We start from the raw sequence: 72,089 nt of genomic DNA, 5'->3' as shown, positions 1-72,089 counted from the left end.
ATTCCTCCATTTGAGGATTTGTCTAAACACAGAATTAATGTGTTCTGTTGCAAAATATGGAAGAAGATAGCATATTGCCCTTAACCATAACTCTCTTCAGTGTTCATCGTCCTAGCTCGGCTTTGCCACACATGTGTACACACCTCCCGCTAGCCAGCTGATCTTTGGGTTTCTGCTACACATGCACGGGAGCGGGGCACATGGAGGGGGAAGGGGACATTCAGGTGGCATGCATGATGCTCAGGGGCACATGTGCATTGCATTTTGGGGGTATGCCCGTTCTTTGGACACTTGGTGCCAAAAAGGTTCACCATCACTGATTCTATTGTATTCTATTCTAATTCTAATTCTATTCTGTTACTGTTAAGATACACATTTATCAGTAATGCATTGTATTAAATATCAAAAAGTTCTTTGTACTGGTCTGAGTTCACCCAAGAGCAGATTTCTATATTCATTATATCCCAAAAGAATATTGACAACCTCAGTCGCCGATTCATTCCATTCTCCAGCACTATTTTCTCTTTAGAAAGTGCTGCTAGGACAGGTTTTTCAGAAGTTGTCTTGAAGTACTATGGGTTTCAAATTATCTATTTTACTTGTGGGAGTTTCTTAGAGCAGAGGTTGCCAACTGGTGGTCCTGTGAGGTGATAAAATTTTGACGGTCCACAGCACACCCGTGTCTGCAACAGGGGTGATGTTGGTGACGGATGGACTGATGAGCTTGGGAAGGGAGGGTAGCGCATGGGAGATTGCAGCATCAGAGCCCTTCCTGAGTGTTCCCTGGCCTGTGAAGGTGTGGCGTGAAAGGAACCTCTGAACTGGTGCTGGATGGTGTGAATCTGATGTCTGGAGGCCGACGAGCCATGTGCTGAAGACCAGATGGCTGGCGGGGAGGTGGGGGCAATCCTGCAGTCTCCCAGTCAAACCCGTGTCATGGCTGCTTTCTCCTGCCTCCACACATCGAGGAGGCCGAGCAGCAGCGGGAAGAGTGCCGACTTCCTGAGCCACAGGAAGCGGCTGCCAGCGATGCCCTCAGGTGAAGATGTTGTGAGGGGGAGGCTCAACCCCCTCTCCTCAGGAGCTGCAAAGCACTTGCCGCCCCTCTGGCAGCCACCAAGCCTCCTCCCACCGTGCTTCTTTTCCTCCTCACCAGTGGAAAGGAGGAGATTTGGCAGATGCCAGTGGGGCAGTGAGCGCTTTGCAGCTCCTGAGGGGAGGGGTCAAGCCTCCCCCTCACAACATCTTCACCTGAGGGCATCGCTGGCAGCCGCTCAGCCTCCTCGATGTGCGGAGGCAGAAGGCAGGAGGCAACACCAGTTCAGAGGTTCCTTTCCCCCCCACCCCCATCCCCTCGTATGCCAGGGAACACCCGGGAAGTGCTCCGATGCTGCAATCTCCTATGAGCTACCCTCCCTGCGCGCATCAGTCAAACTACCACCAGTATCATCCCTGTTGCCTTATCTCCCCACCAGCCACCTGGTCTTCAGCACATGGCACGTCGGCCTCCGGACATCAGATTCCCACCACGCAGCACCAGTTCAGAGGTTCCTTTCCCCGCCCCCACCCCCAGTGGGGAGAAAGAGAGAGGGAGAGGGAGGGAGGGAGAGGGAGGCAGAGAGAGAGAGGAGAGATCCCAGTGTTTTGTTTTCTGTGGGAAATGGGACCAAATATCTCTTTGAGTATTTAAGATTGCAGAAACAGGCAGCCAAGCTAAGTGCCCATCCCGTCAGTGGGAGTCCAGGTGCTTCAGTGAGTGACATGCTGGATTCATATTAGTGGTCCGTGGGATTTAAAATTATGAATTTGGTGGTTACTGAGACCCAGAAGGTTGAAGACCCCTGTCTTAGGGGAAGGCACATATTACATTAACAGAAAGAAACAGGCGGAAAACTTTTTCAATACCATGTGAATCTTATCTATAAGGGCTAAAATTGATTTGGTTGGTTGGTTCACATTATGAATTTGGCTCTTTTCACCAACTGGAGGTAAAGAGAGAAAAGGGCCTTGATCCCTACTTCTCCATGATTAGTGGTCAGGAGTCCTTTTCAAAATCTACATCAGATCAGTAGGAACAAAGAACAATACGATGAACCCGTATGCATAAACACACAAACCCAGTGGCATTTGCCGTTGTATTGGTTGCTAAAAATGTAACTTTCTACACCTCCTACTTTTCCTGCAATTTTAGAAGTATGTGCTCTGCATTCAAATTATAAGCACAATGGCTACTGCTCCAAACAGTAATCACTGTATCTGGCAAATGAACAGCATTGCAATTGATCAGGTGTATATCAATTCCTACTCAAAGATTTATACCCATGTTCATGCTTATACACCAGGATTTTTGAAAACCACAAGAACCATTATCTCATGTTATAAAAAATTAATGTTTGGATTCTGAAATATCCTCCAGCAGACATTTTCTAAAGCTTTAAAAAAAATCATGAAAACAAAGAGCTTGTGTCATAAGAAGAAACTGCAAGGCCAGCGATTAAATGGAATATGTTGATCTTTTATCTTAGCCCACTTGGGCACAAATACTTGAGTATCCTATGCAGTGAAAAAAAATGTCTGAAGGGGAAAGCAAGACCCAAGAGGAACAAATTCTACAAAGCTATTGTTACACTCATTGCAGAAGGAAGATGACTAATTTGATTTTCACTGAACATTCCCTCAACACTGTTGAACTATTTACAAAGTGTACACTACTATTACTGTTAATCTTCTCATCACTCCTTATCACCCATCCCCTCCCACTTGTGATTGTAGGACTGTAACTTTATCACTTGTATCCTTACGATTTATATGGACTGTTTCCTAGTATGATTTGATTGTTGATTGTACCCTATAACTATCATTAAGTGTTGTACGTTATGATTCTTGATTCTTAATGAATGTACCTTTTCTTTATGTATACTGAGAGTATTTACACCAAGACAAATTCCTGGTGTGTCCAATCACACTTGGCCAATAAAGTATTCTATTCTACTCTCTGTTGCTAGCTCCTAAGGCAAACATTCATATGACAACACAAGGCCCTTGTTTTATTTGCTAATGGGGACACGATGTTTGGGCATGCTTGACGTTCAGTATATATTGATGGGGAAATTCAAGATTAAGTAAGAGAAGCTTTCCAAGCTGAATTAGCAACAAGCATAAATTTCTAATGCTAACAAAGTGAGGACTCAAGGATATCTGTATGGCTGACACTGGGCCAATTTTACCCCATCTGGCTGTAAAGGGTTTAGTATTTGGAAACATAATAGAGCTCTTTTAGTTCCCTCAGTAAATAAACAGTCTAACATCAATATGATGATTTAAATGTTGGGTACAAATAGCTTGGTAGAATTATGTAGCACTACAGGAGGGGTTGTGTGTTCAAGAAGGTATTTGCCAGTTTCCACATCTTGGCACCCAAGCTCCTCATATCAGTCGAAAGCTTCTCTAGCATAACTGCCTTCTTTTTTCTTCTCATGTTTAAGTGCTATTGAAAGGCATTTGTTTATTGAATGGAAACTTGTATCCAGTGCCTCTGGACTTCAAATTTATGCATACATGGACACATCTTACAAAGGTACACAATGCCATGCCTAATAAGTACCAGTTTGGCGGCAATTCCAGTAATCAGAGTGCAATGGTGTTGTGCTTTTAAAAAGTATTAGCATTTTGCTTAAACAAAGTACATCCAATTCAAAATAAATAAGGTGATGGTTATTATTTTTAGGAATGGTGCTAAAACTTTATCACATTTTGCTTTCAGGCTTTTCAGCACTGAGAATATTAAACTTTGATTGCTTTCAAAAGCATATAACAACAAAAAAAGAGATAATGTTGCTATTTAACAACCTTTACAGTTTTAACCAAGTTTCTTCTGTCATTTTTTATGTTTAAGCACTTAGCAGATGTACTAAAGCTGAGTCTTGCTGTAGCATTGTCGCTACCTATATCAAGCATCAACCATCTCCCCTGATGAAATACTTGACATTCCCTGCATCTTCTAAAAGGAATAACAGGCTGTAGCTAAAGAGAGCCACTTTTAGCTTAATAAAGATTAATAGTCTTTAAAAAGGATGAACAAATAACAGGCACAACTTACTGTACATTTGAAAAATAAAATTCCAAAATGGCTGCTTCTTTAACTACGAACTGATTGTAGCCCTGCCTCCAGCTTTTGGCACACAAGCAGCTTCAAAATGCAGATCCTGAAGCTACTTGCAGGCCTTTTGCTGTATCAGAGGATCTTGAGGGATAATTCCAGTGGTGGGATTCAGCCAGTTCGCATAACCTCGGGAGAACCGATTGTTAACTTTCTCAGCAGTTTGGTGAACTGGTTGTTGGAAGAAATCATTAGGGCAGAGAACCGGTTGTTAAATTATTTGAATTCCACCATTGGATAATTATTTTTTTAAAGAGTTTTTGATTTTTTTAAAACAAACATACACATACAAAACATAAAAACATAAAACCATCTTCCATTTTATATAAATACAGTGTGTCAGTTGGTTACAAATCTTTTGTGCTATCCTTTTATAATCATTTACTCACAGTTTATATCAATTTTCACATTGTCAAACTAACATATGCTTATATATTTATCAGTTATTAATCATCCATGACTAAATGTGAAGACCTTCTTTCCAACCTGTATATCTCAGAAGGACCCTTATTTATTTATTTGTTTGTTTGTTTGTTTGTTTGTTTATTTATTATTTTTGTCAATTGCTTACAAGATAATAGGTATAAGTAAAAACATAGTTATGAATACATGGATACAGATAAGAAAAATAAAAATAAAAGAAACAATAGGACAGGGACGGTAGGCACATTGATGCGCTTATGCACCCCCCGTACAGACTTCTTAGGAAAGGGGTGAGGTCCATAGTAGACAGTCTAAGGTTAAAGTTTTTGGGGTTTGGGGAAGAAACCACAGTCAGATAGAGTATTTCAGACATTGACCACTCTGTTGCTGAAGTCGTATTTCCTGCAATCAAGTTTGGTGCGATTAACCTTGAGTTTGTATCTATTGTTTGCTCTTGTGTTGTTATGGTTGAAGCTGAAGTATTCATTGACAGGTAGGACATTGCAATGTATGATTTTATATACTATACTTAGATCAGACCGAAGGCGGTGTAGTTCTAGGTTTTCTAGGTCTAGAATTTCGAGTCTGGTGGCATAAGGTATTCTGCAACGAGTAGAGGAGTGGAGAACTCTTCTTGTGAAATATTTCTGGACTCTTTCAACTGTGTTAATATCAGATACAGGTTCCAGACTGATGAGCTGTATTCGAGTATTGGTCTAGCAAATGTTTTGTATGCTCTAGTTATTAGTGTAATATTACCAAGAAAAAGCTACATAAAATTAGGTTAACAACTCTTAACGCCTTTTTGGCTATGCAGTTACAGTGGGCTCTAGCACTTAGAACATTAGAGATGAGTACTCCAAGATCCTTGACAGAGTTTGGATCATCAACAAGGTCTTGACTATTCAGCCATTATTTTCTGATTATTTTTTTTTGCCAATATGTAGGACAGAGCATTTATTTGTTGAGATTTGAAGTTGCCATTTGTTTGACCATTCTGATACATAGTCAAGGTCTTTTTGAAGGGTAGCAGTATTGTCTGTGGTGTTGAATAGCTTTACGTCATCAGCGAAGAGAACGCAGTTGCTCTTGATATGATCACAGAGGTCATTTATGTACAGTATGAAAAGAGTTGGTCCTAGAACACTGCCTTGGGGGACACCACTGTTGACAGGTCCAGAATTTGATAGGACGCTCCCAATTTTGATCATTTGTTGTCTGTTTGACAGGAATGCTTCTATCCAGTTATTCAGGTGTCCAGAGATACCGTAAGATTTTAGTTTTAGGAGTAGTTTGTCGTGTACCACTGAATCAAAGGCTTTACAGAAGTCTATGTAGATTGTATCTATTGCTTTGCCCTGATCGAGTTATGTAGTCCATATGTTTTATCACCTCCTGATTTTTTTTCAGCAAACCCTGATAAAACTTGACAACTGCAACAAAAGCATTTTTGTATACTGTTGAATCAAAATTCTTTTAGTGCAATATTTTAGCTGTATTCAAGAGTACTTGTGTATTACTAGAGCTTTATATAAATACATATAGAAAATGCACTCATTTTTTAAAAATCATATCAATATAATTTCTTCTCCAAAATGTTACAACAGAGGAAAGAGAGATAGCAGTGCAGCAAGCATCTTTATTCTTTCCATATTCAGGTAAAGAGTCAAGATCTTCTACTTCAGCCAAGCTATTCCAAAATTGGCTCATTTCAGTCTGAATTAATTTAGCTGTATCTTACCTGTTTTTATAGAACACTATATTTTGTTATTCTTAGACATCTTGAATGTCCAAACATATAAATACATACATTTTTTAAAAAAATGTTTAAATGAAATCCTCCAGCTCACCATGTATGTTCTCATTTCAGAATTCATTTTAGAAATCTTGAAGTAAACACAGAGCAAATGATAAAGAAATACACCAAAATTCTACTGTTGTCATGATCGCTCTCTTTGTTCCGCATGCATCATTTTAAAATTACATGTGTCCATTTATATGTGTACATTCAGTGTACAGCCAAGAAATTAAAAGATGCTTCCTCCTGGGGAGGAAAGCTATGGCAAATCTAGACAGCATACTAAAAAGCAGAGACATTACCCTGCCAAGGAAAGAAGACTATGGTTTTCCCAGTTGCAATGTATGGCTGTGAAAGTTGAATCATAAGAAAGGCTGAGCACCAAAGAATTGAGATCTTTGAACTATGGTGCTGGAGAAGACTCCTGTGAGTCCACTGGTGACCAAGGTGATCAAACCGGTCAGTCCCAGAGGAGATCAATCCTGACTGCTCTTTAGATCCTGAAGATGAAACTCAAATACTTTGGCCACCTAATGAGAAGAGCCCAATGCTGGGAACAATTGAGGACAAAAGAAGGGGATGGCAGAGAATGAGGTGGCTGGGTGGAGTCACTGAAGCAGTCGCGTGAGCTTAAATGGACTCCAGTGGATGGTAGAGGACAGGAAGGCCTGGAGGAACATTGTCCATGGGATTGCAATGGGTCAGACATGACTTCGCAACTAACAACAACAACAATTCAGTGTATATATTGTGAAATCCCAAATTCAGAGTTCATGCTGACTTACTCTTGGAATCAACTCCAATCAGAGAGAATCCCGTGCCCTGAATTAATGCCACAAATGAACTATTTTGGCAATATTTTCTAGATATTGCTTGTCTAACAAGAGAGGTGATGGGTAAACAATTAGAGAACTTAGGGAAGCCTTTCCTAATCCAGAATCCCTCTAATATATGAATTTAAACACAAATTCTAGGCCAACATTGTCATTGTCACTGAAGAGAATGCAAGAGAAGGTTAAGAGAGCCTGTCTTGATATCTGTATTTTAATTATTCAGTGTTCTAATACATATTAAAGAAAAGCAGATGTTTATGCCAATAAGCTCATGGGTATCAAGGAAGATTTTCAGCACTGGAACCCTCTTCAAAGATTCTTAAAATTGTAAGAAGTTCAAATAGATCAGCTTGTCTAGAAACTCCTTATTATCTTACACAGCATAAGGTCAGGTAAGCACATATTTTCCCTCCCATTTAACTTTTGCATCTTTGATATTCCTAGGATGCAGAAAAATATATTGTCACATATTTCTTACTTAAAATCCACATCCAGCTTCTATTCTGCATGGAAAACACTAGCTCACTTCTCCAAAAGTTTGGCCCTATGTGACTCTTGTAGACAGAAAATAGACCTATTCCTTTACCGATCAAACTCATGCTCAACAGGAGTAGTATACATGAGTGCAATCTTGAACAGATTATCTTCAGGTGACCCCTTTCTTCTCTTTCCTCCTTCTCTGGGACATATGGAGAATGACACCATAATAACTGGTTATATGCTTACTACTTGAGAGATGGGTTGTGACTTTGCCAGAGTAGTTGGCCAACTGGGCATTTTGAAATATTTTTAAAAAGGTTTAAACATAAGAAGGTTATATACTCTCATTCTGAGAGAGGCCAAACAACTATTAAACCAAATTTTTTCGGGTATAGAATGAAGATTCTTAACTGTGTTGAGTTCAGCTTCTAGATAAATTTTGCAACCTGGAACCTAGACATTTCCTGCTATCAGAAAGCATTCATTTGGATCTTCTTAGGAAGGATTTCTTTATGTCATCTAAGCTTAACATTACTTAAAGGGTCTGTTATTCTGTTGTTGTTGCTATTTTGCTTTGATTGGATGGTTTGTTGCATTTACTTTGTTTTGTGAAAAGGATGAAAAGCCAATTTTCCACAGGAATCTTTAAGTTCTATTTGCATTGCACAGCACATAGTTCCTCCTGTACACTCATTTTTTCTAGTGCAATATATACTAACAGCATAACTGTTTTCATCAAGGGATGATTTACCAAGGCACTAATGATTAATCCACTCTGTTATCTATGCATGATTTCCTTTTATATTCTAGTTAAGCTGCAGTGTAAGACCTTATGAAGAAATCATTAAAAGGTTGTTTGTATGCATTGCAATATATATATAGGGAATGATACTGTTTGTTGCACAACAACATTGTTAATATCATAGAAAATGAATAGATATAAAATCACGATGTTTTAGTTCCTCAGCTTGCAAATTTATCCTGAAAGTTTACCCCATTTTTTTGCAAAAAGAAAAGAAATAATGCTATTTACAGTATATAACTTTCTCATGATTTTCATTTGTAACAAATGCTATAGTATGATAAAGATTCTGCCACTTCAGGTGCAAATGTACATTATGACTGAAACAAATGAATTAATAGTGCTACTATGACAGTTTACTAAAAAAATAAATTGGTAATAAGATGAAGAACTATAGTTAGTTCCAAAGTTAGTTTACATCAAAAAGGACCCCTTGAAATCAATATGAAAAATAAGTCATAAGCAAATTAACCCCAGCTGATTATATTATGAGTAGATCTTGATTAGTTTAATTTGGATCCAATCCAGTACAATTTACTCTCAAATGAACATGCATAAGAATCTATAACCATAAATGATGGAACCCAGTTTGATTATTCTCTCAGTTTTTCTCACTTATTAGATTTTAGTCTTTTTCCTGATGTTACATCAGCATCAAAATGCCCTGGAAATTCTACTATTGCCCCTTGAAAACACAGTGATCTTCTCCTACTTCCAACCTATATTTTAAACTTGTTACAAGTTCCAGAAAAGAATGTATTTTCCATGCTTAACTTTACATAGAGTGTATAAATTTATTTATCTCCTGTCCCTTTTTTGAGAATTGAAGGCTTATCTGTCACAAGCTGAGATTTTGTAAAACAATAAAACCTGCCTTGTGACATTACGATGCCACCTCCAACTCCTAACTTTTATTTACAAGTAGTGTTGCAATGCAAAAAGTTCATAACATTTCATAATTTCTTTCCCTTCCCACTCTGTTCCCCACAGATGACCATGGAGGAGATTGTTCATGGAACCAGTCCTGCCTAGATTATATATAAATTAATGCTTGGAATTGAAGAAGATATGTTGCTATGCAATTGATCTATGGACAGTCTGTAGTCTGTAGTCTCAGTCTATAGAGTCTAGTATAATAGAGGCACTGGAATTCCATTGTTGTAGTAACTATGGGTGTTAATCTGTGACATGCTCACAGTTTTCTATCACAGTTTTGTTGGCATATATCTTCACAGCCAGCGGAGACTTCATACACAAACTCACCAGTGTGTTCTGTTAGCAGCCACAGCTTCAAGTTTCTTGACTGGATGCCACAGTGGTGTAGTGTTTTTTCATAGTATCTTTGCAGCACTTGCATAGTTGATCTCAAGACTCCAGTACATTATAGAGCAAATGGTGAGGCATACAATGGTCATCTGTTCTGATGATGAATACCATCCAATCTGGCTTCTGATAATCAAAACTCATTGCTGGTGGACTCTACGTAATCCAGAACCTCCAGGTTGGAGACCCAATCTTGCTAATGAATGACAAGGATGGAGCAGAGAATGTACATGTGAAATTTCTGAAATTCTTTGATGTTCCTTTGGTGTAGAGCCCAGGACTCACCAACATATAACAGAGAAGTGATATCTACAGCTCTGTAGATTTTCAGCTTTCAGGAAATATGGATGTTGTGATGTTTCAGCACTCTAGTACACAGCTGCCTCAGTGCCTGGCTGAGTCTGGAGTCAATTTTTCCCCCAAAGATCCATAACTCAAATGATGCTTCCCCCTAGTATTTGAAGTGGTTTATTTTATCAGATGGATGTCATCAATATGGTTTTTGATTTTACAGGCTTGGTATTTGCAGCGCGCTGGCAAAGTACTTGAGTCTTGTTCAGGCTGATATTCAGGCCAAATTGGGTAGCAGAATGTGAGACTTTGTTCAAAATCAACTGTAAACCATTTTCTTTGTGTACCATGAGCACACAGTCATCAGCAAAGTGGGTTTCTTGAATGATTGGAGGCATTTTTTCTGGGTGTTCAATTGGCAAAGTCAATGAAAGAATCATCCAATCAGTACCTGATGTACAGTCCCTCCTTCAGACCCTGAACAGAATGTGACAACATGCACATGAAGAATAGATTAAAGCAGTGGTCCCCAACCTTTTTTATGCCGCGGCCCGGTACCGGCATCAGCTGGGTGCGCGGCCCGGCACCGGCATCAGCTGGGCGCCGCGCCCGGTATCGGCATCAGCTGGGCGCTGCCATCTTGTTTTGATGAAAAAGTGCTTCCGGTGAGCTCACTGGAAGCACTTTTTCATCAAAACAAAAATGGCGGCGCTTGCGCTCAGTGAGCTCTTCCGGGTAGAAATGGCTTTCTACCCGGAAAAGCTCACGGGCGCTATGCGCCGCCATCTTGTTTGATGAAAAAGTGCTTCGGTGAGCTTTCTACCCGGAAAAGCTCACCGGAAGCACTTTTTCATCAAAACAAGATGGCGGCGCCAGCAAACCAGCGGCCCGGTAGGATTTGTTCCACGGACGGACCGGTCCGCGGACCGGTGGTTGGGGACCCCTGGATTAAAGGACTAAGGTTAGGACAGAATCTTGTTTTACCCCATCGGAAATGGCAAATGCAGCTGATGTATAGATCAGTCACTTCTCAGAGAGATGCCAGTATCTTAGGGAGGGAAAAAAGAAATACGTGTTATTGACTATTCATCAGATAATCTCAAAATTCTCCCCCGTGTCCACCACTATTCAAAACATTGTATTAACAAGTCAGGACAGAACTAAGAATCAGAACAGACTGTTTTCGATACCAAGTGGATGCACTATGTTCTGAATAGCTAAAATTGGTCTATATTTCTCGTTGTCTTTATCATGTGTTATATCTCTAATTAGGACAAGCCTACAGAAAAATCAATCTTTGCTGTAAATAAATAGTGAATTATACCAGCCTTCTGTAAGTATATATGACTAAACTGCTTATTGTATCTGGGCTGTGAAAGAGCGGTAGGGGTAGACTGTAAATCATTTGAAGTGACCATATCTACAATGGAAAGATACTATGCATGTAATATTTTAATTCCAAATAATCCAGCAGAGCTATAACAAAAAGAAAGCAGTTTGAAAAATGAGCCTCAAAATAAATGATGTTGCACCTGCAGGTGGCCTTGAAAGTAGAGAATTCATTAAAAAGTATAATTTACCAAGCCCAGTTGTAGTATAATAAACGATTGTGTGAAATAATGTTGTAGTGTACATGATTACTGTCAAAATGGTGCAAACCTCCAAAGCCTAGATAATACACATTATTTTTTGTTAAGTAATAAAACATTTTAGAAGGTTTCCAAAATGAATGTCCAAAGAATTATGAATAAAAATGGATTTCTAATAGTGCCATAATGACTCTTAAGATATCTGTGTTTTACAATGTCAAGACTCCTACAAATTTCACATATCCTGATTTCTTTTTGTTGGTATACAGTGCCAATAGGGAAACATTAAGTCAATGATACACATGCAATAATGTCTTCTACCAAGACAACATTGTTTAACACAATACAGCTTTCCCTGTTATGGTAGGTAATATCTCAACTTCACTAACTTAAGACATTGTCGTGACTTCAGGATTCAGAGTCAGAACTCAGACTCTGAAGAATCTGTTCCACTGAACCCATGAAATGTCAGTCCCAGAAGACTCCAAGCCAGGACTTACCTGAGGCTGATCAAATACAGGTGCCATTAGAACATTTAGACAAGTCAGATAATGATATACAACCTCCTTCCATCTTCCAAGGTTAGTCAAATGGGGACAGAGATTAGAGTGGAAAGCAGAGAGATGGTCAGTGAGCTTCTTGCCAAACAATGGAGTACCTCTGTAGCTGTAGCCTGCTTTTGTGTTTTGTTCATGTGAATCTGGCTTGTGAAGTTTTGATTCTTAGACTGGCTGACAAACCTGATTTGGCTATCTAAACTTTGGAATGCATGCTCCAGTGTAAAAAGAAACCATGCAGGCAAGTTTTCTTCGTTGATTTTCATTTCTTCCCTTGTCTGCTGTTATCTGTCCAACCTTGGGTAAATTGCTTTCCTCACTAAGCAACTTTATGTGTGTGAGTGTGGGACTTGAATCGTGGACAGATATATTTATAATACAGGACAGCTTACTGTGGCAGCTTACTTAACTTGAAGCTCATAAAAAAATAACGTTAAAAACTAAGCCATTAGAACTGCAAGGTTATCATAGCTGTGGTGGCACATTGGTTAGAATACAGTATTGCAGGCTAACTTTGTATTCCACTGCCAGCAGTTCGATTCTAACCAGCTCAAAGTCAACTCAGCCTTCCATCTTCCAAGGTTAGTCAAATGGGGACCCAGATTGTTAGGTGCAATATACTGATTCTGTAAACCACTTAGAGAGGGCTGTAAAGCACTGTGAAGCAGTATATAAGTCTAAATGCAAACAGACCAGTTTTGCTCAATTCACCGTCCCAAATGTTTTATTTTGGGTTTTATTTTTATATTATTACTGTTATTTTATTTTGGTGTTTTAACATTTTATACAAATGCAACCTTTTGGTTAGTGTACAGTGAATTGGGCTAACACAAAATTGATTAATTTAGTTATGTGCGTTCTGAGAACTTAAACATGTTTTATTACAGGCTTAAACTAATCTGTATAGTTATTTGGGAAAGAAATATTCAAGTTCACACTATATTTCAAGTAATCATTCTTGATAATTTCTAATTAGGATGCATAAGTAATACAGTTAAAACTCCTGGTGAATTTTGCAAACTTGGGAGCTTGTTAACATTTTTATAAATAAATATTTGTCTACAGATTAATCTTTTCTTCCTTTTATCATCCTTTCTTTATCACTTCCAAGATCTGTAAATTTGTGTTTAATTAAAGGACATGAATTGTGAATGGAAATATAATAATTTATATTTCAGGCACATATTTTCCTTTTAAACTAAGTACAAATTTATGCCCACTACGGCAGCGGTCGCCAACCTTTTGGACCTCAGGGACCACCAAACTCATAATTTTAGATCCCAGGGACCACTAACCGGTTCTGTGGGCATGGCCTAATTTGTGGGTGTAGCTTGGTGGTTATGTGACTGGCTGGGAATGGCTTGTATGTAAATATTATAAATATTGATATAAATATTGATTTTTTTTATAAAAAAAGAGCAACTTTTACCCAAAAACAGGCAGATTGAGTTGCTCACAGAATCACAGATTCATTCAGAGATCTATCTATCTGTCATTGGGTAGCTCGGTCTATCACATAAAATTTGCTTGCAAGCAAACTCATAAAATTTGTTAGCAAGCAAACTCACAAAATTAATGCACAACACACCATGCATGTAAATATTGATTTTTTATTTAAAAAAGAGCAACTTTTACCCAAAATCAGGCAAAGCAGGCAGATTGAGTTGCTCACAGAATCATTCAGTGATCTATCTATCTTCCATCAGCTAGCTCAGTCTTTCAAATTTGCTTGCCGTGAGTCTGCACTGAATTTGCTTGCGAGGAAACCTTCAGTCCTAAGAAACTGTGGGCTGTGTTGAGCCGAAGATCTAAAGACTAGCTAGAAAGCAAGAAATCCAACCATTTCCTGCTTCCTAGCTAATCTAAATCTCCCGGCAGAGCAAAACAGATGATGGTTGGAAAAAGGAAAAATAGCAATTTAGCAAGTTTGTTGGGTAAGGAGTAAGTGGGTGGGGAGGGGAGGGTTCCCATGGGCCATATGGGTGGCGCAGCCTTGTGTTTCTGTGCAGTCTGGATTAATTGCTTTGGGGGGGTGCTCTGGGGGTGAGATTTCTCTGCGGCCCACCAAAATTTTCTCCCACCGGTTGGTGACCGCTGCTCTATATTTCAACTGTGTGCAATCTGAGCTTACAGTTAATTATATTTATATTTGACAAAGAGGTTCAATCTATCAAGTGAAAGATACAAGCTAGCAATTTTGTGATGATACTCATAAATAGATTGCTTTACACAAGTGAGAATTTGCCTATAAATATTATCAAGAAGGAAGGAAGGGAAGGAAGGAAGGAAGGAAGGAAGGAAGGAAGGAAGGAAGGAAGGAAGGAAGGAAGGAAGGAAGGAAGGAAGGAAGGAAGGAAGGAAGGAAGGAAGGAAGGAAGGAAGGAAGGAAGAAACTGTTGGTCACCAACAGTTGGTGACCGCTGAACTAGGGCATCTTGGTGGGGCATAACCTTAGAACATGCCCCCACCAGACTTTGACAAACATCAGTTTGTTTACAGGGGGAACAGGTCAACAGACGACGCCATAGCTACTGCCTTACATTCTGTAGCGAGCCATCTGGAGAAACCCAGAAACTATGTCAGGATGCTTTTCACTGACTACAGCTCGGCCTTCAATACTATCTGCTAAACATCCTTATCGAAAAGCTGACTGACTTGGATTTTTCCCTCTTCCATCTGCAACTGGATCAAAGACTTTCTGAGGGACCGACCACAAACAGCGAGGGCTGGGTCTGTCACATCCACCTCCCTGAAGCTTAGCAATGGCTCCCCACAGGGCTGGGTGCTTAGTCCCTACTTGTAAACATGATTGTGTATCACCTGACCCATCCACTGTGATCATTAAGTTCGCAGATGATACTACCATATTAGGTCTCATTACAGGTGGAGACGAAATAGCGTACAGGGGGGGAGGTTCAAAAATTATCCTCATGGTGCCTAGAAAACAACCTGCACCTAAACATCAGCAAGACAAAGGAGATGGTGTTAGACTTCCAGAAGAAGAGAGAGGAACCTGCCCCACTTTACATCGAGGGGGGCTGTGTGGAAAGAGTTTCCTCCTTTAAATTCCTGGGAGTCTACCTCAGCGAAGATCTTACCTTACAACACAACCCAGGTGGCCAGAAAGGCCCAACAGAGACTCCATTTCCTAGGGTCTTGTGAAAGAATAAAATGGAACAATGACTGATGACCTCATTTTACCAGTCCACAATAGAAAGCATCCTCTCATATTGCATTATGGTATGGTATGCTGGTTTGACAGCGGCGGATAGAAAGACACTACAGAGAGTGGTGAGCACAGCACAAAACATTGTGGGCTGTTCCCTGATATTACTAGATGACATCGCTAGGGCTCGCTGCCTTAGAAGAGTGAGGAAAATTCTCACATCCCGGTCAGCACTTCTTCACTCTCCTACCATCGGGTAGGAGATATGGAAGCATAGCCAGTTGTACCAACAGGCTGAAGAACAGTTTCTACCTGTGGGCTGTCAGACTTCTGAAAAGAAAATAACTTGATGTCAACATAGTATGACAGAGTTGTGGGGTCGGTGCGTTGTGCAACAAGGTCACATAGGGTAATAAGATTGGGTCTGGGTTAGAGTCTTCTGTCCTCACTGTGAGTTGTGTTGGAGGGAGTGCACAAAGGGAGTCTCAGCCAATCTCATTGTACAATTGTTGTGCTCTGACAATAAAGGTAATAATATGGGCTACTTACAAACTGCTTAGGACTCAACAATCTGCAATTCTCAAATAACAATAGCAATAGCGCTTAGATTTATATACTGCTTTATAGTGCTTTACAGCCTGCTCTAAGCGGTTTACAGAATCAGCATATTTCCCCCACAATTTGGCTCCTCATTTTAACCACCTTGGAAGAATGGAAGGCTGAGCCAACTTTGAACCTGGTGAGATTCGACCTGCCAAATTGCAGACAGCTGACTGTACTGTACTCTAACCATTGCGCCACCATAATAGCAGTGAAGAGTGCCACAGTTTTGATTGCTGAGTGATATGGTCATGGGATATTGTGCTTTACAACCACATCTAATTGCCATCATTAACTGAGAACATCCTGTACTTTTTGTTTGAGGTCCATCTACTTGAGATGCTGTAAAACTACTTGCTTGATCTAGCTCCCAGAGCTGTTTTGGAGATGCAAAGCAACTCTGAGTGCTATATCAAAATGAGATGGGTGGCATATAAATTTAATAAATAAATTTTGATGTCAGTTTTGCAGAATGAAGTTATGTCAATATTGAAACATAGATGCTTCTTCTTATCAAAAACACTTTCAGTTGTTTCCAAAGGTGCTTTTACAAAGGAGTAACTAGACTTTCTGTTTTTTTCTTTGAAGACATTTCACTTCTCATCCAAGAAAGCTTCTTCAGCTCTTTCAGTTATTTTATACATTCTGATTTCTATTTTTAACCTTATGTATTATGCTTTCTAAATAAATAGTTTATCGTATTACTAAAGGAATCATTAATTCTTAGAGCATATCTCACATAATGGGCTTTAATTCCTGGATTACATTGCAATGGACTTGAGAAATGGAATTTCATTAGTGCCCTCACGACAACACAAAACACAATCCCATAAGGAATTGATTTCTGTTTGACATGTCCTGCAATTAAGCTTATTTATCAATTCAATTGCTTTTTCAGATGTAACTATTGTACAATAAAGATAAGGATAATAAAGATAATAAATTGGAAATGTCCCTAAGGGACAGTTTGATTGTCAGTATAGCTTTCCTTAACAGATAAGGCCACTCAACAAATGAAAAGAAGAAGGAAGAAAAACACTTAGCCTTGACTCATAATATCCTAATTATGTTGGCAGACTATTTTTCCTTTATTCTTTCATTTGGCAGTTACCTTGGGGAAAAAGGGTCAGTTTGTGAAAATGAAAAGCAAGCATCTACTACTTGAATTTTGATAATTTTACAGAGTTTTCCTAATATTTTATAATGATCAATCTTAGGGCTTACAAATATTCCCCAAGGAAGCAGAATGTGATATTGTTGGAAATGTCACTTTCATGTTTCTGTCAAATTTCACTTTCATCTACATTTTTATAAGCACGGTATTGACAGGATAATAAGTTCCTTCTGATTTCCTGCCACAATTTTATCAGGCACCTTTCACTGAATTAATATACCAACAGTGTATACATGTGACATTGATTTATTTGGGAACAAGTTGTAGCAAAAATTCATTTTAAATGTATTTTATGTTTCTGTTTTCTCAACTGGTGGATTATAGACTGTTTTTACTGCTTGGTATGATCTGCCTTGTTGCCTTTTCTTGTTGTTGTTTTTCTATATTGTTATGCAGACTTTAAAACATGGTCAGCTATCAACCAAAATGATAAATAAACAATATGAGTATTGTTAACCAGGACAAAGTAAAGTAAAAACCAATGGAAACATATTCCTGTAAAAATGTTGTATAATAGATTAATTTTTTTTTTGAAAAAAAAATCTTTTGCATATATTTATTGTAACAGATACATTTTGAATTTTCTCTGAAAGCCCAAAACTATGTAGGTTGCTTACTATTTATATATTTATTTTATATCCTTTTTCTGGGAGCAAAAAGCTAGGCATTTAGCATTTTCTTTTCCAGTTTACTTTCTAACTGTGCAGGTAAATTGGGCTGAAAGAAAATGACTGCCCAAAATTCCGCAGTGAGCATCAGATCAAGGATCAATATGCCTCTTATATATTTGTATTTATTTATTTAGCTTGTCAAACATGTATGAGAAAACAAGTATAAGTATGAACAAAACATATAAACTGTCAGAGTATATGCAGCGTGACTACCATTATGAGACAACACAGGAGCAGAACATAGCACACAGAGACTTAGAGATTTAACTGTGGTTTATATTCAAGAAATATACAGACATATACATGGTAGTCAAAAATACCTTAACAAACAATCTTTCTTCTTCTTAACTCTACAGACAGAAAACTCTGCAATGAATACTGGACACAAGGAGAGAGAACACACCCTCTAATGGCTGCTTCTTATAAACACCTCTTAAAGGGATGGAACCCATCCCCAATCTTAATAGGAAATACCCATGCTATGCCGATTCACTCTCAATTGCACCAACCTTACAATTACATCAGACTTACAGCAGCTGGCAGCTATTACTGCTGCTGGTCAGCTCTTAAATCTTAATACCTCAACACTCCCCCACCCCCATTTAAAGCTGAACAGCAGATAAACCAAATGCTTTAACATAGTCATTATACTTTCCACATATACAGGCTTTTTTAATTCATCGGTTTACACATACTTGTACATCTTATACATATACATTTACACCTTACCTTTATTTTAACAAACTTACATACTAGGTTAATTCCAATTACAGTGTCAGCAAACAATATTAACAATTACAAACCATGTGCAACTAATCGTGCTTTATACTTTATAATACAGTTTATCATTGTGTAATAATACCTTTATACCTTTCTTTATACACCCATTTGCACCCTACTGCCTTTTTCCTTTCTGGCAATGACATCATCTCCTGGTGACTTTGGGGTTCATACCCGACATTCTATGCTCTAACCTCACTTGCTGTGAACCGTTCAGGGGGTATACCTTTATTACTCCTCTCAGATCTCCTTGATACTATATATTCCTGTGCTTCTGTTTCAGGACTCTCCTCTTCTATATCTTCGATGCTTTCACTTTTTATCACAGGTCTATCCTCTTCTGTATCTATATCTGATCCAGTTTCCTGTCTCATCTTCCCTCTCTCACCATCTGGTAAACTAGGACTATGCATTGGCATGACTCTTTGTGATTAGCATGTATCTTGTTCCAATTGTTCTGCTCCACAAAACTAGCAGATCTTGAAATCACTACCTGTTTGGTACCATCTGTAAACCTGTATCCTTTTGTTCCTGGCTCATACCCAACAAACCTAAGCTTCCTGGCCTTTTTCTGACCTTTTCTCCTGGTGTCTTTTGGAACATGCACCCAAGCATAACTGCCAAATGTTCTTAAATGAACCAATGAGGGTTTCTTTCCATGTAACAAGAAATATGGCGTTTCCTGTATCGCCACACTCCATAACCTATTAATGATATAATTCGCTGTCCTCATGGCTTCTCCCCAGTATGTTTTACTCATGCCTGCATCAGCAAGCCATGCATCCTTCATGGACTGTATCACACTATTTCTTCTTTTAGCCACTCCATTTTCAGCAATTTCACACCTTTATTAGTCATTGAGGGTTATAATTTGTATTTTTGGATTGTTTGTTGTAGGAGGCTGAAATCTTCTGATTTTAATGGTTTCTGATTGGCCAGAAGATATCAGCTGACTTACAAGACCTTTTTTTTTAAGGAAAAAATTTATTCTTTGACCACAAGAGGGAAAGTAAGAACAGAAGAAGATGAAGTAAAATAGAAGGCAGATAGAAATTGAAAAAAATATTTTGGAAAAGTATTTAAACAAAATAGTTCATTTTATAGATAAAATATGCTCCAAAGAATTCATAAAAGAGGAGCAAGATGAACAATTTAATGAAGTAATTGAAAGAAAGATGGGTAACCCAGAAATGCAATTAAGTGCAGAAAGTTGTCAAAACACTGAGACTACACACAAGTATTTGACAATGCAAAGGAGTTTACTATAAATTTAGAATATACATCTAATACCAACAATGCCTATTATGAACATGATTTAATTACAAATCCCACAATGCAATTGAGACTTGCAAGTAAATTTACAATACTCAAGACACCAAGTTTGGGATTGCCATTCAAAATTGAAATGAAAATTGACAATGTTGACATATTTGTTTTAAAAATCATATTGGGGGATCTATTGAAAAAATGAAAAGTTTGGAGAGGGTGGAGCTGGCGTCACAACGATACAGCATGCGATCTTGGAGGTCTGAGATTGCTGCAGATATCTTTGCTCCTGGATGATCCTATCGGATCTAAACCATCCCGAAGAGACGGTGAAAGTGAAGAGCGCATCCTGTTGATCCCAGGGAGATCGCAAAGTCCCTGGTAGATCCAGGAGAAGCTCTTCTTGCCAGTGGCAAAGAGGCAGCCATTAAAGCTGCTGAAGTTGGGACAGCTCTGAAACGGAACAGAACAGAAAGAGAGAGTGTGCCGGTTTGGTGAGAACTTTCTTTTTATTCTAAGATCTGAAAAGACACCCTAAGGAAAAGAAAGAATCTGTAAAAGTTTTTTTTTTAATAATAAAATTTTTATTAATTTTCAATTAAACAAACACACACAAACAAAACACAAAACATGAAAACATAAAACTTCTTTTTGGAAAGCGGCTTAGTCCCGGGTTACATCTTTTTGTACAGACATAAATCAAATTCATGCTCACTTTACATACCATTTCATATCTTATTTACCATTCTACATTTTCTATATAGCTTCTCCTCTCTTTTCACTCTCTTAATTCTATTTTATTTGTTTCATCTCAATTTAAATCATTATGCTTGTATCTTTTGTCTGTTCTTTTTCAATTATCTATTATCTTTTCTCATTAACACAAAATTTCTCCTGTAATCACTGATTGAAGTATGATGCCTTTATATCTTTCCCCTAAATTTAACACTTAAAATAATATATAATTTTCATTCTGATTCTGCTTAGTACATTCTAAAGCTACGTACTATATTTTAAAATAGGAAAATAATAAGTTTATAATATAATTCAAACAATAATCCATAGCAAATTAAACTCTATCATTAAATCTTAAGCATTTTACACATTCCTTTTAATATTTTATCCCATTTTATAATCATATAATGTTCCAATTTTCTAACATTATTTCAAATACAAATACAACAATACAGTCTTATGTACTTTTGCAGAATCTCTTTTTTAAATCATATTTTTACCCATTATCTCTGAATAAATCCTGTTTCTTTACATCTTGTTTCAAACCTTTGTAACTTCTCTTCCCCTCTCCCCTTCCTTTCTTCTCCAATCTGGCCTTTTTAAACCCCCCACCCCATCTCTTGATCTCCACCCTCTTAATTTCCATCCTCTTCTGTATTCCTCTTTTCTGTTGCTTTCTGACATTGTATTGATTTTTCACCTTATTTTTCTCTTTTTTGGTTGTTTTTTTAAGTCTTAAATTCTCCATTCTCTTTCCCCTTTTTCCCTTTTCTTCCCCAGCTAAAGTTGTTTGTTCATTAAAGATGGCTTCTTCTTCATCATCCCAACCTTCTTGTTCTTGTAATTTCTGATAGGTAGAAATCGCCATTTCTAAAAAATGAAAAACAGATCCAGAAGAGCCCTTCCCTTCTTGTTCCTCTTCTTTTAGCTTTTTGAATTCCATTTTCAGCTCATCAACAAGTAATGCCATTGTTAAGACAAAGAGAAGAACTGGCAGACCTATTGAAAATTCAACTCACGAATAAGGTTAAGTATTTGGGGATACATTTGACACCAAGATGTAGTACGTTAAAAGAGAACAATTACATTAAACTTAAACAACAGGTAGCGTTAGATTTGATGAAATGGGAAAATCTACAATTGTCATTAATAGGGAGAATTTCAACAATCAAGATGAATATCCTACCCAGAATCTTATACTTGTTTCAAACAATACCAATTAGGCTTGGAAAAGACTATTTTGAAGATTTAAATAAAATTGTGTTGAAGTATATATGGCAAGGTAAGAAAGCGAGAATAAAGTTAAAACTTTTACAAGATGCCAGAATTAGAGGAGGTTTTGGTTTGCCTGATTGGGAGTTGTACTATCAAGCTGCAAATTTGATGTGGGCTAAGGAATGGATAACATTAAGAAAGACTAGATTGTTGACACTAGAAGGACATGATTTGTTGTTGGTCTGGCATGCTTTTTTATGGTATAAGGGAACTAAAACACAGGGCTATTTTAGAAGACATCATATACGGGAGTCCTTGTGGTTAAATTGGGAGAAGATTAAAAGACAATGTTATTTGAAAATTCCAGTTTGGTTATTGACTATTGAAGCATTTTCCTGTCCTATAATATACAAGAAGGAACAAACAGTTAGATATGGGGAAATATTGGATGAAAAGGGTGAACTCAAATCGATGCAAAATTTAGAGGAACAAGGTATAAAGATGAATTGGTTTTCATATGCGCAAATACATTCAAGGTATGATGAAGATTTTAAAACAGAAGGATTCTATGATAAATTGACTGATTTAGATAAGATTTTGACAGGTACTGATGAAAAGGTGATTAACAAATTATATGGTTATTTATTGGAAATTAAACTAGAGGAAGAACAAGTTAAAGAAACTATGATTGCTTGGGGGAAGAATTTTGGATATGGGATTGATTTAGAGAAATGGCAAAAATTGTGGTCTCAAAATTATAAAATGACAATGTCAACAGCATATAAAGGAAATTTGTATAAGATGTTTTACAGGTGGCATTTCCTCCCGACAAGAATAGCAAGAATGTTCAAGAATAAATCCAAAAAATGTTGGAAATGTCATCAGATACCTGGCTCATATTACCATATGTGGTGGACTTGTGAGGACGCTAGAAAATATTGGACTAAAATTCGCATGTGGTTGGAAAAAATGATAAAGAAACACATAGACTTGAAACCAGAGATTTTTTTATTGGGAATTTTACCTGATACATATAGTAAAGATTTGAAATACCTGATTGTAAATGTATTAACAGTGGCTAGGATTGTATTTGCCAAGAATTGGAAAAATGAGAAAATACCATCACAGGAGGAAATCATTAAGAAAATATTGGAATGTGCTGAAATGAGTAGATTGACATTTGAAATTAGAGAACAAGAGGATAAACAATTTTATAAAATTTGGGACATTTTCTATCAATCGTTAGATAATAAAATACAATAATAGAATATCTAGAATTTCAGAAAATAATGAATATATAAAGATATTTTTTTTTGATATTATATTTATAAAATGCTTTTAGGATAGATTGAAATGATTTAAAATTGTCTTTAAATGTTTTCATTTTAAAGCAGTGCATTCCTTATTTGCTCATAATTTTTGCTATGGGGTCTGTTAGGGATAACATTGTTTTACCCTAACTGTTTTGGGTAAAGATAATAAAATGATGAATCATGGTTTGTCAGATAAAGTGTATGGTAATTAAGGGTGCAGCTGTAAAAGTACTATATAAGCAGCAAGGCACTCTCTGGCTCTTACTGGCTGGCTTATTGAAGACTGCGTTCTTGCTGAAACGGGGAGTGAAGAAGTGTGTTGATATTTCTCAACGGAGAGAAGATTGGACTGATTTATTGTAAGTGTACTGACATTGGCTATTCAACACGGACTTTGCAAATAGAGTATCCCTGACAAGACTTGACTGAAATTGATATATGACTACTGGACTGTTTACATGACTATGCTATAATTCTTAAATGGAATAAATTATAATTTTGATAGCACAAGCGTATCTGTATTTTTACTGCGTGTTAACGAAGGCTTATCTCACACATTTACCTGTCTTCCTATCTGACTTCGCTGCACGTTCTGTTTAGTTTGTTTTCCTTAACACCCGTTGGGAATCCAGGCTTAACAGGGTCAACGGACCACGTTGAACAATGATGTGGTTGATGATGTAGTCAAAAGCTAAGACCAGCCTAGTCCATTTGGCCACTTTAGGCTGCTGCAGTTATCATGAGATTAACTAGGGGCCAGGAGCCATAACAGCTCTTTTCCCTCTTTCTGCTGTTCTTCCCAGCTAAAGGTGTTGCTTGAATATTTCTATTTACATTGTGTTTTAAGGTCCAAAATCTAGAGTTGTGGTAGAATATGCTGTACAATTGCAAATTAAAATGATAATACACTCTCACTTGTTCCAGTCACCTTCTGATCCTCTTTTAAAAGGTTATTACCAAATAGCTCCATTGCAGAATGCACACTATTGTTATTCTTATTGATAAGAATGAAAAACTGCGTGTGTAGCATGCAGTCCATCTGCTATTTCCTGACATGTTTTATATAAACAATAAAAATGCAGTAGATGGTTACATCTTACAGTCCATTCAATTACAGAGGGATCCTTCTTCAGTTTAATTCACTATTCCCTTACAAATATCATTGGATCTGATAAATTTTTATGAGGAACTTATACAAAACTAAAATCTGGAATAACAATGAAGCAGGTACCATGCAGACTGTAACATGTTGCTCTGCAAGTTGTTTTCCAGCCTGACTTATTTGCCAATTTTAAACATCAAATTCCTCAAGATAAACTTTCAGTTTAATCACCACTGAGTCTGAACTGACCTTCTACAGGTTAGTTAGTTTTACACTGACTGAATAAATTGAAATGCTTATAAAAAAATGCACACCTCTCCAGAAAATGAAAGTAAATATTCCTTCCATGCAGCATTCACACATAAAGTTTTCATTAGGTGATATGCAGTAATCAGGTAGCATGGGAATATAGAACAGGAAGTCAAAACTAAGGGAAGCCACCTGCCTGCCAATGGGATTTGCCCCAGTGTTCTGTTTCTCGCACGCAGTCCTGATCATTATTATTACTACTATCAAACTTCTGTTGGATGTATCCCAGTAGGAGCATATAACACCTGTTTTTGCAAAAGCACATTGGCTTCAAATTGAACTCCAAGCCCCATTCAAAGTGCCTGTTATTATATATACATATACATCCCCGTACAGTTCAAACCTAGCAAAGTCTGTCAGCAGACAGAGGTTTTTAAAAAAGGCAAGATAGTGGATGGAACACTATTTACAAGCCTTTATTGATGTAGCATATAGCATACAATGTCAGGAAAATCTACAAATACTAGACACGATGCAGTCCTGACAGCATGAATTGCTTGTTCATTCTGTTCAGCACATGTGTACCTATCCTTGGTGCCCTGCAGGGGGTGAACTAGCTTACACCCACTGACTAGCAGCTCTTTGATTGCTGGCTCTTCTGGGTCCCTCTGGCAGTCTTGCTTCACATCTGGCCACAGCCAGTACCAGTTTCCACTTTCCACACACAAGAATGCAGCAAAAGTGTACCAAAGTGATACCCATTTATCTACTTGCAATATGGCATGCTTTCAAACTGCTGGGTGGCAGGAGCCAGGGAGTGGAGCATTATGAGCTCATCCCATTTTGCAGAGCTGGCTCGAACCGAAGGAATACAGACCATTTCTGGCTTACAGTTCCAGTGACATCAAGCTGCGTTCCACCATGTCCCCCATAAAAATCTGTATGTGACACGCACACACACACACACAGTAAATCACCACGAATCAAGTAGGGTAGGATCTTGATAGTTGGACTTAGGAATTCTCCTCCCAGTTAATTCATTTCCATGCTTTTCAAAAAAAAAAAAGTCTTGAAATGTACTTTACTTCTTTATCTTTCCTCCTATAGTAGCTATGTTTTAAGTCCTGCCAGAAGTTACTTACTGATTCAGCTATATCTTAACAGTTCCTCCCTTTGGGTTGTTTTGCTGCAGTGATTTTGCTCAGGATTTTAGGCAGCTTAATGAAGTTGTTTCTTTTAACAGATTAATAGATTAACAGATTTGAAAGGGACATTGTAGGTCATCTAGTCCAACCCCCCCTCCCCAAGCAGGAGACTCTACACCATTTTTTACGGATTGCAGTCCAGTCTTTTCTTGAAAGCTTCCAGTGATGAAGCTCCCACAATTTCTGAAAGCAAGCTGTTCCATTGGTTGATTGCTGCCACTGTCAGAAAATTTCTTCTTATTTCTAGGTCGAATCTCTCCTTGATCAGTTTCCATCCATTATTCCTTGTCTGGTCTTCAGCTGTTTTGGAAAATAGCTGGACTCCTTCCTCTCTGTGGCAGCCCCTCAAATATTGGAATCCTGCTATCATGTCTTCCCTGGTCCTTCTCTTCATTAGACTAGCAATGTTGAGTTCTTGCAACTGTTCTTCATATGTTTTAGCCTCCAGTCCCTAATCATCTTGGTTGCTCTTCTTTGCACTTTTTCTAGAGCCTTTTTTCTAGAAGCGGCCTCAGGGCAAGTGCGCACACACACACTCCCATCGCCGCGAGGCCGCTTCTACTGGCTGATCGAAGTGGCTGGTGACTGCCCTTGGGGAGCTTCCATCACCCGAAAGAAACTGCCTAATGGCGAGGAGACACGGGCAGCCACGCCTCACACCGAAGCGGCTGGGGACTATGCCTTCAAGGAAGCTTTCGTCGGCCGATAGAAGTGGCCTCATGGCGAGGGGAGTGTGTGCGCTCTCTCCGAGGCTGCTTCTACCAGCTGATTGAAGTGGCTGGTGACTGCCCTTGGGGAGCTTCCATTGCCCGAAAGATACTGCCTAATGGCGAGGGGACACGGGCAGCCATGCCTTGCCCCGAAGTGGCTGGGGACTCTGCATTTGGGGAGCTTCTATTGGCTGATGTTCTATCAGTAGATCAGGGTATTCTAGTCTAGGCTACCTGCAGGGCACTCCTAAAGGCAATCTTCACCTCGTGTAGTTCTAACGAACGATGTGAGAAATGGCGGGGAAACACATGGATTAAATAGGCCTAAATTTTGGGGGTAGGGCTTAATTTCACCTCATGCCTAGAAATCATGCTGGGCCTTCCTATTGGTGGAGGCCATATTGTTGGAAAAACACGGTACTATTTATTAGTTCTATGACTACCTCAAGCAAGATGATTTTAGAGGCTGAGGGCATGCCGTGTAGAACTGAGCTGGATAAATAGCTAAATATTGAGGAATTCACCCTTAGGACATTATGGGGCTTTTCAATTGGATCTTCAAAAACAACTGCTACCTTATGGCAATTTGAAAGGACACAATTGTTCTGGACAAAGTCTTATGGAAGGAAGCCACACTCTGGAATGGGAATAATAGATGTGGCTCGATGAACTTTTACAGCCTCATGCCCAATTCTTTTTTTTTCGCATTTTGATCAGCCATGCATTTCAGTCCAATGTAATTGCTGCATCTGTTTTCCTATAAGCAAAGCATCTTCTCCATTATCAATTGTGAATGGCTTTTACATTTATGAAACCATTTTCTAGGCTTTTAATAGATCTCTTCCTATAAACTACCCTCAGAATAATTGCTTTAATCCTTTATAGTTTGAACAAATGGTTGGGAAGGAAGGGGTAGATTTCAAACTGTGATAGTGTACTTGGTGTGTCATCTTGTAAGCTTCAAAATCCTGCTGTAGTTTTACTCCTGCAAAGAATATCAGATGTTTGTGCTCTCAAATTCTAAGAGTAATTTAAACTGACAAAGAAAAATATCTGCATATGACATATCCATAACTGTTTTGGAAACAGATAATAGAAAATATAAACAAGAAGAAAAGATTGGAGGAAAGAGGTCTTCTCAAAACAGTTGGCACTGATAAATTGCAGAATTATTGACCATGATTCTGCAATTTATTACACTCATCATTCAGCTTGACTCCTGCTTAACAAATTAAAAAAAAATGAGACCCACATATGCACATGCTCCTTTTTTTAATCCTGTTGAACATATTATCATTTTCACCATTTTTAAATGCAATTTAATATTTAGAGTTGCAAACTGAGGAGACCCAAACTCAAATGCTCATTCAGCCGTTGAGTTAAATGGAAGACTTGGAACCATTACCCATCTTAAACTAACCCAGAGATAGAGAAGTAGAGTCTTCCAGATCAGATACTGCTGATGCTGCAGTCCTAATGACTTAATTAAACAAAGCCAGTAATGAGGTTTTCTGGTTGCTTTAGTTCAGTAATTTCTGAAGGGAAGGGACAAAAGAATACTTGTGTGATGACCCGGGGTGTGGCACAAATGCAACAAAGTCACAAAAATATGTAAAATCCCTTTAATACCTCCAACTTGGCCCTCAATGTCCAATTATCATTGGCTGGAGAAAAAACTCTCCCAAGAACAGTTTTTAAAGGGAAGAAATTCCATCCTAAACCAAAATGCATATAAATTATAAATAAAAACCAAACACAAACCATGCTGCAGCAATTAACGAGACAAGGCAGGATAAGGAATTGAAGACTTTAAAAGATAACGAAATACACACAGTTGGGAGGATGTCAGAACTCAGATAAGACTTGACAAACTAAAATAATTCACGCTTTCCTTCCAGAAACTTTGCTGTGCATAGTTTGCCTTTCTAAACAATTTTCCCAGCTGCAGCCAATGAAGGGGATCAGGGCCCTTTCCTCCCCCATAAACCATGCAACTCACATTGCTCCCTTATCTGTTCCTCCCTGCGTGCCCTAAGATGAAGAGGGGGTGGGCGTGGGTCTTCCTCTGAATGTCCAGCCAGGCTGTGCCCTTCCCCAGTTTCCTCCACAGCCACCGGAGCCACACTCCCACTCCCTGTCAGCTGTTCCACCTCTCCCTCAGAATCAAATTCCAATAGGGGCCTAACAACTTGTTCCCTAAAACAGCTCATAGGCTTGATGTGAGGTCATAGCCAAATATTAGGAGAATATTAGAAACTTTTCACCCATTGAGATATAATACAGACAAGACACCTGGAAAATCTAATAGCCCCTCCTCCAACTTATTAAATGAGGTGCTTTTTTGTATCATGTTTCATGTTAGGAATGACTTCTTATTAGGAATGGCAATAAATCTGGATTCTTCAGATACTTAACTCTGCATTGAAGAACTTGCTTATGGCAAAACTCACAGACATGACAAGGCTAAAAGGCTAGCTTTATTGGAAACAACAAAGCATCAATATACTCACTCTATCTTCAGTAGATAGAAATCAAAACCTATATATATCTTTTTTTTTCAAGGTTTACATCCAAGACTCCACCCTTTTGAAGCAACAGATTGGTCACGGTCTTCCAAGCTGTAAATTTTGGAAGGCCTTATGGGGACAACAGATAATAATAATGGGAACAACAGATTCCTGACATGCCACCTTGATTGCTTCAGCTGAAATCAATACGAAAATACCCATCTTTATTCACAGGGAGCATTTGTTCTTAGCTGATCTTTAGTTGGAGAGAGTAGCAAGGAGCTAAGATGGAAAAAAAGGATCAAAAAGACTTGTCAAAGTTTTAGGCAACCTATCTGTTTCTATCAAAGCATGGAGGAATAGTTAGACCTCAAACAACACCATCTGTGATAGACGGTATCATATGAAAAAAAAATACTTTACCATAGCACCAAGAAATGTACGAAATCAAGCTGTATACCAAAACTTTTCAGAAAGATAGCTGTACCTGCAACAGCAGATGAGAGAATAAATACCAGTAAACTAAGAAACATGTCAAATAATCAATGAGATAAAGCAGCGTTACTAAAGATCCTGGCGGTGATCAGCTAAATCGATAATTCTCAAATTATGCCTCAGAATGGTTCCTTGCCAAGGAGCATTGGTAACTCAAATCAAGATATTAACATTTTAAAAACTTCAGGATTATTCAATTAAAAAGAAGAACACCAAAGAACCCTTTAAAAACTAAACATTTTATAAGTGGTAATATACTGATGTCCTGTATATGCTTAATTTTTAAAAAATTCCTAGAGGCAACTGACCTAAATTTAGTCATGTTTCTGAAGGAAAGAGACAAAAAAAAAAAAAAATACTTGCTCCCATTCCAGAGTAGCCCAAAGGCTTCGACTCATATATTATTTTCAGGGACGGGCTTCAAAAAATTCAGCAATGGGTTCTCTGCCCATTACAGGTTCCCTGCCCAACGGGTTGTTGGGTGGGCGTGGCCACAGTGGTGTGGCCTAATCGACCTCCTGCACCACAAAGGATGGGGGTGGTATTTTTACCTTCCCCAAGCTCCGGAGGCTTTCCTCAAGCCTCTGGGAGGACAAAAAGTGCCTTCCCCTGGCTCCGGAGGTCCTCTGGAGGCCAGAAACGGGCCTGTTTCCGGACTTCTGGAACTTCCGGGAGGCCTGTTTTCCCCCCTCCCTAAGCCTCTGCACAGGCCCTGCACTTACCTCACATCCAAAATGGGCTGCATAGAGACTCTTGGGAGGAGCAGGGTGAGGTGGGAGGGAGGGGTGGGGTGGGAGGAGCAGGGTGAGGTGGGAGGGGAGGGTGGGAGGAGCAGGGTGAGGTGGGGGTGGGAGGAGCAGGGTGAGGTGGGAGGGGAGGGGTGGGAGGAGCAGGGTGAGGTGAGAGGGGAGGGTGGGAGGAGCAGGGTGAGGTGGGAGGGGAGGGGTGGGAGGAGCAGGGTGAGGTGGGGTGGGAGGAGCAGGGTGAGGTGGGAGGGGAGGGGTGGGAGGAGCAGGGTGAGGTGGGAGGGAGGGGTGGGAGGAGCAGGGTGAGGTGGGAGGGGAGGGGTGGGAGGAGCAGGGTGAGGTGGGATTTGGCAATTCACTGAACCAGCCCTAACATTAGCTGGGCCCAGGTGAACCCGTAGCAACCCACCCCTGATTATTTTCCTCAAAGCTCTCGTTTTTAGATATTGCTGAAATTGAAGTTCTCGCATGTCCCTTTTGTCAGGCACCCCTTCACCTGAAGCCAGGATCATAAAATAATTACAGGAAGTCCTTGACTTGCAACTGTTCAAAGTTACAATAGAGCCTCCCCCAAAATGTACGGCTATTTGCAGCAGCCCAAAGCTACATGATCATTTACATTTATTTTTTTTACCAAAAACCACCATTTACCTCCAGTTTTCAGGAAAAAAAAATGCCATATCGTGAACACTGAGTTCAATCGATTACTCTGGATTCACCTAACAGTCATGGTGGTTTGCTTACAATTGCTGCAAAAAAAGTTTGTAAAATTAGGTTGGTCATGTGATGACCTGCTTTACAACTGTGATGACTTACAACCATAATAAGCAGGCTCCATTATGGTCATAGATCAGGAGTGTCAAGCTCTCATTGTCACTGCGGCGTCACATGACATATCGGGACTTTTTCCCACTTCACTAAACTGGGAGTGGGAGTGGCCAGCGTGTGATGCATCCAGCCTGCGGGCCGGGAGTTTGACAGCCCTGTCATCGATTAAGGATTACCTGCGGTTGGGACCATTTTCTTTCAATCTTGTCCCTCCTTTGGCTACCTAGTAGTCCTGTTTTCCTGATGTGGCATTCTCTTCTCTTATTAGCTGCTACTATTTGTTATAATATGTGCACAGTGGTTCCTTCCGTGAAGGTAAAACCGAAAAATCAATTACCTTTCACAGTTCACTGTCTGGATGAATTTGTTCAGTGTATGGTTTTTAAGGAGCTAGCTTTTACTGAACAGTTTTGTCAACCCATCTAAAACATGATTTTCTAGAATTAGAAGTACAAAACAAAAAGAATAAAGTGTAAATTCATAACAAGCATATGGATTTAAGACAACTGCTTCATATTATTCTGTCTATGAGTGTCTGCAAGGCAGGGTGCAAATAGTATAATGCAAATGATATAATACAGATATATAACTGTAGCACTTCCATAAAGACATAATCATGTTATTCTGACTTCATCAGAGTTTGTTACAGAAGTTGTAGGTCCATGGTGGCAAATCTATGGCAGGCATGCCACAGGTGGCATGCAGAGCCTTCTCTGTGGGTACACGCACCATTGCCCCAGTTCGTATCCACTGCACATGTATGTGCGCCTCCCACCGGCCAGCTGATCTTCAGGTCTCTGCCGCGCATGCACAGGGGGCAGGGCGCATGCAGGGGGGTAGGGAACATGTAGCGGGTGAGGGGCACGCATGGAAAGGCAATTTCAGGAGCCATACACATGTGCGGGGGACATGTGCACATTGCATTTTGGGTACGTGCATGCGTGCGTGCTTTGGGCACTCGGTTCCAAAAAGGTTCAACAACACCGTTGTAATTTTGAATTCTCTATCTAAATTGGTCCCTGTGAAGCCTAAAAGTTAAAATATCATACTGTTCTATTAATTTTTTTTTAACTGATCGCAGTTCTAAAATTATTCTTGAAGCCAATTTACACCAGGTTTGGCATACAACTTTACTCAATATGTGCTTTTTCAAAGCTCAATATTCATGACTGAATACAAGCTGTTTAGATATACTCTTCCGAATTATATCCCCTTTATGTATAAATATTTGAGTAGAAGAAATGAACACTCGAGAATTCAATTTACTGCTGCTCATTTATGTTGCTCTGGGCTCCATATTGGTGGACATAAAAATCCATGGGAGACTTCTTTAAAAATCTTTAGGACTAACAAATATTGACTTAACACTTTTTTTTTTACAACCATGATAGCTCACTTAGAGGATTGTTATTCCTTGGTTAAAAATTCTACTTATGATTCTATAATACATTACTGAATAATGGTATTTCCTGCCAATTTCATTTGCAAATGTATGTATGCGCATTACTTTTAACTAGGATGAAATTGATCCTAAGTTTATTAAAAATATTCATCATTCATTTTTGGAGGAAAAAAAATAAAATGTGAATTGTTCAACTTCATCTTCTATTTCATTTGTTTACCTTTTCCCCCTTTAATTGCGATATATGAATTTTGTTTCATTTCTTCTGGTGCACGTGTTGAATGCTAAGGCAAAAGAAAGTACTTTCCCCTCCTTCCAGGAAATAACTGTCTGCTTTGACACAGCAACCAAACAAGACAGACAAGGGCTTCAACAGATAGCTAGGACTGCAGAAAAAACCAATTGCAGCCAGTCTACCTTACACTGAGGACCTGTACACTGCATGAGCCAGGGCTCAGAAAATATCTACAGACCCCTCACATCCTGGGCATAAACTCAGGATGCCACTGTAAAGCATTGCATGCCAAAACAACTAGACACAAAGGCAGTTTTTCCCCCATGCCATCACTCTGCTAAACCCTTAATTCCCACAGCACTGTCTTACGCCTAAAAATATTTACTCATGTAACAGGAGACTGCTATTGCTATTATCCTTCTTCTCATTTTTCTCACCTTTCATCTTTCCTGCTACTTCTCTCATTGGCATCTTATGATTTATCACTGTATCTTATGATTTATGATCTATGACTTATGACTATGACTTCTTGTACGTACACTGAGAGCTTATCCATTGGAGACAAATTCCTTGTGGCCAATAAAGAATATTTCTAATTCCAAATATATCCTAACAGCTTATACCCTGCAAAGTTATCTTTAACACCAACAAACATCATCGTATACAAACATTGACAAATTCTCCATCAGTAATTGAAAAACGCAGCCATACTCAGACTAGCTTACATTTTGCAATGACACTTTTAACATCACCAACCATCCACATCTGTCTATCCCAAGTCCTTAGGAAGGATTCAATCAGTGGATAAAAATGCCAAATCCAGTCTGAACATCTAGCTGACTGTAAGACAAACCACAAAATATTAATTTTAATATGGGAAGGAAAGAAGTAAAGCATTGGCAAACATATAAATTTATTAATTACAACCCTGAGGCCAGATACAAAAGATATTGAATAAAAGAAGTATTATATCTATATATGTATATGTATATATGTATAAAAGAAAAACAATAAATATATTAAAGTCTAGAAATAATTAAGAACATAGATATCAAAATCAATCCGAAAAAAATACTACAAGTCCCAGTCCTAAGTAATACCAATAGCACTTAAACTTATATACCACTTCATAGTGCTTTACAGCCCTCTCTAAGCAATGCTGCACTGTGAACCACTGCACCATCATGGCTCTTCTAGTACAATAGTGCGGAGTATTATACAAATGGTAGCTCATTATTGGTTGAGTTGAAATGTTATTTTTGAATCCTTTTTCTGAGAGTAATTGCATTCTATTGTAGATTTGATTACTTGAAATTCTTGATATTCTTTAAAGCATCCAATGGATCCTATAGCATTTAAGAGATAACAACAGGTAGTGGATGGCTTATACAAATAATACTATGAATTTCAGATTTAAAGCCTAGCCTTGTAGACTGAAGGAAGCTGTTAGCCAAATACTCCATGTATGGGACAGGGGAAGCATAAAACACCTGAAAGGGGAGGTTTATAGATCACTTATCAAGCCTCATTTATCTTAAGCAGAAAGAACTTTAACTGTGAAAAATTCTTGCTAATGTAAACTCCTGTCAGATGGTAAATTATGTGGAAATTTATGAAGGGATGAGAGTTTAACAAAACTATATCTTGTTTTTACAAGGCAATTTGTTATAATTTGGTTGTACTTAGGAAAGCACAGAATAATGTACCCTTCTACATAGAGGACACATTTTATTTATTTTATCAAATGTATATGTCTGCCCATTTCACACATGATATCCTCTTCACTGTGTTTGTTTTTTAGGGAAAAAAGCTGTGTTAGTTGAACTTCTTCCTGTTTCTATCTCCTGAAACTATGTACTCCTTTCATATTTTGAAAGAAACAAAGATAGAAAATGCTCCTTTACTACCCAAAGGAGTTAGCAGAAATAGTAATAAGACCCACCATTTCTAAGCAGAAGTGGCTTACAAAAGTTTTGATTCTGAGGCAGAAGTTATAATACAAGTTGGGCAAAATGAAAATTTAACAAACAAAAAAAAAAAACCCTAGACAGAGTGGTAGTATAGTAAATAGTTTTAGAAAAGAAAAGGAGATCTGTTTAATATGGAAAACATGCATTGTTTGAAACTTGGAATACACTCTAACACAGAATGTAAAGTCAAGACCAGCTAGTTCTTTTCAATGCTCCTCTTATATAATGTTCCCTACAGCTTTCAATGAAATGACCTAGAAAATCCATATATTCTGTTCAATTTTCAGTGTTCTGTTTCATTTGCAGGTGAATAGAAAAGAATAAGGGGTAAGCAAAGAACATGCTGGCTTGATAGCATCAAATCTGATGCAAAGTCGAACATACAACATTTGAAAAAAGCGATATTTAATAATAGGGTAGCATGGAGAGTGCTTGCGTATAAAGTCACCAAGAGTGGGGTACGACTAAATGGATAGAAACAACAAATCGACCTGAATGGCTGAGTTATGGCAAATCCCCTTGTAGTCAGAGGTGGGGAGCTATCAAACGAATAACAGCAAACAAACAGTGGATCTAAACATATAAAAAACGTGCTGTACTTTATTCTTCCTACATCCTTAAACATTCAGGGCTGAAAACAAAACAGTATCTTTGGAATATCAGCCATACAAAAGAAAAAATCTTCAAATACAAAATATCTCAACAAAGGGGGGAGAAAATGAGACAAGCAGAAGCACTTTGTGGCATGGTATCAATAGGCACCTAAGCCTCAAGCCACAGGCAATTTCCTACCTGTGAAGTCTCTGGCCTTTTCCTCATATAAGAAATGGAAGAGGAGGAACTAACACTATTTAATGCCAAACAAAGGAACCACCCAGGTACCATAGACAGGTGGTGGAGTCTGTTTATACAGGCCTTGTTAAAGGAATTTCCAGCGCTTCCTTGCCAAGCTTCCCTTTGTTGTCCTGCTGTGCTATCTGCCATCTTCTTTAAACCTGTCCCTCTTTCAGCAGATCAGCCTTTAAGATTATCCAGTACTGAGCTAATCAGCCAGATTAGAAAATTTTATTACAAATTGGAACCTATGGACTGCTGGCTAGACAGAGTTGTGGTTGAGAGGGAAAATAGGATGAGGGGGTACTTTATTGACTACCTGAAGCAAAGGCATGATATAAATCCAGAAAGACCCCCCCGACCAACTATTAACGTTGATTTTTAATTCATTCCTTGTCTTTTAAAATTTTAGTCATCATTTTTAATGTTTTAATATTTGCTTGTAGACCATCTAGAGTCCCTCTATGAGGGAGTTGGGTGGTTCAGAGCTGGTATTTAGCAGATTTTGACCAGTTCTGGAGAACCAGTTGCGGAAATTATTATTATTATTTTTGTAAAATTTTTTTGAGTTTTCACAAAAAAAACACCATAATACAAATAAAACATCTTTTTTGAAAGTAGCATGGTCCCGGGTTACATTTCTTTGTACAGACCCAAATTCAATTTCATGCTCATTTTTATGTTCTGTTCCATATCTTATTGCTGTTTTACATTTTCTACATAGCTTTTCCCCTCTTTTAATTTTCTCAGTTTTATTTTGATTATCTCATCTCAATTCAAATCATTATATTTATACTTTTTGTCTGTCCTGTTTCAATTTCATATTATCTTTTCTCATTAAACAAATTTTCTCCTGTAGTTACTAACTGGAGTATGACACCTTTATATCTTTTAGTTTTATCCATTTAACTCTTATTTAAGCTTCAATATATACCTTAAAGTTATAACATTCAATATAATACATAACTTCCATTCAAATTCTGCTTGGTACATTCTTAAAATACACACTATATTCTTTTAAAAAAGATTATAAATATATATAATTAAAACACTCATTCCATTCCAACTCAGTTCCATCATTAATATTAATGTTCATTAAAATTTTAACTTCTTTAACATTACTTTTCAATTAAATATCATATTTCTTTGGGAACAATTATAAGCTTTCCATCATTAATTCCCCCCCCCATTCCTCTTTGCTTGCATTTTATAAAACATTAAATAATTAAAATGTTCCCATCCTTTCCAAATTTAATTCTCTCATTCATTTTATTTCATTTATTTATTAACAAACATTTCACTGGATTACAATAACTATTTTATCCATCATTTTAATCATACGTTGTTTCAAATTTTCTAAAGTTATTTCTATTTCTAATATTACAATACAATACAGTCTTCTGTACCTTTACATAATCCCTTTTACAATTAAGTTTTCACCCATTATCTCTAAATAGGCCCTGTTTCTCTATATCTTTTTTCTGTCCTTTGTAACTTCTTTTCCTTTCCTTCTTCCCTCTCTTCTTCTCCCTCCCCTTTTTAACCCCTTGTCTCTCTACTTCTATTTCTTTCTTCTGTATTCCCCTCTTCTGTTGCTTTCCAATATTATACTTGTTTTTCAAACTTCTTTGGTTGTTTTTTTAAATCTTAAACTTTTCATTCTTTTTCCCCCCTTTCTTTTTTCTTCCCCACATAAAATTACTTGTTCATTAAAGATGGCTTCTTCTTTGTCCCAATCTTCTTGTTCTACAGGTGTTTCTTGTTGTTTCTCATAGTTCCAAATCTCCATTTCTAAAAATTGAAATACGAAGCCAAAAGAACTTCTTCCTTCTTGTGCATCTTCTTTGTACTTTTTAAGTTCCATCTTCAATTCTTCTAAAAGTGGTGCCATTTCAAAAACTTTTAAACAACCACGCGATTGATTTTAGTCATTCAAATGCAATAACCAAAAATCCAGAGATCACCAAGTAGTCCAAATACTCCCAAGCTGTTTCTTTTTGCTTCTTTTTTCCACTTTCTCTTCCTGGGGTTCTACTATTTTGTTGCCAAGTTTCAGTTAAAATGTATCTTTTAGAAGTCTTGTTAAAGTTTTACTGTAGATTCCTTTTAATTCCAGGCAGTCTCCTCCCTTTTTTTTCCAGATCCTGCCCTTTTATTCTTTTTCTCTCCTTTCCTGCTTTTAAAAGCTTTTAAGTATCCAGAAATCTTTATTATCCCTTTGACATTTTATTTTCAGCTTCAATGCCTATTAATGTCAAAGTGGATTTTTTTTCCAATTTCTAGCTTAAATCTCTTAGCTGTCAATATAGGGAAAGGGAGAGAGGGAAAAAAAACCCAAATCCTTTCCCTTCTCTCTCCTTTGCTGCTTCAAAGTCTTCTTTGGGAATATTACTTTTTTTTTTTTTTTTTTTGGTAGTACAAATTCCAGGGTAGCTTAGTTGTTGCTTTTGCAGTTTAACCCAATTAACCAAGACTTTCTCTTCTTATCTTCCTCCTGCACATTCTTTTCCGGTTGAGTTCTTCTTTGAGGTGGCCATTTCTGACCACCGCTGCAACCACCTTCAGGAAAGGGAGTAATGGCCAGCTGAGGAGAAGAGATGTGGCTCTCCTCAACCCTGCTGGCAGTCTCCCCCTTCTTCACCACCTCTACAGGGTGGCTTAGCCCCGAAGCCAGCCAGCTCAGGGTGCTCCAGCATGGAGCATGGATCAAAACCGTGCATGATCGCGGTTTCGGTCTGTCCATGAAGAAGCTCAAACCAGAAGTCCCCAGTTGCGGAAATTTTGAGTACTTTGGAGAACCAGCAAATACCACCTCTGACTGGAGATTTTACAGTATCTTTCCCCTGTCATGCCCACCAAGCCATGCCCATAGAACCAGTAGTAAAAAAAAAAATGAATCCCACCACAGGGGTGGTTTCATCATTTGATAAATAAATAAATCCTCCAAACAGACAAGCAAAAATATCAATCTTGATATCAGATTGAAAAGTAGCCAACGACGTCAACCTTAGAGAATGTTTAGGGACCTGAATAATATTCAATATAAGGTGTGGATACAAATCAAACCCATTTCTACTCTGTTTGTTACTCAATATTGTATCACTGTACTTTGAATGAGGGAACGAGATATACCAAATAAGTTTCCTGTGTAAGCAGTTTCTAATAATGAACAAGAAGTCCATCTCACAAACAATATCTCAATATTTTTTTGATATATTTTTCTTCCTAAGAAGAATGAAAGGAAATGCTATAGCAATGTACAGTATATGCTTAGAGCTGATATCTCAGAGTTATGCCTGAAGCCCATTAGGTGCTCATCATAGGTGAATATGAACTGTTGGTGCTTATGCTGTGAGAAGTAAATAAGTGGATTTCAGCTCCATTGCTGTATTTTTATCACACCATTCACTAGTAATAAACTCAGATTTATAGTGAGGGGAAAATTTCCAAATGTCATACAAAATATTTCTCAAAAGGCAGCAGTATAAAGAGAGATGGGCAAATAGATTTAATAAGCTATCTTTATTTCTCCAATGTGTTCAAGCCTGTCAAAAGCATATAGTGAATGAAACAAAAGTTCTGGACTTCAATACCACAATAAAAAGTTTACAAGTTTGTTATACCTCAGATAAAATCTTATGGATCTCTATTATTATTATGGTTGGTCACCCGGTCAGCCAGGTGATTAAATTCGATTTGGTATTGTTATCCTTCCACTGATTCCTTCCCAAGGACCTGGGTCGGGCATATGTTGTTGTCTGATTGGGTTAAAGGTATCATCATCAGATATAAGCTGCTTTAAGTAAAGCTGCCTTTCTCAATTGATGGATAGTGATTTTTGTCAATGCCAATAGCGTTCAAGGAATGCTCCATAAGTTTTTGAATTGCACCAAAGGTGCCTATTAGTATTATCTTTCTCTCTTTTGCCACAGACATTCTACTTCTATCTGCAAGTCTAGGTATTCTGTGGTTTTTCTCCAGTCCTTCTCTTATTATCATCATTATTTTAATGTATATAGCTGCCCATTTTGTAATTGTAAACCATGGGGTATGGTATTTTTGGGCCAGAAATTACAGACATGAGTAAATAATTGCACATCTGTCCCTGTAATATCTAACAATATATATTTCTCTTTCTATATTTCCAAAGTTTTTCTCCAGGTAAGAAAAGTGTCATCTGTTTGTTGTTCTATAGGACTAGCAACATTTACCGCTGTTAAAACACAGGGAAACTGTGATATCTCTGTCTCTATATTTATTTATTTATTTTATTTTATTTATTTATTTGATTTGCCAATTGTTTACAAGATAATAAGTATAAGTGTATACATAGTTGTGAATACATGAAATGGGTACATATAAGAAAAATAAAAGAAGAATAAGAGAAACAATAGGACAGGGACGGTAGGCACGTTGGTGCGCTTATGCACGCCCCTACAGACCTCTTAGGAAAGGGGTGAGGTCAACAGTAGACAGTCTAAGGTTAAAGTTTTTGGGGTTTGGGAAGAAACTACAGAGTCGGGTAGAGTATTCCAGACATTGACCACTCTATTGCTGAAGTCGTATTTCCTGCAATCAAGTTTGGTGCGGTTAACTTTGAGTTTGTATCTATTGTGTGCTCTTGTGTTGTTATGGTTGAAGCTGAAGTATTCATTGACAGGTAGGACATTGCAATGTATGATTTTATATACCATACTTAGATCAGACCGAAGATGGCGTAATTCAAGATTTTCTAGTTCTAGAATTTCAAGTCTGGTGGCATAAGGTATTCTACAACGAGTAGAGGAGTGGAGAACTCTTCTTGTGAAATATTTCTGGACTTTCTCAATTGTGCTAATATCAGATACGTAATGTGGGTTCCAGACTGATGAACTGTATTCGAGTATTGGTCTAGCAAATGTTTTGTATGCTCTGGTTAGTAGTGTGATATTACCAGAGAAAAAGCTACGTAGGATTAGGTTAACAACTCTTAATGCCTTTTTGGCTATGTAGTTTCAGTGGGCTCTAGCACTTAGATCATTAGAGGTGAGTATTCCAAGGTCCTTTACAGAGCTTGGGTCATCAACAAGATCTTGACTATTCAGCTTGTATTTTATTTTCTGATTTTTTTGCCAATATGTAAGACAGAGCATTTATTTGTTGAGATTTGAAGTTGCCATTTGTTTGACCATTCTGATACATAGTCAAGATCTTTTTGTAGGGTAGCAGTATTGTCTGTGGTATTGAACAGCTTTACATCATCAGCGAAAAGAATGCAATTGCTCTTAATATGATCACAGAGGTCATTTATGTAGAGTATGAAGAGAGTTGGTCCTAGAACACTGCCTTGGGGGACACCACTATTGACAGGTACAGAATTTGATAGGACGCTCCCAATTTTGACCATTTGTTGTCTGTTTGACAGGAATGCTTCTATCCAGTTATTCAGTTGTCCAGAGATACCATAGGATTTTATTTTTAGGAGTAGTTTGTCGTGTACCACTGAATCAAAGGCTTTACAGAAGTCTATGTAGATTGCATCTATTGCTTTGCCCTGGTCGAGTTGTGTCGTCCATATGTTTTTGCAGTGTAAGAGTTGCAGATTGCAGGACAGGTTGCACACAAACCTATGACACAGTGTCATAGATTACATACAGAAGGAATAGGTAATTGCAGAAAAGCTCTGAAATTAGGAAGTCAGCTTCTACTTCAACATCCCTAGACTCTTCATACAGACCTTGTGAGTTTACTCTTGTCTATTTCCATAAACAAGTTGTGCAGCTTGTGCAGATTTTTGTTTAAAAATGAAGTATCTGTATTGTTTGTATGGTATTCCATGAGATAATGGGTGTGTATAGATCTGCAACTGTTTAATCACATTATCTTAGTCTCAATCACTCATCATTCTGAAAGGTCAGTCATTCAGAACAATACCATACAGAGGCAGACAAATAGCAGAAAGAAAGAAAGAAAGAAAGAAAGAAAGAAAGAAAGAAAGAAAGAAAGAAAGAAAGAAAGAAAGAAAGAAAGAAAGAAAGAAAGAAAGAAAGAAAGAAAGAAAGAAAGGAAGAAAGAAAGAAGCATGGTTTATAAAATGGAATGGAATTAGTAAAAGGTAATGGAGTGTATCTATGAAAGAGTTGAAGAACTGTAAACAAACTAGATACAGAGGCTAGTAGAGTCTATATTGCAGGTCAGAAAAACAGATTAACAGTTTACAAGGATAAGGATGAACAGAGAATGGGTTTGGGGGAGCATAGTAGATTAGATAAGAGAAAACCATAAAAATATTTTAAAACCACTCTTTTTTCAAGGGAAGCTGCCTAAACCAATGTTTCTCAAACTTAACCACTGAAAGATGGGTGGACTTCAACTTCCAGAATTCTCCAACCTATCTTCCAGCAAACAAGGTTGAAAAATATTGGCCTAAACTAATTATAACAGAAGAGTAAGAACAGCATTTGATTGTAATGAACTCCCTTAATCTTAGTTTATTCAATCTAGTGTTTTAATTTCAAAATTTTACTGTTCCATTATGATGAAAATCCAAACAAAGCAATCCTGAATTCACATTCGAAGCCATCCAGGAAAGGAAATACACATTGATATGTGATTTCTCAATATTTTATCTTGAGCTTCATGATGTAAAAGAGCATTAAGGTACTGTCAAGCAACAAGACAAATGATGAAAGTTGAAAAAGCTTAAAATCTACTCTAACATTGATATACCTTTGATCCAGTCGAGACAACCCAATGACACAGCTATGAATGATTTTTTTCCAGGGACTTTTAAAAAAAATATTATAAAAATTGCAGCACAATTTGCCATTTGCTGTGAATGACAGTTTCATTAAACTGGTAGGCAGAATGTTCCAAGCAGTGAAATAGCTAGAAAATATGTACACAGACATACAAAAGTGAGTCACCTTATTCACTGCACTGAAAAAGAGAGGATTGATGTAATCCAAAAGCAATTATCACAAATTTCTACTGATTTAAACATTATTTGTTGAGTACAGAAAGGAAGTTATTCCCAGTGGTAGTCATTTTTGAAGATTCTCAAAGTTTGATTATGTGTCATTTTCAGGACATGCCCTCAACAAACTATGCAAAGGCTGGTTTGTATGCCATGCAAAGGCAAGAAAAGTACTCAGAAAAGCTAACAAAATTTTAAAAAGTAGTGAAGGATTAAAAATTAAATACTACTATGCTACAATTTTTTAAAAAGTCTGTATATATTTTATCTACTTGAAAAATAGTATTCTAATCCAGAACCTAAATTAGGGTATTGTGTCTCAGACAATGCCTTTGTAATTAGGGTGAAGCCCAAAGAAAATATGTACCTTCTACAGAGGAAACAAATAAAAAAGAAAAAAATGCTTGGGTTGAAAACTTCTAGTAGCAACATTCATAGTATTTAGAACATCCAGCAGAGAATCTATGGCACTTAGGGCATGTAGCATCAAACTATGAAGTAGAAACTATTTCCTAGTGGATCACAATTGTATACTGTATATATCACCCTGTCATGCCCAGCATATAACTTTTATATACGATTGTTGCTCTCTAGTCCCATCTAGTGGCTGGAGGGACAAATATGTCCCAACATATGATCTTTATATATTGTTGTTGCTCTCTAGCCCCATGTAGTGGCTGGATAGACAAATACCAAGTATATTGTATGAAGCTGACCCCACCCCTTTACCCATCACCTGCACTCTCAAAACAAGTGCACACTGAGAAGCCAGACTCCATTTCCTTTAGCATTTGGAAAAGGCAGAAGCACAAAAAAGAATCAATCTTAATCTGTGGCACATGGCCATCCAAGGACAAACTCACATCCCACACACAGAGCATTGCTGGTGAGATTTAAATTGCTTGTTTTATTGTTATGTTCAGCAGTAACTTATTACTGTCTATCTTATATTTAGTTCTCATTAAATGTATCCCTATTTTCCTCAGTTTTACCATATCCTGTTCTTCCAATAAAACATTTAGATCTATGCACACAATCTGTTTTATTGGAGGATAGATATATTTAGCTGCATGTTGAGCTGCACACAGACAAACGTGTAGTGACAGCAGAACACACCCCATGTTGTAATTGCGACCATGGGTGATGCCCATAGGATTAAAATCAAACAATTAGCAAACAAAATAATGGTGACTGAGACCCTAATCCAAATCATAAATAACATACCATCACAATAATGGGCTGTCCATGCAAGAGCAAACCTCCAGGTCTCCAACAGCTCAAGGGGTGTGGTGTTCCCGAGGGCAGGCACTGCAATGGAGAAAGCACAACATTATAGGTTTATAGACTTTACTTCATCACAGCAGACTAAGAAGTTGGTTGATAATGAATCATATGAAGTTATCAAGATCCATGCACAAACAAGGATATTTAATTGGAGTGCTTTGTTATTTATTAAGCAGAAATTCCTATTCAGAGACCTAGTATTAAAACTGTGTTTGATTTTGGGTGAAAGAAGGTTTCAGCTCTTCATGGATAGATCGTCTTTTGGATGATTTTTTTGAGCTTTTGCCCTAGAATAAACAAAAAGTAGCACAACATTCATGCAGTATTAAATTTTCACAGATCTGCTTGCCATGTACCTTGAGGAAATAAGGCCTGATCAGTTTTGACATCAGCTATCAAACTCTAAGATTCATCTACTGGGCAACCACAGTTACTAGCACTTTCTCATTTTTGAAAAATGTGTTATTCATTCACAGAATAAGATTTTCTCTGAAGGTATTTTCAATATGATCTGAGGAAAAATAAGGTTTTAGAAACTCCTCAGGGTAGTCAGCAAAAGGACATGTCAGAACTTATACAGAAAGCACAAGGAAAAGTCATCTCTATGTGATGATGACACTCAGAATCAAACTGTTCAATAAGTATTTTGAAGAGTCATCAGTCACTGATCTAATTCACAAAGCAAAATCTGCTACATCTAGAATCTTGCAGGGAACAAAGAAGCTTAAGAGTATGGATGGATTAGTCAATCCAAAATTCTTGGCCCCTGTCGGGTTTCATTCATTATTTGGGTTAATTTCTTGATTTGCATTTGGAGAAGAATTTTCTAGCAAAAACACAGATTGCTTCATTTATAGTTCTTACAGGCAGTGCTTGGCTTACGACTGTTAATTGAGCCTGGAATTATGATTGTAAATTGCATCAGTAGTTAATTACGTGACCATGACTGTTTTTGTGGCAGTTGCTAGATGAATGATCATGAACATTAAGTACACATTACACATTACAGTTGTTAAGCAAACATAGCAATCATTAAGCAAATCTATTGTCCTCAATGAGTATTTTTAACCAGAAACTGGAAGTAAATACTGATGTCCAGCAAAAAACAAAATCATAAATCTCAATCATAGCCAATAGCTATAAATGAGGCCCAATTGTCAAGAACCTAAAATGTAATCACACGACCAAGGTGGGGGCAGCTGTCAGAATTTTGAATCTAGGTCGTAAGTAACCATGGGGATGTCTATCATAACTTTGAACAGTCACTAAGGAACCAAGGACTATCTGTAATATTTTATTTAATGGGATCTTTCTTTTTAAAGCAGGTGAGGGGAAAGGACCAAAATAAATACTTTTTTTGTACTTTCTGCAATCCACAATGCATTACATGTAGCTGGTCTTTATTTCTGATCAGAGTTTATTGATGCATCTAAATATATTGCATTTGGTGATTCTTCATTTCTCTTGGTGTAACATCCTTTGGATGACTATTAAAAGAAATAAAGTTATATAGAAAAGCTTTAAGTAGGGCACTTTGCCTCATGCTCCCTTCATGAATCAGGAAAAGATTTTTTTGGAATGAAAAGTTTCATTATAGCTGCATTTACTGTGAATTCTTTTTAATTGCCTATGGTTTCTAATCACAACTGCTTTCTTGCTGCAGAGTATTATAATTTATCACTTTCTTCATATAGTCAGAAATTCTAATATTATTCCATCTATTTTCTGTCTCACAGCAATTTCAGACTTAGCTGAAGTAAATCTACAAAAGCAGGCTTATTTTTTTTCCCCTTATCCAAAGGCTTAATTTTATTTTTTGCAGTATTGAGCAAAGGATAATAATACTGATTTCCTGCTATAAACCAGTGTGTTCTGATAATATTGTATGTATGTATGTATGTACGTACGTATGTATGTATTTATGTATGTATTTATGTATGCAGGGAACAAAAGAATAATCATGAACTGATAGCACCAGAGAAAAACCAGAAAAATGAGCACTTGCTGAAAACAATACTTTTAGAAGTTAAATTTCAAGAGAACAATTTTTAGCTTCTTTAGAAGTAGACAACAGTGGTATTCCAGATTCCTTCTGGGGATTATTTTCTCGATGTACCATACTTGATGAACACAAAAATTACTTTCACACTTGGGGCTTTGTGTGCTATAGATATTGAGTTAAGACTTCAGGCTTTACTCATTTGAATATGTGAGGGTGTTAACCCAAGTAAAGTTCTTTGTTTCTCCGTTCAGACTAGAGAGCTATAAGAGAGCACCACCAAATCTTTCCCAACCTTCATGATGCCATGTGAGATGCCTGAAGGAGAAAAATACCAACCTTGCCATCAATATGTGTCCAAAATTCTAATACAACAGAATGTTCAGTTTAATTATATTTCTATTCAAGCAAACACAAGAATTGCTGTCTTATAATAGAATTATCAGAGCTAGGCTGCACATTTCTGGGTGACCACGAGAGGCAAAAGTCCAGGTAGTAATGGGTACTGCTGAATTTGCCTATATGACACTTCCACTATGCTGTGTTGGGTACCAGGAAGTGTCCAGCTGAAATTCAAGGTGCTGATCATTACTTTACAAGTTAAAATCAAGACTGAGATTTAGTGTAGTGATTCAGGCATCAGACGAGAAACTGGCAGATTGGGAGTTCTAGTCTTGTCAGCTAGATGACTGGGCCAGTCACTTTCTCTCAGCCCTAGGAAGGAAACCATGGCAAACTACTTCTGAAAAGCCTTGTGGAGTAAACTTGTCCAGGCAATCTCCCAAGAATCAGACACAATCAACAGAAGGGAAAGAGAAATTTTCAAACTACTTATTTTACTACTCCGATACATACATATGAAACAGGGCAGGGAGGGAAGCAAGCAACAAAATGTTTAGCATAAAAATTAGAGTAGGAAGAGGGCCATATTTTTTCTGCTTGGCATGTGCTGTTAAATATCAGAAGCATCACCCTCTCCAAAAGCAATGTTTCTTTTGATAAAGCATTATATTCAAACTACAGCTGACTATTTGGGGATATAATAGAAACTATTTTCTACTCCTAGCCAGGATTGCCTTCTATGGCAAATCCTTACAGTATAATTTCTGCTTGAAATCTCCCTATTAGATATTTTTAGATGACATAAAATTCTCCTTCATAATTACTATTTGTATTTATGTTTGCTCCAGTAGATAATCTGTGACAGAAGGCTAGCAGAAATTAAATTAGTTTTAAAATGGTCTGTGGTTTCCAATGAAGGAATCAGAAATTCCAGCTTTTTGAATGTAACTCATCTCCCAGGGTGTGATATCTCCATTAAATCTAGAGAATTCTTTGTCACACAAAATAAATTACTTGTATGATGGGTTTCAACAGCTCCTGTTTCTTTCTGCATGATGCTCAGATCTCATTTTTAAAAAATTTCCCCTGATGCTATAATATCAATTTAATGCCGTTACTCCTAGGTGCCCTCTAAATTGTTGCTTCATTCTGCTGCTTGCAAAATCCACATATTGTTCAGATTTTTTTTTCTATGTCACAGTACAAGGTATTTTTTATCTATATATTGATGGGTAAAATCAGAAAGAAATACTTAACAGCATTTTCCAAAAGAAAACCTTGAATGAAAATAATTCTTGTTTCTTTCATGGCAGAGCCATTTCTGGAAAAAAATCCAACATATAATAATAAAGCTTAGGAATTATGAGCAATTTAAAATAAGTGAGGCTCCTTAGAGAGGCAATTTGGTATAATTGTTAAGGCACTAGGCTAGAAAAAGAGAGGTGATGAGTTCTAGTCCTGCCTTTGGCACTAAGCCAGCTGGGGAACTTTGGACTTGTCTCTCTTCTTTGTTCAACTTCCCAATCTAGCCAAAATTTGGAAATTTCCAGTGGTCTCTACAGAAGAGCAGACTGGTTAGATAATTGAAGGCACCTTCTTTCCCTCCCATTGGAACCTTTGTCCCAACATTAACAAGGCAGAGTTGCCAATAAAAAAGCAATCTTGAGACAGGTACAAGAGGAAGTTGGATAAAACACCTGTTTTTGGAGCTCTGTAGCCACAAACAAGAAGAAGAAGAAGAAGAAGAAGAAGAAGAAGAAGAAGAAGAAGAAGAAGAAGAAGAAGAAGAAGAAGAAGAAGAAGAAGAAGAAGAAGAAGAAGAAGAAGAAGAAGAAGAAGAAGAAGAAAACAGCAATGGATCATGCCCAGTATTTCCTAGCCGTACCACAGATAACAACAATGATCTAATACATATCGATTTCACAGAAGACAATGTTGAAAAAGCACTACGCAATCTAAAACCATCTCTATCTATTGGACCGGATGGAATATGTGCCTACTTCTTAAAAAAGCTATCCACTGCCATAGCCAAACCTCTAAGCATAATCTTTGAAAAATCTTTCAGGACCAGCTCCTTGCCTAACCTATGGTCACAAGCCACAGTCATCCCCATCTTCAAAAAGGGAGACCCAAGCCTAGTTGAAAATTACAGGCCAATCTCCTTATGCTGCGTCACCTGTAATGTCATGGAATCAATTATTAACCAATCCATCATCCTCCACTTAGAGACAAATAACCTAATCTCCAATAAACAATTTGGTTTCAGAAAAAAACTATCCTGTAATCTGCAACTCTTACACTGCAAAAACATATGGACGACACAACTCGACCAGGGCAAAGCAATAGACGCAATCTACATAGACTTCTGTAAAGCCTTTGATTCAGTGGTACACGACAAACTACTCCTAAAAATAAAATCCTTTGGTATCTCTGGACAACTGAATAACTGGATAGAAGCATTCCTGTCAAACAGACAACAAATGGTCAAAATTGGGAGCGTCCTATCAAATCCAGTACCTGTCAATAGTGGTGTCCCCAAGGCAGTGTTCTAGGACCAACTCTCTTCATACTCTACATAAATGACCTCTGTGATCATATTAAGAGCAATTGCGTTCTCTTCGCTGATGATGTAAAGCTGTTCAATACCACAGACAATACTGCTACCCTACAAAAGATCTTGACTATGTATCAGAATGGTCAAACAAATGGCAACTTCAAATCTCAACAAATAAATGCTCTGTCTTACATATTGGCAAAAAAATCAGAAAATAAAATACAAGCTGAATAGTCAAGATCTTGTTGATGACCCAAGCTCTGTAAAGGACCTTGGAATACTCACCTCTAATGATCTAAGTGCTAGAGCCCACTGCAACTACATAGCCAAAAAGGCATTAAGAGTTGTTAACCTAATCCTACGTAGCTTTTTCTCTGGTAATATCACACTACTAACTAGAGCATACAAAACATTTGCTAGACCAATACTCGAATACAGTTCATCAGTCTGGAACCCACATTACGTATCTGATATTAGCACAATTGAGAAAGTCCAGAAATATTTCACAAGAAGAGTTCTCCACCCTCTACTCGTTGTAGAATACCTTATGCCACCAGACTTGAAATTCTAGAACTAGAAAACCTTGAATTACGCCGTCTTCGGTCTGACTTAAGCATGGTATATAAAATCATACATTGCAATGTCCTACCTGTCAATGAATACTTCAGCTTCAACCATAACAACACAAGAGCACACAATAGATACAAACTCAAAGTTAACCGCACCAAACTTGATTGCAGGAAATACGACTTCAGCAATAGAGTGGTCAATGTCTGGAATACTCTCACCCGACTCTGTAGTTTCTTCCCCAAACCCCAAAAACTTTAACCTTAGACTGTCTACTATTGACCTCACCCCTTTCCTAAGAGGTCTGTAGGGGCGTGCATAAGCGCACCAACGTGCCTTCCGTCCCTGTCCTATTGTTTCTCTTATTCTTTTATTTTTCTTATATGTACCCATTTCATGTATTCACAACTATGTATACACTTATACTTATTATCCTGTAAACAATTGGCAAATCAAATAAATAAAATAAATAAAATAAAGAAGAAGAAGAAGAAGAAGAAGAAGAAGAAGAAGAAGAAGAAGAAGAAGAAGAAGAAGAAGAAGAAGAAGAAGAAGAAGAAGAAGAAGAAGAAGAAGAAGAAGAAGAAGAAGAAGAAGAAGAAGAAGAAGATAGAATAGTGTTTCTCAACCTTAGGAACTTAAAGATGTGTAGATTTCAACTTTCAGTATTTCCCAGTCGGCATGCATACACTAGTGTAGTATAGTCATAGTCATAGTATATAGATAATGGTATAGCGGAAACATTGTAATAGTAGCAGTATATGCAATGCTCAACCTTCAACCATATTTGGGAGTGGCAACTCCATCACTAAACAATGTGGTTAAGTAAAACATGTGACTGGACCTGACTTAATGTCAGTTCTGCTATGACCACGAAGACCTACAGTCTTAAAGTGCAATGTCATGTGATGTGACTTGTGACTTCCTTCCAGCTTCTCCTTTGTCTTTGCTTATCAGAAGCTGGCTGTGAAGGTTGAAAACCACAAGACACTACAATAATCATAAATACACATTGCTTGCCAAATACCCAAATCACATAATGGTAAGGATGCTATCATGACCACAAATGTGAGGACCAGTCATAAATCTCCTTGTTCAGGATTGTCGATAATTGTGAAGGTTCACTGAATGAGAAATCAGTAAGTGATAACTATCCGTAGTAGTAATTAAATAGTAGTACTGTTTTTTCTTCTATTCAATTATGTCTGATTGTCAGAAACTGCCTAGACAAAAAAGTTTCTAGAAGTGGTTTGTCATTGCTTCCTTCCTAGGGCTAAAAGAAAATGACTGCCTCATGGTCAATACTAAGACAGGACTGGAATTCACAATCTTCTGGTTCCTAGCTTGATCCTTTATCACTACACCAATCCGACTCTTGAGTAGTAGTGTAGAGAATATTAATTGTCATAATAGTCATTATCAATTGAGTAGTATAAAAATAATCATAATCATAATAAAATAAAATATAGGATATAGAAGTAATACGAAGAACACACATAGAATTGTGTGCTTCATATGTGACTTTTATATCTTTGTTTCACAAAATAAAACACTTTTCTAATCCTTTCATGACCGTTTCCTTTCAAGGTTTAACCCAATCTAATCTGGTTTCATTTTTTTTTTATTATCAAGCTGAATTTGTTAGCTGTAATAATGTATAAACTAGGAATGTGTTAAATAGTGCCTAAAAGCAGTAAGATCTTAGCCACTACAACTTATACAATTTATATGTGAAATAATTTATGGGATTCTATTATGAATTAAACAAATTACAAATATTACAGAATTGGTAATCACTACTTGCCTTCTTACATGAAGGCAGTACCCAAAATTATTATTTTGTTATTATAGATGCCAAAACAATAGAACAGAAATGTTTGGTAGGAAATACTGTGATCACGAAATATTTGACTTTTTAGCATTGTCCAGATTCTGTTTGCTAAAAATCATAGTGCTATTTTAATCATTTTTTCACTCCTTTTAATTACTTATGCTGTAGCTTTATTATTCATACTTCTTATTCCAGATAATTAAGATCAAAGAATAATTACAGAGATCTAATGATATTATGTAGCTGATCATATCTGGATTTGTAATAATGTCTGGATCAATGAAATCACATCTTGCATATATAATTTTTATAGTTGTAAGACATCACATCAGTGAAAGAAAGTCAAAACTTACAATCAAGATAAAGAAATAAACAAGCAACAAGCAAACAAATAAATAAAGCCTAGTGTAAATGCACAGGAAGATCAGCCCTCAAAATAAAACCCCAAACCCTGTAAATAAATGACTGTAAATGTTTTCAGGCACTGCTAAAAATAAAAATGATTTTGATACCTCCCCCAAAATTTTCTAATGATTTATTTAGCATCTTCCTATTTATATTACAATTTCTTTCACTTGCTAAGAAATCAAATATTTACCTGTCAGTGCGTCTCTTTTTTTTAAAAAAAAGGACTATTGATTTCTTTGTTTAGTTTAGTCTCCTTCAAGGTGTTTCCTTTGGGACAAGAACTGTGATGAATCATTGTGTGGAAACGTGACATTTTTTTTAAATTAAGCTATTCACACAATATTCTGCCCAGGTACAAGAAGAGCATGTGATATTTATCTACCTGAATGTTAGACATTAGATCCATTTATACCCCAAAGACAACTGAAGATCAGAATCTCTATTAACTACAAGTGGTCCTTAATTCCATTATAAATGACTTTATCATAATTCAAGCAATCAACAAAAAGTCCCTTTTCTGGGTGGATTGAAAGTAAAGCAACTTAATGTCATATGGCTCATTTTCTTTAAGTACTGAGCTGAAAATTGATTGCTTTCAAATGTACCACTCTGATTTAGAAACTTACAAAAAAATTACCCAATTGCATATTTCCTCTGCTGCTTGTCAAGCCAAATTTATTAGCAATGAGAAGAAAGACAAATGGGGTTCAACATAATTTATTCTTTCACTGTCAGAGGAGTCAACCCCTGGATTAACTGACATAAAATTACTATTTGCATCAAGAGAGAAATAACTCTACATGACAGGCTGTTGAATATGGAGGCTTTTATATCCCCAAACAGATATCCATTGTATGTGTCATAAATATGTTTCATCGTGCTCCAGAATCTTTGGACTTAATGGTCTACAAATCAGCATCCATTTTAGGGCATAGTCTATGTCTCCTACCACAGCAGTATTTGTGTGTGTGTGTGTGTGTGTGTGTGTGTGTTTGTGTGTTTTGTGTGTGTGTGTGCACGCATGCGCTCGCGTGTGTGTGCATGCATACGCCATGCCTAATTGTATGTTCTCTCTCTTTCAAAAAATGAAAGATAAAACAAGGAGGAATGTAAAAGAATTCAACTATTATTTCTTGTGAAAGACTATTTTGACAATTAGTACAGAAGAATCCACTACAGGGCAAATGATGGTTGGTGGTTTATCATTCTCTTAAGGAAATTCCATTGTGGGAAGGGGGTTAATCAGAGGTGGTATTCAGCAGGTTCTGACCAGTTCTGGAAAACCAGTAGAGAAAATTTTGAGTAGTTCAGAGAACCGGCAAATACCACCTCTGACTGGCCCTGCTCCCATCTATTCTCTACCTCCCAAGTCCCAGCTGATGGGCTGGGTCTTCTTTTGTTGCCCTGCACAGGAGAATGGAGCTGGAAAGCAGGTTAGTGGAGTGGGGAGGGAATGGAATTTTGTAGTATCCTTCCCTAAGAATGGAGAAGGAATGGAGATTTTACAGTATCCTTCCCCTGACACGCCCACCAAGCCACGCCCATAGAACCAGTAGTAAAAAAATTGAATCCCACCACTGGGATTAATGCTAAGGTTTTCCATTTTAAAGCGTGTCAATGTCATCAAGGAACTTTTAAAGCTCTTTTTAAAGAAGTTTCTTCTTTTTTGGCAATAGATCCATGAAAGCCCTTGTGTAAAGGGTTTTGTAATGATAAGAACTCATCCAACTTTTTAAATGTTCATCAAAGCAAAGAAAATAGATCCCTTGACCACTGCAAATATTTTTGGGGGAAAAACCACCCTTAGTGCTGCCCCTAGTCATCTGTAACTGATGCAGCAAATCCTTAGGGAAAGGATTGCCAAATTAGAAAATTGGATTTACAGATTAGATTTTTGAAGATTCCCCATATCTGTAATCACAAGGCGAAAAGCATGTATTCTGTACAGTTAATAGGTGGGAACATTTCAAAATTGGGTTTTGGATTACAGTTAAAAATTATTTAGCTAGGTGGCAATTTGATCTTCAGGATTTGCATGTATCAGCAGTTTTCTCTGAGTAACATTATTTAACTTAATCAGCGCAAAAAAGAGATGACTCTCTTAAACTAATCAATAAAGGATGTGGATAAACAATTAGACTGTTTCTATACTCCTCCAGGACATTTTTATTGTATCTTCACATCTCCCAAGCTCCTGGTTGCTCCAAACAATTACAAAATGGGTATTTGGAGTTCCCAACAAAATCTAATCTGGAAGTCTAATCCTTCAGCCAAACTGTTTGGATAATGCAAAGGAAAACTACATTAATAAATTGCCAATGTGTCTGAATTTTCAGTAACAGCAAAGCTTTTTAAATTAAAAAAAATCATAAGCATTTGATTTATATTTGATATATATCATATACATTATAATCTAACTTCCAGTCTAAGTGTACAAAAAATAAAATTGAGGTCCTTGACAGAAAAATACCTTCTAGAGACGTTATCAAATTAATCAACCATTTTTTTAATATAGATATTTATTGAAAGTTTAACAAAGAGAGTAAAATTGACACAAACTATTAACAAGTAAAGGCAGATAAGCAAAAGAGAGAAGCTTCCAAAATTCTTTTGCAGCAAATCCAAGTACAAATACAAAGTTATCTCTTACTCTGTAATTACAAAAGAAAGTTAACCCTTTTCTATTATTGAGAATTTTTTCCTAGTCATCAAACCACAAATCATAAGTGCATTTATTTTTTTCCATTTTATGCTAAAAATCTATAGGGGGTTTCCAATCAACCATAAATGTACGTGCTGGGTGTTTTTCTCTAGTCAAAAGAATTAGTTTAGCCATTTATACATTTCCATGATCCAACCATTCTTCCATTGAACATTTCCATTTTTGACCAAATAATAGTCTTGGTGCAGTTGTCATATATATAAAAACTAAATTTATTATTGTTTCTAGTTTTTTTGGCATTAGTCCCTCCCCCCCCCCCCAAAAAAGATTTCAATTGTATTTTAACCTTTAAAATCTTCTGAATTAACATACGTATTTATATTCAAAATGTTTTAGCTTTTTTACCCTTCCACCAGGCATGATAAAATGAAAATTAACTCAAACATTCCTCATATAAATGTCAGTGTGAGTGGATCATGGAGTTGAGTAATATTGAGCAATACTGCTCTATCAGTTATTCTTTAAATAGCACAAATATAAATAAAATTTCTCTACATATGGTGGGACCCTGGATAATAAGTGGAAGCATCTAGCTAACCTTAGGAAGTCGAAGCAAACTCACCATCTCCTCGTATGTTAATTGAACATGTAGGGAAGTTGGAGTGACATCAATTTTATTCCAATTTTGATTAGTGGATAAATAAAAGTCTCTTTCCATGCTGGGAAATTTCTCTTTGTGTGAGTATGTAACGTTATGTGGGAATGATCTTGGGAGGGAGTAGGAAGAGCCACAGCCTAGACAGCAGTCTCATAAACAAAATTTAATTCCAAAGAGAGAAGGGTGATAAAAGAATCTCAAAATTGACCCCCTCTAGTTTTTGGGAGAGCATAAGTGAGGGACAGATGGCTATTTTCAGACTTTCAGATTCTGTTAATATAATCTTACAATAAAGATAAGCTGATTCTCCGGGTTTTATATGGCATGCATCGATTTAAATTTGTCTATTTGTTATATAGCAACTTTGGAAGGATGACAGTCAATAAAATAAACACAATAATAATCTTTCTTGTCCTTTTTTCATCCAGTCACTTCTTATTCTATTTAGCCTTGCCTCCTGTAACACTCTGACAGCCAATATATCTAAACAAACTATTGCATTTTTGTCTCAGCTGAAATCTATATCACATAAATATAGGTATAATTTGCTGGATAATTACACCAGAATAAACTCTGTTCAGAGCCAAAAATGAAAATAAAATAAAAAATGAAACCATTTATGTTACTAATGAAAAAAAAAATCTAAAATTAAATTGTCTCAGTTTCAATTTGTACCGTATATGCCGGCGTATAAGACGACCCGGCGTATAAGACGACCCCCAACATTTCCACTCAAAATATAGTTTGTTATATACTCGCCCCTCTTCTTTCACGCCTTCCACTTTTGCACTTTTTTTTTTTTTGAGGCACTTTTGTCTACCGTGGAAGCGAATCCCGTGAAGCCGAAAGGAGCAGCCAGCCTTCTCCCAGCTCCCAAGGAAACGAGGCTCGCACCGCCCGGGCTCCGCTGAGGTATCCGGCTGGGGCTGTCAGGAGTTGTTACCGCTGGCGCGGCTCCGCGCTGCTCCAGTCCGCGTTGCCTCGGGAAGGGAAAGGCAAAAGGAAGAGCCGCGGCAGCGCTTTGCAATGGCAGCAGCGGCTCCTGGTTTTGCCTTTCCCTTCCCGAGGCAACGCGGACTGGAGCCGCGCCGGGAGCCGCGCCAGCGGTAACAACTCCTGACAGCCCCAGCCGGATACCTCAGCGGAGCTCGGGCGGTGCGAGCCTCGCTTGGGAGCTGGAGAAGGCTGGCTGCTCCTTTCGGCTTCACGGGATTGCTTCCACGGTGCGCAAAAGATGCCTCAGCCGCGGCAGCCGCAGTGCTTCCCAATTACTATTTGCCGGCGTATAAGACGACCCGGCATATAAGACGACCCCCAATTGGAGGCATCTTTTTCAGGGCAAAAAAGTCGTCTTATACGCCGGCAAATACGGTAGTTTAAAATCAAGACTTCCATTGATTGCCATGTTATGGTACAGTTATTCATAATAGAATTAAGGAGCACTGTAGTTAATTGGCATTCTGATCCTAAGATAGCTTTAGTCATCTACATGGAACCAAAATCTAATGTTCTGGTAGATAAGTATCTCATGCTACATGGAACCAAAATCTAATGTTCTGGTAGATAAGTATCTCATGCTTTATTTGTAGTTGGACAGAACATAATGTGGACAGCTTGAAACAGTAAAGTCCTGTTTGAATATTAGTGATTCAACAGTATTCCAATACTATAATACCCCGTTTCTCCAACAATACGGCTTCCCCCAATAGGAAGTCCCAGCATGTTTTATAGGCATGAAATGAAATTAAGCCCCTCCCCAAATTAAGGCCTATATTAAAACATGCGAAATGGGGGAATGGTGGGGGGCTTGCCATTAGGAAGTACTTTGTTGCACACCCAGATATGGTGCTGCCTGCGTTGACCCCGATACGAAGTGCCCCACCAACGCCGAGGTCAACATCCAAGCCGTCGCCGCCCGCCCGAAGATGCAAGGGGGGAATTAAGTCACGCCCGAAAAGATGGCCTAGCCATTTTTTCGGGGCTCAAAAAAAAAAAAAGACCCGGCCTTATTATATGAGAAACACGGTAGTATAGCAAATCTAACAAATTGGTAATGTTAGCATATATACTCATTCATACATCTGAGGATTGCCAATCGAAGAATGTAGGAGTTTAGCTTAGTACAGTGTTTCTCAACCTTAGCAACTTTACAACGTGTGGATGTCATCTCCCAGGCTGGAAATTCTGGGTTTTGAAATTCACGTGTCTCAAAGTTGCTAAGGTTGAAAAACAGTGGTTTAGAATGCTGTCATACAACAGGAAGAAGGGTGACTCCCAAATGATAAAATAACAAAACTAAAAAATTAGCCAAGAATATTTAATCATAAATAAATGGTTTATTTCAAATTAACGAAGACTATTCATATAGATGGCATTCCAGCAGGAATAGTGATTGTTTAGTGAAGGACAATGAAGCTGTGGAACAGCATGCCTTCAGAAATTGTGGGCGCTCCATTATTGGAGGTTTTTCAGAACAGACTAGACAGACGCTTATCTGAAATAGTATAGGTCCGCGATGGCGAACCTGTGCCACATGTGCCAGAAGTGGAATGCAAAGCCATCTCTCCAGGCATGCCAGCCGTCGCCCATTGCTCTTCTGGGCTCTGGCACAAGCATGCAGGAGCGCCATAAAATGGAAGAGAAGCTCCCTGGTGTGCATGCACGTGCCAGCCAGCTGGCCTTTGCACATGCATGCACATTAGAAACAAGAAGACCAGGTGGCTGGTACGCAAGCGTGTACTGGGAAGCTAAGCTTCTGGTTTCTGGTGCTCCCGCATGTGCCCATCAGGAGCTGCTCTTCCGGTTTCTGGCACGCAAGGGCACGCTCCTGTTTCAGCGCTCGAAAAGGTTAAAAGGTGTCAAAAAGGTTAGTCATCACTGGTGTAGGTTTTCCTTCTGTTCTATTCTGTTCTAAGTTGAACCAATGAAGGAATTTGAGTGGATGGAAGGACACCAGGGATATTTAGGAAAGCTAAAGAGAGAAAGAGGCTGTTTGAAAAAGAACTGAAAAAAACCCAGAATATATAATAACTGAAACTTGAATGATAGATAAATCTATAGGGACAGAAGTAATCTATGCAATGATGAAAAGAGGATTTTATCCAGAAAAAGGGGAGGAATGCTGAACCTTGGAAATATATGAAGCATGGTGGGGGGAATCTAAGTGGCTCTATTTTGATTAGGTTAACTTGAGGTAGAGAGGAATTTGGAAGGGCTTTCAAGATTGTTTTACAGTACCCTAGCTGCATAAAAGTACACTGCATTAAAGCAGTGGCCCCTGTTTTCTGAAGTTTGTGAAATCCACAGAACTGAAGGAGTATAGGTAATTTGCTACAAAAAAGAACTGGTTCTGTAGAAATATGGATTCCAGCCAAGGATTTGTGTTAGGTTGTGGATTATTCTTTTCTTTGCTGAGCTCTACTTCATGTTCTTTCTTTTTTATAAATAATGGAATTTTGTGTTCAATATCTTTATATCAGTCCTCCTGAATATCCCAGGCTTTGTAATATCTTTGTGATCAAAATATCTCAACCTGCAATTATCTAAACCAGGTGTCAGCAACCATTGGCTCTGGAACCGCATCTATTATGGCTCCCTGTCCCATCACTGGCTGGCCCCACCCCTCCCTTACCTGGCCTGAGAAGGTAAAAGTGACAGCGGGGAATGAAGAAGCGGCTGAGGCTGATTCTCTGGCACCTCACTGGAACTTCTTCCAGCCCTTGTTGGTGCTGGACATGCCTTGGTCATTTGGGGAGGAACACGACCTGCTCTCCACCTCAAGACACTGAGCTGGCATGGCCACAATTAATGCCGGCCTTGCTAACATGAGGACTGGCGGAGTGGGAATGGGATCCAGGAGGAGGAAACAATGGAAAGGGGGACTCTCTCTCTCTCTCTCTCTCTCTCTCTCTCTCTCTCTCTGTGTGTGTGTGTGTGTGTGTGTGTGTGTGTATTGGAAAGCCACAGCTGGGCCAAGCCAACAAGTTTTCCTTGGGGATCTTTGCTACTCCTTTTATTTCTTCTTTTTGGAAAGCCAGGATGGCTGAGGAACATGTGCCAGCTGTAGCAGAGGCTACCCTTTGGGCGACCCTCCTCCTTCCCCTCCTTCTCCTCTCATGATTCCCTGGCCCCTTGGCCAACTGTGGCAGGGCTGGGAGGGTGCACATGTGCACATGCTCCAGGAGAGAGGCTGGGCTCAGCCAAAGCGTAGCAAAGGCGTGCGTGGGGGGTCTGGCTGCTTAATTAAGGAGAGTCTTCCCATGCATGCGCACTCTCCTGGCCCTGCCACAGCCAGCCAGGGGGCCAGGAGGTCATGAGAGGAGGAGGAAGGTCTCCTGAAGGGAAGCCTCTACCGTGGCTGCCACCGGTTTAACAACCGGTTCTGTGAGCGTGTGCTTCGCTTCAGAATTGAACAAAAACCAAAAGGTGAAAATAAGGAAAGAATGGCAAATCATCCATTGGAAAAATTATGGGGGAAAGAGGCTCAGGATTTAATTCTTGGGAAATGCATACAGACATATACACACAGAGAGAGAATTTTACCTAAATTGTATAGTTGTGGGAATCTTGCTTGTTCTATACTCCAGAAGATGTAGTCTCATGTGTACTTAACCCTCTATAACCAAACATTTATCTGATATACTTTTCCCATCAACATAACAAAAAAGATCAATCTCTAATCAGATACGAATATGTCTGAAAAACTCACTTGATTTATAGTACTAAGAACTCTAATAAGAAAGGCATTATTCATGCATTTCTGAATTGGTATGGACTTAACCAACATAATTGTTTCCATATTGGTATAAACTTGTGAATCCACTTCCATTAATTTATTAGATTCTTTAACCATTTTCCATCAAATGAAGGCAGAAAATACAACTCCTTTTCCTATCATCATCAAGAAATGTTTATCCATGTAGCAAAATCAATGAAAATCAACTTGATTAATATCCTCTCTTGAATGGCTTTAGCTCTGGTATGGTTGATTTACGCTATGAATATGCGCTGGAATTTTTTTTATCAATGAGTTATTTCCTTTGTGGAAGACTTTCTCTTGAAATATGGTATTAGTTTTCTATAAAATATACAGCTGGCAATTATGTTCACAAGTTATTCTGCTATGCCATTTCTTGTGATTCAGACTTTGTCAGCAGGAAAAAGAATCTAGCTGGGATATGGCTGGAAGCATTTCTTTTTAGCTGCAGCAATAATGAGCATTTCGACATTATGCTTTTTGATAGCATCTTATTCTGTTCCTTTTGTGAACTTAACAAAAGTCTGATGGAAGACAAGCCCTTTGTTTGAAGATAATACATAGAATCTCTCCAAATTTTACTGATTATTATATTAGATATATCACAGACAAAAACCTGGAGAGTCTGAAGGCGTAAAAAAGTTCAATTAGTCAGCTCCAAGTTCAACAATGTTCTAAGAATTCAGCAGAATCAGAATGGAAATTATCTATTATTTTAAGTGTTAATTTAGGGGAAAGATAGAAAGGCATCACACTTTAAAAGTGATTTCAGGGGAAATTTTCTGTTAAAGAGAAGAGATAAATAGATAATTGGAAAAGAACGGACAAAAGATACAAGTATAATGATTTTAAAATAAGATGAAATAAACAAAATATAATTAAGAGAGTGAAAAGAAGGAGAAGTTATATAGAAAATATAGAATGGTAAATAAGATAAGAATGGTATATAAGGTGAGCATGAATTTGATTTAGGTCTGTAAAAAAGATGTAACCTGGGGCTAAGCCACTTTCTAAAAAGAAGTTTTATGTTTTATGTTTTGTGTTTTGGTTAGCTATGTTTGATTGAGAATTAATAAAATCTTGGAGGAATAAAACTAAAGGGAGAAACAATGAGAAATTTGGAAAAGATATGTACAAATGATAATTAAGGAGGTTTTATGTTTTTATGTCTTGTTTTATGTTTTGTATTTTGTGTGTTTATGTTTGATTGAGAATTAATAAAACCTTGATAGAAAGAAATATAATTGAATAAAAATGAAGGGAGAAACAATGAGAAATTCGGAAAAGATATATATGTGTTTAAATGGAAATGTGATAATTTGGAACTATGCTGTATAAAACAATGTTTTATTTGCTTTGTTAAAATCTATAAGCAGCTTTTAGAAAGGAGGTCTTATGTTTCTATGTCTTATGCTTTGTTTGTTAGAAGTTTTATGTCTTATGTTTTGCATTTTGTGTGTTTAGATTTGACTGAGAATTAATAAAACCTTGATAGAAAGAAATATAATTGAATAAAAGTGAAGGGAGAAATAATGAGAAATTTGGAAAAGATATATATGTGCTTAAATGGAAATGTGATAATGTGGAACTATGCTTTAAAAAATAATGTTTTATTTGCCTTGGTAAAACTTATAAGTAATTTTTTGAAAGGAGGTTTTATGCTTTTATGTCCTATGTTTTGTTTGTCTTTAAAAAATCAATAAAATTTGTTTAAAAAAAAACAATGTTCTAAGAATTCACCTGTGCACATGATAAATTAGAACAAAAAAAGTGTCATGACTCCAATGAAGAACAGACTGGAGCCAAGACAGCCAAGATGCCATATGACCATAGTCTTTTACTTACCTTACATTGACTGTGTTACCATGTTGGCATTATGATGAACATTCCTCAAATGACTGACACCGACTTCCTGACGAGGAGTGGTGCAATAATGATGATTCATGGCTGGATGTCAAGAGGGTGGTGGTGTAATAATGGTGCAGGGCAAATGGGGGATGGAGTGAATTATCACTGGGGTGCATGGAATCATCGAGCAGGGGAAAGGTGCAGTTACCATGTTTCTTTAAATTAAGGATGTCGGATGTTAGGCAGCGAAGGCGGCCGGAAGGTGGTTATAGTAATTATGTTATTATCCAAGGTATAACATGTATAAATACAGCTCTGGGTTGCAACGAAAACCAGAGCTGACTTTAAACATAATTTGATTGCTGTTACCTGTTGTTGTGGTGTGGGAGACGAATAAAAACTTCACTGAAGCTACACGAGTGAGTTGGTATCTTATCATTCACCCCCTCAATATCAGATGAACAACTGACAAAAGGTTTGCTTCAAGAGCCCATCTAATACTCTATGGCAGCCAATTGCATCTGATTTGGGGACACTTTAAATCTATTTGCAGTTTATGGCTTGCATACCTAGAGAATCAGTTTTGTCCAAATAAACTTTGCCCTTATTCCACATTCTAAGTGGAAGTGGTGATAAATGAAGAAAATTCCATTTTATTTGTGCTAAAGGAGACAGATTTAATGGAGCAGAGAGAGAGGGTCACTTTTTAATGCATATTGATCTAATGCACATATTCCAAACCTTTAAATATTAGATCCCTGAGGTGCCAAGAGCAGGAAAAGATCAAGGGATAGTTGTTGACATGAGCCCCAGGATCATTCTGACTTTTGTTTCGTACAATATCCACTAATTTCCATCATCTTGCTACTACATACTGGAGGTATCTGAGATGAACTAAGTCTGTGGTGATTTACAATCTCCTAGAATGTTCCTGTGATGGATCAGGAAATGGATGAAGTAGTGGTTGGGAACAAATGAATAATGAGTAAGAGTCAATAATAGTAACATCATGACATTGTTTTATCCCTCAGGCTACTAAATGTGTGGTATAGAAGCAACTATTGTGGTTGGTCTGAAGGATCGGATGGGAGTTAGTATTTACTGGATGTCTTTAGAGTATGGTAGGTGGGAAGAAGGAATATGGGAAAGAGGAAAGAATAAGAACACAGAGGTGGGTATAATGGAAAACTGAGTCAGGTCATTTGCAAGGATGGCAGGCCAATGTTTGAGATATGCCAGCCTCAGTAGTCAGTCCCATAGCCTGTGATGGACTCTGGATGACATTGCTTAATGTTGGTGAGTGTAGGGAGTAAAGAAAGTGATCTTGATATGCAGGAACTGTCACCTAGACCAAAGGGTGTATCTCAAGCCCAGGCAGACTAGGTGATGGTACCAAAGAATTGTTCCATTGTCCCTTGGACACACCGTTCCAGCTCAAGCAGATGGCAGCTGTGGACAGGAAGGCCTTCACACAAATTTATCCAGTGCACCAGTTGTATCCAACCTTGGGCCAGGAGGACTTAAGACAGTTCCACTTTGATCAAGTTGTATTTAGATTACTGCAATGCACTCTACGTCAGCTACCATTGAAAACCATTCAAACATTTTACCTGGCCCAGAATGTGCAGCACTGGTCATTACGATGGAAATGTCCATGCAACCCTTTTGTATATGGGGTGCAATGGTCACCAGTAGGCTTCTGGGTGCAATTAAAGGTACTGATTTTCACCTCTAAAGCCTTTCGTTACATAATTTCTGCCCAATCTATACTACTGCAAAGAGCCGCTTTTGTCATTAAACAAAGTCATATGATAAGAGCTTCTCTTTGTAGCCCTTTCTTCTTGAATGATATCCCCCCCCAGAGATCCATATGTCCCCCATCCTGATTTTATTTGAACTATTAAAATCAGGTTTGTTGAGGTAATTCCCCGTTAGGAGAATGAGCACATACAAGGAGACGTATTTGAGAGTAGTGTCTGAATAATACACACAGAGATACACTGTACAGTAAATGTAGGTTTTTACTTCCAGAAAGGTTTAAGCAAAGTTCAAGATAAGCAGTCCAAAGTCATTCACAGGTAAGTCAGTCAGTTTTCAGTCCAGAGATAATCCAATATCAAAATCCAGTGTCAAAAACAGTTCAGTATCAGACTTACCTCAAATCCAAGAATATCAGTCAATAGAAGGAACGGCAATACTCTCCAACAGAAGGAAAAAGAGACTCACTGAAACACACTCTCTTCTGAGACTAAGACTAACCCAGGTTTCTGGCTCCATCTTATGGCCGTTTGAGAAACCACACCCAATTACAGTTTTATTATTCCCTTAAAGAGACAGTATTAAAATGTCTACCCTGGTTTATATATTTCCAACCCAAATAGCTGTTAGGTGACTTATATTCCTAACAAGGTTCTTTCTCCAGACCTACGGATAATGTGGTAGAAAAGTATCAGTGATATTTTGTTCTTGTTTCTTCCAGATATTTCCTTTTGTATTTGGATTGCATTGTTTTAAATTGTTATATTGTACACTCCATTGAGTTGCAATAGAGTCAGTTAAGATAGGCATTTGATAAGGAGGATATAACAATTTTTAATTATATTGATTGTTCTCTTTATTTCCCAACAAAGAGCTCAGGTCACTTTTACCATCAGAAAAAGAATACTAAAAATAGTTCCCACATTATGTTATTTATTAATTAATTACATTAAAAGAGCCAGTATGGTTACAAGCAAAGTATTATATTGTACAAGATAGCTCAGTCATCATATCTCCTGAGAAATTTCAAACGACCCAGGAGTTTAATAAGAAGTGTCCATGTGTTTATCCAATTAAGTGATTGATAGAAGAGAACCCCTGAGTAGCTCAGGGTTGATCTAGAGTGTCCTTGGTGAGAACACCAGGTACCCCCTCTCCTTCCATTAACTAAATTCATTGGTGGACCATTTTAGAATTCCTGCATTAAAATTCTTGAATGTTGCTAATTTAATATCTCAGTGCAAACTCAAAGAAAAGCCAGATAAATTATGGGTTGCCTTATGGATGGAAAATCCAAATAAAGAATAGTAAGAAGGGAGAAATGGCAGACTTAATGGACTAATCTATGACTTCATTTTTATTGGAGAAGGTAAAAAGCAGTAAGAAACATGCTTACAAAGTGAAATCCATTTACTTTTATTTCTTTTCAGATTAATCAATAATTTCTTTAGGTTTATACTGGCATCATGATGTATGGATAAATAGGCTAATCCATTCTGCCTTGGGTATCTTTATAAAGATGTTAAAATGACTAAGAAATATATTGCAAATAAAGGAGGTTATCATAAGATGAATGTTAAAACCCAGAAAGAATGGATAACTCATGGGGGAGTGAAAGACTGAAGACAGCATAGTAAATGTTTAGTGGCAGGCTGATTTCCTGTGTTGGAAGAAAATCCCTTTGAAATATTGGTTGGCTTTCACTCTTACAAATGTGAAGGGAGTGAGTTGAATATTACAAAAAGAAAAAGGAGACTTTATAAGAAGTTAAGGGGAAGAGATGTAGACACTCAGGAGTACAGAAATGGGCATATCCACTTGCCAACTGTTTGGTTTGGAAATAGTTCATTTTAACTCAGTTCTGCACCAATTCATTAATTATCATTGAAAACAGTGTTCTTTTTCTCAATGAAGATCATTCATATTATTCAGTTATTAATGCTAAGAATACTGCCATAAGCTCTACTAACATAATTTTCAGCTTCCTATAAGAGCATACAATTGTCAAGCATACAATTTGATAATATAAATAAGTATAAACATGATTATTAATACATGAAATAGATACAAATAAAAGGTAACATTAAGACAGGGATGGTAGGCACATTGGTGTACTTATGCACGCCCCTTACAGACCTCTTAGGAATGGGCTGAGATCAACAGTAGACAGCCTGAGGTTAAAGTGTTTGGGGTTAGTGAAAGAAACCACAGAGTCAAGTAGAGCAGGGGTCCCCAACTGCCGGTCCGCGGACTGGTCCCGGTCCGCAGAACAAGTCTTACCGGGCCGCTGGTTGCTGGGCGCCGCCATCTTTTTTTGGTAAAAAAGTGCTTCCAGTGAGCTTTTCCGGGTAGAAAGCTCACCGGAAGCACTTTTTCGTCAAAAAAAGATGGCGGCGCCCAGTTGATGCCGGTACCGGGCCGTGGCGCCCAGCTGATGCCGGTACCGGGCCGCAGCGTCAAAAAGGTTGGGGATCACTGAAGTAGAGTATTCCAGGAATTGACCACTCTGTTGCTGAAGTCATATTTCCTGCAATCAAGTTTTGTGCGGTTTACTCTGAGTTTGTATCTGTTGTGGTGCTCGTGTATTGTTGAGGTTGAAGTTGAAGTAGTCATTGACAGATAGGACATTGTAATAGATAATTTTATGTACTATGCTTAGGTCAGACAGAAGGCGGCATAGTTCTAAGTTATAAAGAGAGAGAGAGATTTAGTATGATCAACACAAATGCCAGAAAATCTTCCTAGCTGCACATCATAGGTAAGTTTGATGCCTTGTGTACTTTTACAAGATAGTGAACCTTTGGTTCCATAGATCTTGCTAAACTACAGTTCCCAACATCTGTCACTATTGGTCATGGAACTTCTGGGAGCTGTAATTCAACAGTGTCTGAAAAGGCAGATTTCCCACTTATAAATGTTAACAATTCTATTAACCATTATATGATATTCAGGACAACCTGTGCATGGTATATAACATATAATGATATATGCCTAGTTGTTGTGGCTCCGAGTCCTGAGTCTGCATTCTTAGAGGAAGAGGATTCGGAAGATGAGGAGGAGGTGGAATTGGGAATGCCTTCCTCCCCAGGACCTTCCTCTTCGGCAATGCCTTCCTCCCTGATTATGCCTCAGGTTTCGGCAGATAACCGAGAGGCACAGCCTGAGGCTAATCAGGAGGAGGAGGAGGACATATCGGAGCAGCCTTTGACAGAGAATCAAGCAGACGAATGCTGGCTTGATGCTAGGCAACGTCGCAGGAAAAAGTGTGAGATGCAACGCAGGAGACGTGGACGAATCAGAGACTGAGCTGAGTTAGTGACACACCCCACAGGGAATAAAAGTGGGTGTGTTTGCTCTGGGAACTTCGCACGGGACAAAGTGTGAATTTTTCTGTGGAGCTTTGGTGTATCCTGTTTCTGGAAAGCTTTAGTGATTTATGTTTCGGTTATCTTGTCGGACTTGGCAGGCAGCGTGTGTGATACTGCCAAGAACATAGCCAGCTCAAAGGAATTAACTCTATAAGTTCTGAATCTTCTTGCCTGCTTGTATTTGGTTGAAGTTTGGACTTCTCATCTATCTTGTGAAGGTAAGACATAACACCTAGTGATAGCACTGGTGTTGAAAAAAAGGAAGAGCTAGCGCATACATCAGATCAAACATTTGTTAAGGCTATCGTATTTGGGCTACAAAAATCCAGACAGCCTTTAAAGATTAAAAATTAAAATTAAAGATTAAAGATTAAAAGTGGAACAGAAACTCTAATTCCTTTGCTTCTGTCTAATAGATGTTCCAGGTTTTTCTAGAAGTGATATGCTTACCACTGACATCAGTACTCAGAAATATGATTATGTGTTTTTCCAAATCAAAAGTGTTGAAGTTAATTGTGTTAGGATTATGATCTGCAGAACAACTGGGAAACTTTACAAGACTATTTTTCCCCTCTTTCTTTATAAAATTGTCCTTCCTCATAGGGGCAAATAAAGCAACTATTGCACACTTAACTATTGTAATACCATCTTAGAAGTCAAGAATCCTAGACTGATATTTCTATTTTGTAATAAAAGCATGATGTTATACAGTATATTAGTATTCTTATTTAGCAAAATTACTGTATATTTTTAAAACGTGAAAACCGGTTGAGAAAATATAAGAGTAAACAAAGGACAAACTAGCAAGTTTTGTCAGAATTTATGAAAATCAATGCAGTCTTATAGGGATGGAGCCAAATTACAATAATGATTATTACAATAATTGATATGCAATTAATTTTCAATTTATGAAGTTCAGGAAGGCAAAAACATTTTTTCAGTATATATGTACAGACAGTATAGGGGAAGGACTGGAAGAGCCAAGGGGAGAAGTAAAAGAGGAATTAGAATCATTATGTAGCTACAAATAAACTAAATTCAATCTCCCTTGATTGCCATTGATCTTATCTAACTCTAACCAAGTCCTGATTGTTAGTTGAGAACTTACCTTGCATTGACTTTTAACAATAAATCAGTTAAATTGAACCTTCACATGTGAACCTGTTTTTTCTTGCTTGAGAAGCAGTCCTTGTCTTATAACCACAACTAAGACCAGAATTTTCATTGCTATGTTTTTAAATGAATTGTGCCCAATTTATAAGCTTTTTTGCCACGATGGTTAAGTGAATCACTGTAATTATTAAATGAATCAGATGGTTAAGTTAATTCATCTTCTAACACTGACGTTGATTGTTGGAAGCCAGTTGGGAAGGTCATAATTGCCAATCGTGATCCTAAGATACTGCAATCATCATAAATACATGCTACATGTTGGATGCCAAGTGTCTGCATTAAGATTTTGTGACTGTAGGGATGCTGCAACAGTTATGTGAGGAATGCTTGTAAGTAACTTTTTTGTTTTCAGTGCTGCTGCAACTTTGAACAGTTGCAAAATAATGATTGTAAGTTGAGGACTACCTGTATTCCATGGTTGAATTGAGCTTAAAATACCAAAAATCAGGGGTGTCAGGCTGGATTTCTTTGAGGGCCAGATCAGCATTATAGTTTGGGTCTGCAGGTTGGGGAGTGTGTGGGGGGGAGATGGGACGGATGCCTCCTGCAGCACCCTACCAGCCAAAATGGGGCACGGGGGAGATGTGTGTGCTCCCCACACCTCATTTTCGGCCTCCATGGCCTCCTGCAGCACTCTCCTGGATGAAAACAGGCCACGTGGAGGCCCTGTGAGGACCCCTTGTGGACCATTTTTGGCCTCCCTGGCCTCCAGCAGCACTTTGTCAGCCAAAAACAGGCTGCCCAGGGGCCTTGCGGGGCCTCCACGTGGTCCATTTTTTGCCTGCAGAGTGCTGCTGGAGGCTGAGGAGGCCGAAAATGGGCTGTCAGGGTACTTATGGCCTCCTCATGGCCTGTTTTGGTTGGCAGAAGCACCAAAGGCCAGTCCATTGATATTTCCAGGACAGCCCCGAGACCCAAATTTAAGCACCACCTTGAGTTGAACACCTCTGCCATAAATTATGTCACATTTTTAATCTACACCTGTGGATAGGAAAAGTGTCCTGTTCAAGGTACTAATTGTTCCTTTGTCAATATTTCTGTTTTGCTGGTCAGTAGGTCAGTTGCTGATTAATATAGCAATATTTTACATATATTATGAATAGTATTTTCAGTCTTTTATTTCGAAAAACTACAGTTATACTATGCAAAATGATTAGGTTGACAGGAAGAAAGAACTGCTTTGGTTCAGCAATCCTTTGATAAATTCTTTTTGTAAATATTTGCAAGGGAAACAAAACTTGAGGAAAAAAAGTTCTGGTAGTTGAAAAGAGCTTTTTGAATGTAGCAAATGGGATCTATTTGTTAGCTTACACGAAGTAGAGTTGTTGGTTTGTGTTCACTTATGATTCCTTTTCAAAAGATTTGCTTACTCATTCTGCTTGCACACTCATTCTCACCTTGCTCAGATAGCAGAGAGATTGACAGGACAACGGAGTTCTGAGCACCAGTCAGTTTGGGATTAATCAAAATGCTAATTGGCTAATATCTGCCTAAAGTTCAAACAAAACATAAAAAGATGAAAATAGGGATGGTTGTGATATTATAGATAGATTGTCCCCAAATATTTTAAACTGCTGCAAATAGAGCCAAGGACAGCTAACAGATATTACGTATCTGATACCACATTACGTATCTGATACCACATTACGTATCTGATATTAGCACAGTTGAGAAAGTCCAGAAATATTTCACAAGAAGAGTTCTCCACTCCTCTACTCATTGTAGAATACCTTATGCCACCAGACTTGAAATTCTAGAACTAGAAAAACTTGAATTATGCCGTCTTCGGTCTGATGTAAGTATGGTATATAAAATCATACATTGCAATGTCCTACCTGTCAATGAATATTTCAGCTTCAACCATAACAACACAAGAGCACACAATAGATACAAACTCAAGGTTCACCGCACCAAACTTGATTGCAGGAAATACGACTTCAGCAACAGAGTGGTCAATGTCTGGAATACTCTACCTGACTCTGTAGTTTCTTCCCCAAACCCCAAAAACTTTAACTTTAGACTGTCTACTATTGACCTCACCCCTTTCCTAAGAGGTCTATAGGGGGCATGCATAAGCGCACCAACGTGCCTACTGTTAAGTTTGGAGAATAATGGAGACCAGACATCTGACCAGTGACTTCAAACTCTTTAATAACAGTAGATAGAACAGAACAGAGCAAGGCTATGGGCAGCAGTAACCCTTTTATAGGGTTGGCTGCTACCCTATTAACCAATAATATGTGCAACAAGTTCAACTAATACCCAATAAGAAGTGTCCTAATATTGGCCAATCAGGGACTTGTTATGGACCAATCCTTGTTCGTTGTTTAAGGACCAATCAGGTGTGCAGGCTTCCAAAACCCGCTTTGCATTTGGGCTTAGTTACTTTTTATTGATTCACAACACCCCTCCCCCTTGGGCTCCGTTTGAGGGGAGCTGTAACAAAATCCTCAAGATAGACAGGCCGTTTGGTCTGTCTGGATGATTTCCGTGGTTCCCCCGGGTTTGGCCTAAAGTCCGGTTCCGGTGGAGCGTTTGGATGATCTCTGTTAAGCTCCGTTTCGCTGCACGGAAATTCCGTGCTGCTGTCGTCGTGGTTGTCCCCGCCAATCAGTGTTTCTTCGGGGTTTTGCAGTTCTGTTTCCCCCGTGTTCATGTCCCATGGGAAAGTCAACTCCCTCCCTGCTTCAATTCCCTGTACTTCGCTGGGCCGTAGGGTTTCCGTTGGCCTGCTATCTGTCATATCGAAGTCAATTTCCTCGATATTTCCTCCCCCCTCAGTTGGTGAACCCGGGGAGCCATGGGCGCTGGGTGGTAATCTCGAACGGAGTTGGTCTATGTGGCGTTTCCACACCCTCCCATCGTCTGTTAGCAGGCGGTAAGATCTAGGCCCTGTGAGGTGGGTGACGGTTGCGGGTATCCATAAAGGGTCACCGGAGAAGTTTTTGGCAAAGATTAAATCGCCTACCTTAAATTCCCGGCATTTGCTGCTGGAGCCGAAAGGCTTTTCAGGTGCGTATGCGGGGTGGAGCCAGTCAAGGTGCGATCGTAGTTTCCGCCCCATAAGAAGTTCGGCGGGCGTTTTGTTGGTAATGCTGTGGGGTGTGATGTGCTGCAACAATAAAATTTGATTGATTTTTTCATCAATGTTGCCGAATTCCATTTTGTGGAGGGTCTTTTTACAAACTGTACCATGCGCTCTGCACGTCCGTCGCCGCAGGGTGCGCGGGCGAGGTTAGCGCATGGCGGATGCCCCGGTCAGCAAGATATTGTTCAAATGGTAATGCTGTGAACTGTGGGCCATTATCTGAGACCAGAACGTCCGGAAAACCATGTGTGGCAAATAGCCTGTTTAATTTGTTGATGACTGAGTCCGTTGTAGTTGTGTTCATTCGATGGATCTCGAGCCAATTTGAATAGGCGTCGACTGTAATAAGGAAAGTGTGCCCTTTTGTAGGCCCCGCAAAGTCAATATGAATACGGGACCATGGTCCCTCGGGTTTCCCATTCGGTTGGGCTTGCTTTAGGTGGGGCGTTGCTGACGTCCTGGCAACGTTGACAAGTAGCGACCCAGGCCTCGATTCTTTTGTCGATTCCCGGCCACCAGGCGTAGCTCCGTGCGAGTGCTTTCATTCGCACGATGCCCGGATGTCCGTCGTGCAATACCGCTAAAACAGTTCATTGCAGTTTGCCCGGAATTACGACTCTATCGCCCCACAAGATGCAGCCCTTTTGGGAAAACAGTTCAGTTTGGCGGGCTTTGAAAGGCGCCCATTCAGGTGATAGTTGTTCTGTTGGCCAACCACGCTCAACCCAGCGTAGGATGTGTTGCAGGACCGGATCTCATTTTGTTTCGAGGGCAATGTCTCGCCGTCAATGGCGGCGCGTGTAGAGCCTCAATTTGCAGCGTTGTGATGGTTGGGGCTGGATCTTCAACCAATTCTGGGAGTGGTGTTCTGCTCAATGCATCAGCGTGGAGAATTGATTTCCCCAGGCGGTGTTGCAAGGTGTAGTTGTACGCCGCCAAGAATTCAGACCAGCGGGTCATTCTGGGGGACAATATATACGGGGTTGGTTTATTACCCGCAATAATCCCCAGTAGTGGTTTATGATCAGTAATTATTGTAAACGTACGCCCATACACATATTCATGAAATCGTTTAACTGCAGCCACAATAGCTAAAGCTTCTTTATCAAGCTGACTATAATTTCTTTCAGCTTTAGCTAAAATTCGCGAAAAAAACGCGAGCTTCTGCTCCGTTCGGTAATACGTGGGCCAGGATTGCTCCAACCCCAAAAGGTGAGGCGTCACAGGTAATAGTTAACGGCAGAGTCTCATTGTACTGCATAAGTACAGAATCAGAAGTTAGCAATTTCTTTACTTGTTGGAAAGCGTATTGTTCACGTTGTCCCCAAACCCACGTTGCTTTTTTGTCTAAGAGTCTATGTAATGGTTCAGCTACCGTTG

Source organism: Notechis scutatus, chromosome 6 (genome assembly GCF_049901735.1).
Source record: "Notechis scutatus isolate UNSWTSFEM ecotype Mainland chromosome 6, rNotScu1.2, whole genome shotgun sequence".
Lineage (NCBI taxonomy): Eukaryota > Metazoa > Chordata > Lepidosauria > Squamata > Elapidae > Notechis > Notechis scutatus.
The sequence above is the reverse complement of the archived record's forward strand: the minus strand, read 5'-3'. Positions refer to the sequence as shown.